Raw genomic sequence first — 72089 nt, forward strand, 5'->3', positions numbered from 1 at the left:
GAGATTTAGTTTTAGATCAGACAGAGGTGGAAGAAGCCAGGGAAAACAGACGACGGTACCTACTGGTAGTATACGAGGTCCACCTCGAGATGTGGACATTCCAGAATGTGGACATTCCAGAATGTGGACATTGTCGAAAGAGACATTTGGGTGAATGTTGGAAAGTGACCGGAGGTTGTTTCCGTTGTGGGTCGACAGAGCATTTTGTTAAAGACTGTCCGAAGAATAAAAATGATACTCCTGTCACATCACAGAAATCAGTATCTACTACTCGAGGCAGAGGTCTAGGTAGAGGTAGTTCGGTTGCCAGAGAAGGAGTTGGTAGAAGGAGCAGTGATATTATTACTCAGCAGTCTGAAGCCAGAATACCAGCTAGAGCTTATGTGGTCAAAACTCGTGAAGAAGGCGATGCCCACGATGTGGTAACAGGTATATTTTTATTGTATTCTGAGCCTGTTTATGCGTTAATTGATGCTGGATCTTCACATTCTTACATTAATTCGAATTTAGTTGAATTGAGAAAATTAAAATCCGAAATGTCTAGAGTGTCTATTGAGGTGTCGAGTCTGTTGGGGCAAACAATGTTAGTGAATCAGGTCTGTCTAAGATGCCCGTTGATTATACAGAATAAAACTTTTCTGGTTGACTTGTTAATTATTCCATTTGGGGACTTTGATATAATTTTGGGCATGGATTGGTTATCCGAATATGGGGTGATTTTGGATTGTTACAAAAAGAGGTTCAGTATTCAGACAGAGGATGGGAACAGAGTTGAAGTAAGTGGCATTCGTACCAGTGGTCCGACACGCATCATTTCGGTAATAAAAGCTAATAAATTGCTTCAGCAGGGTTGTTCAGCATATTTGGCATATGTTATTAATTCTGATTCAGTTGGAAGTCAGTGTAGTCAGATCAGGACCGTATGTGAGTTTTCAGATGTATTTCCTGAAGAATTGTCGGGCTTACCACCTAACAGAGAGGTTGAATTTGCTATTGAAGTGTATCCGGGTACAGCACCAATCTCTATACCTCCGTATCGAATGTCGCCCACTGAGTTGAAAGAGTTGAAGGTGCAGTTACAAGATTTACTAGATCGTGGATTTATTAGACCAAGCATTTCACCCTGGGGAGCTCCAGTGTTGTTTGTTAAAAAGAAAGATGGTTCTATGCGGTTATGCATTGATTATCGACAGTTGAATAAAGTGACGATCAAGAATCGGTATCCGTTGCCTCGTATAGATGATTTGTTTGATCAAGTTAAGGGAGCTTCAGTTTTTTCAAAAATTGATTTGAGATCCGGGTATTATCAATTAAAGGTGAAGGAAAGTGATGTGTCTAAGACTGCCTTTCTTACTCGTTATGGCCATTATGAATTTTTAGTGATGCCGTTTGGGTTGACCAATGCCCCAGCTGCTTTTATGGATTTGATGAACCGCATTTTTCAGCCGTATTTAGATCAGTTTGTGGTGATTTTTATTGATGATATATTGGTATATTCGAAGACAGAAGCAGAACATGATCAGCATCTTCGAATAGTTCTACAGATTTTACGAGAGAAACAGTTGTATGGAAAGCTCAGTAAATGTGAATTCTGGTTATCAGAGGTTGTATTTCTGGGACATGTAGTATCTGCAGACGGAATTCGGGTTGATCCAAAGAAAATTGAAGCGATTGTCCAATGGAAACCACCCAAGAATGTATCAGAGGTACACAGTTTTCTCGGTTTAGCTGGGTATTACAGGAGGTTTGTAAATGGATTCTCAAAGATAGCACTACCAATGACTAAACTACTGCAAAAGAATGTTCCTTTTATTTGGGATGACCAGCGCCAGAAGAGTTTTGAGACTTTGAAGCAAATGTTGACAGAGGCACCGGTATTAATATTACCAGAGTCGGGAAAAGATTTTGTCGTGTATAGTGATGCTTCTCTAAGCGGTCTGGGCTGTCTATTGATGCAAGATGGGAAGGTCGTAGCTTATGCATCTCGACAATTAAAACCACATGAACGTAATTACCCGACGCATGACTTGGAGCTAGCTGCAGTAATTTTTGCTTTAAAGATTTGGAGGCATTACCTATATGGTGAAAAATGCTACATTTACACGGATCACAAAAGTCTTAAATATCTTCTGTCGCAGAAGGAGTTGAATTTAAGACAGAGACGGTGGATCGAACTTCTGAAAGATTATGATTGTATTATAGATTACCACTCAGGAAAGGCGAATGTGGTAGCTGATGCATTGAGTAGAAAAGCAGTGGGGGAATTAAGGGCAATATTTGCTCGACTTAGTATTAATGATGATGGAAGCTTGCTAGCTGAATTAAGGGTTAAGCCAATGATGTTTGACCAGATTAGAGCAGCTCAGATGAAAGATGATAGACTATTGAAGAAAAGAGAAATGGTTCAGAATGGTACAACCAAGAGTTTTAGTATTGACGGGCATGATTGTTTGAGGTTTCAAAATCGAGTTTGTGTTCCAGCTACTTCTGAACTAAAAGAGTTAATTCTTCGAGAAGCACATGATAGTGCTTTTGCTTTGCACCCTGGTGGAACAAAGATGTGTTGTGATTTACGAGAATTATATTGGTGGCCTGGAATGAAAAGGGACATAGTTGAATATGTTAGTAAATGTTTGACATGTCAGCAAGTAAAGGCAGAACATCAAGTTCCTACTGGATTACTTCAGCCTATTAGCATTCCTGAGTGGAAATGGGATCGTATTACAATGGATTTTGTTATAGGATTGCCATTGTCAGCAAGTAAAAAGAATGCTATTTGGGTAATTGTTGATCAGCTTACAAAATCAGCTCACTTTATAGCTGTTAGAACAGATTGGTCATTGCAGAAGCTTGCAGAAGTGTATATTCGAGAAATTGTTAGATTACACGGTATTCCGGTGTCAATAATCTCAGATCGAGATCCTCGGTTTACATCAAGATTTTGGAGACAGCTACATGAATCATTGGGTACTCGACTTAACTTTAGTACGGCTTTTCATCCGCAAACAGATGGACAGTCCGAACGGGTAATACAGATATTAGAAGATATGCTTCGGGCTTGTATCATTGATTTTGAATCAAGTCGGGAATGTTATTTGCCATTAGCTGAATTTGTCTATAACAATAGTTTCCAATCTAGTATTCAAATGGCTCCGTATGAAGCATTATATGGTCGAAGGTGTCGATCACCGGTATGTTGGACAAAATTGAATGAAAGAAAAATGATTGGGCCAGAATTGATTCAAGAAACAGAAGAAACAGTTAAGAAGATTAAAGATAGATTGAAAACAGCTTTTGATAGGCAGAAATCATATGCAGACTTGAAACGGCGAGACATTGAATATTCTGTTGGTGATAAAGTATTCCTCAAAGTATCACCTTAGAAGAAAGTTTTGAGATTTGGCCGAAAGGGTAAGTTGAGTCCACGTTTTATTGGGCCGTATGAGGTTGTGGAAAGAATTGGGCCTGTTGCCTACCGACTAGCTTTACCTCTAGAATTATAGAAAATTCATGATGTTTTTCATGTTTCGATGCTCCAGAGATATAGATCAGATCCTTCCCACATTATTCCTACTGAAAATATTCAAATTCGGTCTGATTTGACTTATGAAGAAGAGCTGGTTCAGATATTAGCTCGAGAAGTAAAAGAGCTGAGAAATAAACGGGTCCCTCTAGTAAAAGTGTTTTGGAGGAGTCATAGTATGGAAGAAGCGACTTGGGAATCGGAAGAAACGATGAGAGCACAATATCCTCATCTATTCTCAGATAAATTTCGAGGACGAAATTTATTAAGGGGGGAGAAATGTAATGACCCAAAATTCACGGGCATCGAAAAAGTACATTAACAGGCCTTCGTCTTAGTAAATCGAGTTCGAAATAATTACTAGAAATATTTATGAGTTTAGCGATGTGTTTAATTAGGTTTAAATTAGGTGAATTTAGCTTAATTAAGAGTAATTAGGAAAAATGACTAAATTGAATAAAGGATGAAAGTTAAATTGTAGATTAAAAGAAAATGAAGAGGACCAAAATGACTATTATGCCATTTGTCCTAAGTGAGGCGGCATAAGCATAAAAATATGAGATTTTTATGTGTTAAAATATATATTAAATTATTATTATTAAAAGTAAAGTAAATAAAAAGGAAATAAAGGAAAGAAACAAAAGAATAAAAAGAAGGAAGGAAACGGAATAGCAGGAAACGAAACAGAGAAGAAACAGGGGAGAAAGAAAGAAAGAAAAGAAAAAGGGAAAATAGGGTTTTAAAGGTTCCAAGTTAATTTGGTAAGTCAATTTAGCGCATTTTCTTATGATTTTTGAGTTTTTGGAATCCTAGAGATAAATAGTACTTGTTTTAAGTAGAAATTTTGAAAGTCATTAGATTTCTAAGTTTGGTTCATGTTGAATAAAATGATGGAATTAGGGGTTTATTTGATAGAAATTTTGATTGGAATTGAATAAAGGATTGAATCGTAAACTAAGCTATAAATTTTGCGTTTTAGGGATTAAATGGAAATAAATTCGAAATTATAAAAATATGCTGGAAATTTAATAGTTAAGTATGAGTTTGGACAAAATTTGAATAGAAATAAAGTATGAATTAAGATAGAAAAGTAAGTGAATTTAGTTAGGATTAAATTGAAATTAAAGTAAATCAACATTTTGTACTAAGACTATTTTGGACAGCAGCAGTAGTCTAAGTTTGAAAAATCACCAAAAATTGTAGAAATTAAATTATAGGATGAATAAAATATGGAATTAAATCTTATTGAGTCTAGTTTCTTATAGAAGAAACGATATAAGCAATTGAATTGTAAATTTAGAGATATAATGAATTTTGTGAGACAAAGTCAGAATAAATTCGGGTTCCCCTGTTCTGACTTTGGAAAATCACAAAGAAAAATAATTAGAGGCTTAAAGTTATATATTTAGGATCCTTAATGAGTCTATTTTCAGGAGAAATCAACAAGAATATTATCCGAGTTCTGTACTGTGATATAATTAATTTTTAGTGAAGAATGGTCGGAACTATTTGACAGCAGAACATGGGCAACTTTAAAGAATAAACTGTACTTATTGGCTTAACCAAAAATTCTAAAAATTTTATGGTAAGAAGATATGTGAGTCTAGTTTCAGGGAAAATTAGTGGATCTTAATTTGGAGTTTCCTAGCTCAAGATATAAATGATTTAGAAACAATGACTCAAGTAGACAGCTTTGAATGAACATATAAGTACATAGTGGAATTATGTGTATAAAAATGGTTAAATTTGCATGTTTAGGCTCATGGATTAAATTGAATTGTGTTATATTGATGATTATAAATTATTATTATTTTCGTAGTTAACAAAGAACCCAAGACATCGGCGCACAAAGGAAAGGAGAAAGCTATCGAGGATTAAAACGAGAAATTCACGGTTTGTATTATTATAATTCAAATTACTTTTTATTAAATGTTTTATATCAATTCTATATTTAATAAGTGAATTATAAGGTAAGTATTGATATTTGAGTTGAATGAGAATTGAATTGAATGGTGAATGTGTATGTATAATTGAATTGTAAATTGATTTGAATGTGAAAATTTTAATTGAAAAGTAATCTTGGAATGGAAATGAAAGTGAATTGAGAATATAAATACCCTATTAACTAGTCGGACTAAGTCGGATATAATTGGCATGCCACAGGATCTGGAAGTGTACGGGAATTTGCCGGCTTTACTGATCAGGCACTTTATGTGTCGTATTTCAGGCACCTCGTGTGTCATATCAAGCACCTCGTGTGTCGTATCAGGCACCTCGTGTGTCATTTTAGGCACTTTATGTGTCGTATACTGATCAGGTACTATGTACCGTTTTAGGCACAATGTGCCGTAATGGTGTGTTGGGTTGGAATCCGTGTATCCGTCAAAGTCCGGATTTGTTAATAGGGTGAATATCTAAGATGAGAAATTTAAAATAAATTGATTGATTATATTATTGAAATATTGAAAGAAACGAAAAAGTTGAATAGTGGATTGAAATTGAGATTGAAAATGAAAGGCATGAACTTAATGTTCATGTAGTGATTGAAATTGTTACATGTAATATGTGATGGAAACTGAAGAATAGATAAAAATTGTATCGTTATTATTAATTAATGAAAGTTTAAGAATGAATTGATATTTGTGAAATTAGATAGTTACATGTTTGGTAATTAAAATTCTTTATTGCTATTATAATTTGAATTATGGTAATACCACTGAGTACAGAATACTCAGCGTGCGGTTGTTTCCGTGCGCAGGTTAATAGGAGTCTAGTACCCCGGTCCAGCATCTGAACGATCCCGACTCCAGCAAATTTTGGGTGATGTTTTCTTTCTTAATTGAAAGTGGCATGTACTAGGTGTTGTATAAGTTATAAAGATATACTTGTAAAGTTGGTTATAAGAATGGTATACCATATTTTGTTATTCGTTTGATAAAATGGTAAATATTATATTATATAATTTGGTATAAGTTGGAATGAAAAATGAATGAAGTTATTAGTTAATTTGGATTAATATTATGAATGTTTAGTTATTAAATGACTATGTTAATGAATTGGTTATGATTTAGATATATTTAGGTTTAAATTGTTTTTGATTGTGCCATTGGTTTTGGATTAGTTGGTTTTTGGTTTGAATTTGCAGGGGGTTTTATGTAAAAATTAAGAAGAAATGCTGTCGAAATTTTTGTAAAAATAAAAAAATAAAAAAAATCTCTGAATACTCGAACAAGTCCCGTTCATTCCACTTTAATACTTGTGTTGGGCTTCGAAAGTCCATTATAGGGACATAATTCTTCAATTATACTATGAATGTTATAATAATTGTAAAATATCCATAAGTTGTCTGATATATCCGGTAATGCCTCGTAGCCCTGTTTCGGTGACGGTTTGGGGTTAGGGGGTGTTACAGTCCCACCCACTGTGTATCTTATCCAACGCCTTCTGCTTAGCTATCCAGGCATTGCGATAAGAAGGCGTATACTTGAATTGGCCACGAATATTGGCAATTAAGACCAAAATAGAAGTTTTGGGATCTGCCTTCATCATAAATAGTATTAAGCTCGTTATCATATTTGAACCCACATTGGGATAATCTTGTGAAACACCTGTCAACCCATGAGTATATTAAATAATGGAACATTAAATAATAACAATAATATTCAAAAACCTTAAACACCCAATGATACTGTACCGACAATACATGCATGTAGACCTTTGAACTTCTTTATCTCCCACACTCTGTCATTTTCTTAACCGAAGCCATGATTTTCCATGAACATGTATTGTCTTGTACTGCAAACTTGGCCTCAAACTTTTCAGATTTAGATTTATCCACGTGATGGTTAACCTCGTTCATGATGCTATATTGTTTCAATGCACTGAGAAAACTATTCTTACAGAAAAACTCTTTACCAACTTCTAATTCACCTGAATCCAACGACGAACTTGTATGGTCACGCATTCTATGTAGTAGATCTAGTAACTCTAACGCATCATCTGCTGATAGATCAACATTATACATGTAAGCTAGAGGCGAGTATGCCTTGAATCGCAGATCTTCATCATCATCATCTGAACCCCTTTCACCGTCTTCAGGTTCAGTTGGAACAGGCTCCTGTTTAGAAAATAATCCAACTTTTGCACCATTGGGCTGGGCTCTTTAGGTGGATCCATATCAAACTCATCATCTGACCTACCATCATCTGCAACGTACGAGGTCCTCTCGCTGGTGGACGTCGTATGGAGTACTTCATCCCTTATTGTAGACGTTTTATAATGTCCCTAATCAGATGTAGATTTCCAACCACTAGAATTTGATGTCATTTTCTAGTACGTATTTTAAGGATCGAACATCGACCCACCGAGATGTATGTCCCATCCACAGACAGAGTGTCGTGTAGGGGTCATGTATTCTATACTACCACCAAATACGGACGTTTCCTTGTTCTGCTTTCCACTAACGGAGTGTCAGGCAGGGGTTCTGTATTCCTCTCAAACAACAGTAGATGTTGAAGTAGCAAGTGCTCCATTTGGCAATGAAAATTGTACATATAACTCAGGATAGGGTGATCCACTAGCGAGATGAGTTTGCACCATTGTTTCTAAGCTACGACCATATTTGATATCAAATGAGTCATATATCACGAGATCAACCGAAGCATAAAATTGATACTTAATAGACGAAACTCTCATTGGCGTCGTTCTAAAAATTTTGTGTCTAACTCTTTTACGAAGTTTTGTCAAATCTATGTTCTAGTTAAAAACTAGTCGCATTGTGTTTTTCGATAAAAAAACAACATCTTTCAAGGTGTCACAAACCTGACCATCGTAGTAAATAACATCACTAATACGTTCACTTATTTTCAACCAAATGATCTGTCGAAAAAAATTCAAAATAAGAAATATTATGCAAAAATATAATGATTCGTATAAATATTAATATGATAAACCAACTTATACCTTCTTAACTTGTTTAATTGATATTCTTCTGAACTTCTTCAATTTCTATTTTTCTGAACTTCTCTAATTTCTCTTATTGTAACTTGTGCAACATGAGAATGAAGTTTGGCTCATTTATAGTCTAAGGTCAACCAAGATGTACTGTAGAAAAAGAGCGTCCAGGTGGTTTAGTACTTTTGTTGACAGTACATCTTGCTTGAAGCATTTTTTTACCCTATATTTTAATAATCATCTTCTCAAAATTATTTTTTCAGAAACTACCATAGAAAAAGAGCGTCTAGCTGGGAGCTTTTTTCAGTGTTTTTGCTGACAGTGCATCCTGCTTAAAGCATTTTTTACCCTATTTTTTAGAACCATCTTCTCAAAATTATTTTTTCAGAAACTACTGTAGAAAAAGAGCGTCCATGTGGGAGCTTTTTTCTGTACTTTTGCTGACAGTGCATCCTACTTGAAGTGTTTTTGACCTTATTTTTTCAGAATCATCTTCTTAAAATTATTTTTTCAGAAACTACTGTAGAAAAAGAGCGTCCATCTGGGAGCTTTTTTAAGTACTTTTGCTGAAAGCGCATCCTGCTTGAAGTGTTTTTTACCTTATTTTTTCAGAACCATCTTCTCAAAATTATTCAGAAACTACTGTAGAAACATAGCATCTAGCTGGGAGCTTTTTTCAGTAGTTTTACTGACAGTGCATCTTACTTGAAGCGTTTTTGACCCTATTTTTTTAGAACTATCTTTTCAAAATTATTTTTTCAGAAACTACTGTAGAAAAATAGCATCAACTGAGAACTTTTTTCAATACTTTTGCTGAACAAAAAAAAATCCATCTCGTCAAAATAATTTTTTTAGAACTCATCCTTAAAATTATTACAAAAACCCTAAAACCCTAAACACAAATTTATTTTTAAAAATCCCTAAACCTTAGTTTATTTTTAAAAAAATAATAAACCTTAATTTAATTTATTTTTTAAAAATCATAAACCCTAATTTATTTTTTAAAATCCATAAACCTTAATTTATTTTAATAAAAACCGTAACCCTAAAACTCTAAACACCTAAACCATAAGCTTTAAACATGCAAATAACCCATCTTAGAAAAAACATGGGCTAAAGCGTGTCTCTGGAGGAGCGCTTTTGCCATGTCAGCAAAGCATGTCCACGTCAGCGTGTTTTATGCTAACATGGCAAAAGCGCTTCCCCAGTGATGCGCTTTTCTGAAATTTTCCATTAAAACGCGCCTATGTGGACGTGGTTTTGGTTTTTTGACCCATTTCAGTAAATAAATTTTAAAGTGGTCTATTTCCGTAAATAAAGTAGGAAATGGGTCTTTTTTAGTAAAATAGTCAAATTTATCCTTCAATTTCTACATATTATATTGATTTAGTCCTTATTTAAAAGTTAATCCTTAAATACGTTTAAAAGATGAGGAAAAAACATACACAAGGATTTAGTGGATATTATAATGAAGCTAGCAAATGGAGGGTGAAGGGTAGAATCTTACCTGCTGAATGCTTTTGTAAGAACTGAAGAATAAAACAAAAAAGGAAAATTAGGATATTGAAAATGGCTTCAGATGGAAGCTCAGTAGTTTGAATTTTGAACGATGGAGCTACATAATCATGTCTAATACCGCTGTAAATTAGGTTCAAATAGAAAGAAAAAAAAGGAAATTTTTTTTTGAGATGCGTGAAGGAAGAGGTAGAGGTGGAGGGAACAATGGTAGTGGAAGTAGGAGTAACGAAGAGTAAGGTAAATTTTGAGGATTAAGTTGAAATAATTTATGAATTTTGAGAGTTAATATTTTAAAATTATAACTAAATCTTTAAAATTATAACTAAATCGATATAATATTTAAAAAGTTAGAGAATAAACCTGTTATTAGATTGCTTAGTTGAGTGAAAAAAAAGGAGAGGGCAATAGTTAAGTGACCAAATTAAAAAAATTAAAAGTTAAGTGGCTAAAAAAGAAATAGAGACAATAATTGGGTGATCTATGCTGTGGTTTACCCAAAATTTTTTTATCGGACTCGACTTCGTCGTTCAAAGTTTTGAAGGCTTTAGGCAATTGAGCTCACGTATTTGTAATTCGATTTTATGTTCAGAATTTCTTATATTTTCGATTTTTTTTTATTTTGTTTGATGCTAGTGAACATGCTTAATAACACTAAAATGGATTATTCAAAGTTAATATATATAACTAAATTAAATTTCAAATATTTAGTATGTATTTGTATAAAAATTTAAAAATAAATAAAAGAGAAAAGAGAAAACAAAATATAATTATCATTTGATAACAATTTTATAAAAATAAACTTACATAGTGCATCAGATTTTAGCTTAACAACAACATTAAAACATTAAGTTTTTAAGATCACAGGTTTGAAATTCTCTCTCTATAAAACATGTATGAGTTTTTTTTCATATTTATTTCAATTTATGTTCCACCAAATGTGGGTTTTCTTTAGATTTATTTTAGTTTAAGTTTAAATGTATTATGGTTATAAGTTTAATAGAGTTATATAATAATTGATTCGGATATAATAATTGATTCGGATTATACTTATTTGAATGACTCTTTGTTATTATAATTATGAATATATTTGTAATTACAAAAAAATATCTATATTAATTGAAAAATACACTATATTCAACGTATGATTATATTAAAATATAATAAAAATTAAAATATAATTAATTAATTAAAATATTTTTATAACTAATTAGACTTTTATTATTTTTAATTAAAAATTATTGCATATAAAAATTTAATATAACAATAATAAATAGAATAAAAATAATTAATAAATAATAAAATTATTCTTTTATTTAAATTTTGTCTAATAAATAAAAACCTTATGGGTTAGCCATCAAACTTTAGGCGTAAAAGGATGCTTTTCAAACCATTTTATCATATTTGATTACTTTTTTCCTATTGGATATTTATATGGTTCTAAAAAGTAAGCTTTTGTTTTTTTAGGCAAATTACATTAGTAATCACTTAATTATTAGTAATTTTTTTCTATCATCCAACTATTAAATTTTTCTTTAGTCATCAATCGTTAAATGATTAATCATGGTAAATTTTAAAATTGACATAATTATAAATTTAGCACTCAACATCTATACATTATGTCAATTTAATTTTGAATTTTTAAAAAATTAAGTTCAACATTTACAGATTACCTTATTCTATCCCTTTTTTTTCACATGAAAACATAATTCAATTGACAAGGTGTAAATTAGAAATAAAAATAAATGGTTAATTTTAAACTAGAAAATCTACAAATATATTGTTTTCCTTATACTTCAAATGGTTAAAAACTTAATTGATATCTCTCAATGATATTAACTCATTTTTTGTTAGTTTAAGTTGGCGGTAGTTGATGAAGCAAATCAAAGCTTAATTTTTTTTTAATTTATTAGACTTAAAATTGGATTAAATTAGCGGAGTCAATACTTTTTATTTCCAATGAATTGGATACTTCTTAAAATTTGGGTTGTTTTGTTTGTTTGTTTAGTTTGTCATGGAGTCAAACACAAGGATAATATTGCAAAAGGATAAAGTGGTAACACTCTAATAGCTCTTATTTACCGACGAAATCCATAATTTGATATCGGTTTTGACAATTGATAATGTGAGTTCATTCACAAGTTTGTTCGAACTCTCTGATTTCGAAATCGTTCAACTTATCCACCTGGACTCAACTAAGCTTATTGCCATTCCAGCTTCGGAGTTGATGATTTCAAAGGCACTTTTATTTTTCTTTTAACAGTAGGTTAATGAAACAAGTGACGAGACTTTCTATTTTCTTTAAAGATTACAATAACAAGAGCAACTCGACTAAACTGAACTTGAACAATTCAAGCACAAATATGAAGAAATCAATGATGAGTGAACCGACGAGGCTCGAGTCCTCTCAACCACTGGCTTTCTATCCAACAATGGAGAACTAGAGAATCAAGAGAAAAGAAAAGAAAACATGAAAATTATGATATTATGTTTTAGGGCGTTTCCATTTTGTTATATTTTCAATCGAATTTAGTTGATAATTTTTTTGAACTTTTTTAAGTAAAAGAGTTATAGAAAAAAGAAAGTAAAATTTTAGAAGGATCAAATTACACAATATGTAAAACATCGAAAGTTAATTTTTTTAGAATCAAAACTAAATTGGCTAAATGTATAAATCTTGAAGGTTAAAATTGTTATTATATTTATTTTAAAAGTTGTCATATTATTTTTTTTATAAGTTAATTTAACGGTAACGGATAAAAAGGGGAACAAATTTAAATAATTAAGTGATAATTTTGTAAATTTTTATAATTTAGTGATAAAAAGAAATAGTGATGGATTATTGATATGGTTTTGCTTTTTATTTTGTTTAATCAAGCCCTATTATACTTGTTGCTTGAATTCCATCACGTGTCCTTTAGACTTTCACTTTGACGTTCTCCCTTCGAATATGCACGATGGGGTGTGTGTAGTAAAACATTCGGTGCTCCACCATGCAAGTTAAATAAATAATTTGTTTATATTATCAAGAACACCAAAAACATTTTAAAGTTAAATAAAAAAAAGTTATTTTCTAAAGTAATTTTTAATAAAAAATATTGTTGAAATAATCCATCAAAGGAATATGCCAAAGGAATCATGAAAAACGAAAATATAAAAAACCCGTTGAAATAAACTAAAAGAAAGGTATTTATAGCATAATATGAGAGAGACTAAATTAGCCAAAGAAAAGCCGAAAGAAATATTTGGCAAAATAAGCTTTTTTTTTTTATTCAGGGAAATATTTGGCAATATAAGAGAGCGTTTTCTACATAATTGGACAAGTTTTTCAAGAAAAGTGCGTTTAGTGAGACACATTTTTTCTTTAAGCTGTAATTTTTAATCTTTTAATATAATTAATTTTTTTGTCATATGGTTAAAGGTTAATAGTTTTGTCCATAGTCCCATGTTTGATTATTCTCCCATTCACATTTTCATTTTTTTTTTATTTCATGTTGTTTTAAACTTTTTATTCTTTTAATTAATACTTTTAACATATTAGCTCATTTGATTAGATGATTAAATAATAATTTTATCATCGCATCTTAGGTTTAATTCATCTTTTAAACACAACTGTAATTTTTATTACACGTTTCAAGTCTTTTTTAAATTAATAAATATATTATTTTCAAATTTTTTATTTTTAATTCATCTTTTTTATTAATAATTTTTATTTATAAAATTAAATAATAAATATATAAATATATAACAAAAATATATTATATATATCATTATGTTAAAAATATTTGAAATCAATAACTCCTTTATATATAATATAAACATAAACTATTTTTTATATATTTTTCTTTATATATAATATTTATTTTCTCCATGTATATTGTGAGTATAGTAATTTCTAATATTATAAAATGAAATAATTATTTCAAATATAATTATTATTTTTACATGTAAAATATTTCAAATATCATTGTTTTTTATCTACATTGTGGGTATGATATTTCAAATATTTTTAAATGTGAAATATTTCAATTAATTATTTAAAATATTATTATATTTATATGTGAGATATTTTAAATATATATACAAAAACATATAATATTAAAATTTACTACACTCATGATATGGTTTGAAAAATAAATATTACACATATAAAAATAAAATTTACTAAAAATAATGATATTTATAATAATTATTTGATTTTATAAATAAAGTGTTATTAATTAAAAATAAAAAATTAGAAACAATATATTTATTAATTAAAAAAAGCTTGAAACAACATGAAATAAAAATTACAAATGTGTTTAGAAAATAAATTGAACCTAAGAATCAAGGATGAAATCATAATTATATAACCATTTAAAATATTAATTGAAAATAATAAAAAGCTTAAAACAAGTTGAAATACAAAATATAAATTTGAGTGGGAGAGGAATTGAACCCAAGACTTAAAACAAAAACACTAGCATTTAATCATCTGACAAAAAAAACTAGTTATATTAAAAAAGTCAAAAAATGCGATTTAAAGAGAAAACACATCCAGTTGAACTAGCTTTCTTGTCAACTGTGTAGAAAATGTGTTTAATTGAACGCGCTTTTACACTCTCTCTAAAATCGACTAATTTCCTTAAATTTAAAAAAAAACCCTATTTTACCATATATTGTTTTCGACATTTTTTTTGCTAATTTAGCAAATAAAAAAAAAAGAGATAATGATAAATAAATAAATAAATTAAGGTTTAAAATTTAATATTAAAATCAAGAAACAGAAACTTTACTAAGTATTTAATAGAAGTGATTAAGAAATGCAATGCTTGCTACCTAACAAACCATGAAAGAAAAGAAAGCATAACTTTAGGAATCAATTTCATATAGACAATATTAGATTAATCCAATTAAAAACCTTATGTTTAATACCTAATACCCAATACCTATTACCTATTATACCCTTAATGCCCTTAAATCACAATCTTTTTCCCTTTGCTTGATATCAAACCTAGCCTTCTCAATTCTAAATTCATAAGAGTTATAAATCACAATAAATAGATATTTTTTTTATTACTTTTTTAGAAAATGAACTCAATTTCAATTAATTGATTCATAGCATCTGCTCTTTAATAGTATCTATCGATACTTTTAAGGTTAGAAGAACAAAAAGAATCACTCAATTGGATGACACAATACAATATATATTTAATATTTCTTTTTTTTTTCTTTTCAGTCGACTAGATATCAATCAAACTTTTTCTAGACGAATGTTTTTTCAAACAATTTCATATCTCACGTTCAATTATCAAATCTGTGTAAATTACGAAAATATGAAATTGCTTTTCTTTTTGGTTAAGGAAATGTCTATTTTGACCCTATTTATTTCATAAGATTCTCTTAGAAATTGATTTTATATGGTAATGGCATAATGATAAATTTAGTCCATAATATTGATCTCTTTAGTTAATTTTGGTCCTAATTCTTTTTTATTATTTTGATTTTTAACTTTTAAAGTTTAATTGCACTAATGCCGTAATCTATGTGACAATTTATATTTACAAACACTTGAATTTTTTTTTAAATTTTTATGAAATATATTAAACAAATGAATTGTTACCTGGGTTACACATTATTATTACAATCAATTTTTCATCTAGAGAAAAATTATTTTACTAAAAATGTGAAAGTAAAAGGGGAAAGTGATTTGAAAAGTAATTAGGGTTAGAGAAAAAAAAGTTAAGGACTATTATGACTATATTAATATAAATTTATATCCAAAAACTGCCATTTATCAATTAATATATAATTTGTCTACAAATACAATTTGCAAAGTTACAAATTCATTCTCTACTTAAACCATTTACAAATTTGCATCTGAAAAAAAAATAGAAATAGAAATACAATTCTCTACTTTTGCAATTTACAAACAAAATTGCATAATGTAGTTGGTGATTGCTGACTTGTGAGCCATTATTGACCTTGTAAAATTATTCATTAATCCCAATACCAAATCCTCAATGCCTTTGGGGAGAAAAATTCAATCGCCAGCCACCAGCAACGTGGTTTCCACATGGATATGATTTTTGACATAATAAAATAATGCACAGTTTGCCTTCATAGAATGAATATTTCTCCCATTTCTTCTTTCCCTTGCTTTTGTTCTTATTAAATCCAATCTATATTATCTGTTATCACAGTAAGCAAAGGCAAAAAAAAAAAAAAAAAATAAGAGAAAAAAAAGTTTGGGGTTGTTAGAATCTTCTTTAATTCTTTGTCTATTGAAGGCAACCCAAGGCAGAGATTGTTTTTCCCCATTGGGACTGAAACTAAAAGAAAAATAGGCGAAATGTGTCCTATGAGGTTCTTGTTGGTGTTCTTCTCGGCCATTTTAGCAGGGTATTTCGCATGGAGGACGGTACGTTCATCATCTGATATCGACGGCCAAGTTTCTGAGGATTCCGAGAAGATTATTGTAAAAGATAAGCAAGAATTCAGTTTCAAAAGGGTATGAAAATATTTTCTTTCTTTTCCAGGAATGTTTCCTTTTTTTTTTCTAGGTTCCTGTTGTTCTTGTTTGGGTTTTATTTCTTCTTGTTTCTAACATTCATATTCCTGAATTTCAGATGGTTCAGAATGGATTCTGGGTATTTGTGGATATGGCTAGTGGGAAGTATTTGTGGAGGAATTTCAAGGAACTGAAGAAAGATAAAAAAATGAAGAACTCTTAACAGTTTTAACATATTGTACAAGTATGTTGAACTAGTTTTTCTTCTTTTTTTTTTCTTGTATCAATAATTGTACCATAAGAACATGTGAATCCTTTCTTGTTCTTTTCAGACAGAGAGAACTTGAAATATAAAGATATGAAATCTTCACTTTTTCTATATCTATACCATGTTATGATTCTGAATGCAATTTATTCAAGTAGAATCTTTGCTAGAACACACCTGAATGCCCAGTGAAATTGTTTCTTGAATTGTTAAAAATGAAATTCAAATTCATCTTCATGGCTGCTAAAAAAAACATAATAAAATTGAAGAACTGGGGTTATTTTGCCGTCAGCAAAGCTCTTGCATAACCTTTAGATATTTGGAACTGCTCACTCATGCCAAAATGTGCCATGAGAAGCCAAACATGAGTGAGAAGCTCACCACCTCGTCTCAGCTGTTGGCAATGCTGACTCCCCCTGCTGTGACTAGCAGCATAGGTTAACATCTCCAACCAGATATCTCTAATCATATCCCACCTAACTTTCTTGTTGGTGACTCCGTTTAGTGCTGATGCTAGCCGGCATGCATCGAACAACACAGACTTGCTGCTATCCCCCTTCACTTTCCCAGGCAGAACATCGATGTTTTCTCGAAGCAACATTTTGCAAATTGCAGTCATTTGGTACATTGTTGGTTCTTCCAAGAACGTCATGGCTTGATCCAATGACTTCCAACACGTACTTGTGTTGCTTTCCTCTTCTTGCATTTCTAACTCGCTGTCAATGGATTGAAGAAACATTTTGTTACATGTAATCCTGTGTTTTGCCTTTGTTCTTGAAAGGGTTAATCTTTCTTTGAAGAACCTCTTGGCCTCAGCCTGAGTGTCCCGGAACCTGATAAGTCCAATCCCAATTGGCAACAGGAAAGGAAAAGTGGCCAGTAGACAGAACATATAATTTGAGATGCAATAGCTCACTTCACGGGATGATTGAATTTCGCTTGTTATGGTACTCAGTGCTACCTCCGAGAAGTAGCAGAGCTCTGTGGCAATGTGCCAAATAAGGATACTCTGATCAAATTCGACATTAATACTCCACTCAAGGCTAAGGCGAGTTTGCCGCTTATACATTTGAAGTACGTTGGTTCCCCTTTGGCTGCACAAATCCCTGAAATTGCCATCATCTTGTTTCTCCTTAAACTGATTAAATTTCTCTTTGACATGCTTGAAAATCAGGTTTTTGAGATCATCATCAACTTCTGCATAAGTTTCAGGTGGCCATTTCTCCACTACCCTTTTCAGGAGTCTGAAGTAAGACTTTTCCTTGAGGAAACTTCCAAGTAGACTTGACTGTGGCACCCGACTCGACCACCTTTTCCTTACTGGTTGTAAAGAATGGATGAGTTTGAGACATGATGTTTTGTTGTGCTTGATCAACCAATGATTGGTTTGGTCTGAGAAAAGTAGTACCAGTGCTGCATATATCTCCAGAAAAACAGCTACAACAAGGAGAAGAAAAGTTATGAATATGTCTACCTTTTTATACTTCTTCATGTCCTCAAAAGAGAAAACCAGCAACACCAGGAAAGTGAGACAGAAAGTAGTGATGCGGCGAATCAAACCCATAGGAGTATAAATGACAACTGCTTTTGTGTATAGCTTGTCATACATGAACCCTAGTTCAATAGCGACCACATCAAAAGCATCTTTACCAGACATTTTCTGGAACAAAGATTGGCTCTTCTCCCTGTCTTTGAAGCTTAGAATGAGATCTGCAAACAGGCACTTGAATGTTTGAAACAAGGCATGAGCTTTGACTATATTTTGGTCATCAGGAGTGGTTCCTTGAGGGGCAGCTACGTCCAATTCTTCCTGAACATCCTTAACCTCTTCAATTTCCATAAAGAAACCTTCAGCTTGTTTCAGCCTGTATTCATTCATCAACTTGGAATAGTTTGGACCAGGATCTGGAGAAGTCAGCATTGAGTCTCGAAGTTCATCACTGCTTGCTTTCCAAAGAGTCCAAGTCCTCTCTCCATACTTAATTGATCCCACCACAATCATCGGAATGCTTAGCAACGAAAGACGGCTATCTGACCAGGCCATCAAGAAGATGTATCCAGTCACAACTGTCTGTATTATCAGTCCAAAACAGTGCCTTAGCCACAACTGATTGTCTTCCAAAGCATAAGCTGTAATGGTATCGGGGCCACCCAAGTGCAGCAGCAAAAAAGGCGCCCAAAATGCTGTAAGTTTAGTGTTTAAGTCAACATCACCTCTTTCATCATATATATCTCCCAGGTTATTTGTTAGTATGCCAAGTGCAATGGTTGCAACAGAGTCAGCCAGCAAGTAGGAACACCAAACAATGGCTCTAACCTTTACTTTAGGAATGTATTTCCTTTGGCTGCCTAATACGATGAGAATTATTTGGACAAGAAGGCTCGTTACAACCATTGCTCGAAGCTCCCAGTCTTTCCATAACTTCATTAGCTTTGGGGTAAAAACTTCCATTGTCTCCCTCCTCCTCTTCATTGTAATCAAGCCAGTAATAACTGAATAAGCATAAACAGAAAGTTAAGTTTGACAATTGTTTACATAACCTCTTCATTAAACCACAATTGGTAAGAAACTCAATCTCTCTCTCTCTCTCTATATATATATGTTGTTTTGTAAACCCAGGGTATCCCCAATCCGTATTGGACTGGAAGTGTTTAAAGTAAAGCCTCCCCAACAAGTGTGTTTCTCAGGGATTGAGCTTGTGTTCTCAACTTTACAAGGGCGAGGTTGCTTCCAACTTGACCAACAGCTTGTTGGTTCAATCTTTATTTTTAGTCTTTAGAACTTACATATCTAGAAATCAATTATATGATCATTAGAAGGTTTCTAACATTGCATTCTGAAAACGTTGTACTAAATGTATATGCCAATAACTTGTTATCTCCCATGCTACAGACCTTATTATTCTTACAATGTGATGATTATCTCAACATAAACAGAAGACACTACATTTGGAACATCATGATAAAAGCAGCAGCAGAAAGCAGTTACTTACCAGCGGTAATCATTGGAAATACTAATGCTGTTTCTCTTCCTGATACCTCTTGTCAGACAAGGTATTTTGAGTTGCTCTTTAAACTACATTTTTAGACCTTCAGAAGGTTTTAATAGTTTCTTTACTTTTAATGGAACTTACTCCACAAAGTGTATTGCTTGTGCTTAAGAGTTGATTAATGAGAGTGAGGGCTAAGTTAAATCAGATTCTTTGTTTCTAATGGGGGATAAATAGCAAGGAAAGAAAGGGTTCCTTTCTTTAACTGGGTTACTATTAGGTTCCTTATATTGATCCAAAGGAAAGGATCTTGACATTTAAAGGGTTGAGTTTTTTTAATAAACTGAATTCAATGCCATTAACCGTGGATAAATGCTCATGAAGGATTAATATATGTTTTTAATGTTTTCATTGAATCTGTGTGATGAAACAGTGATTTAGTTCGTGGCATTGTTTGGTGAATCAAAGACATATTCAGGTTAAACATATTTATAGCCCACCTTCCTAAGGAAATAGAATAGAAGGCATAAAATTTTAGAAAGTCTAGATTGGTTTTAAAGTAAATTTGAATCAAACAGAAATCACATTTCCTGACAAACAGTCTCCATAAAAGAAAATTGCAAACTGTGGAATTAAAATGAAAATTGTAACGTTTGCTTTAATTCTGTGAGCCGCCCTTGATGCTTGATCGATCCGACAACGGCTTTTTAGGACCTGGTTGACTGATTTGTGACACAATTCAAGTGAGTCGAGGATTCACATGCTGGACAGTAGTAAAACCAGTGCTCTGGATTTCTTTCCTCCTTACAGGCTTCACAATAGCTTTTCTCCAAATAACTTTGTTCAAGGGAATCATAGGTAAGCCTGAGGGGATGCTTATCGTAGTTGTACGAAACAGTTCGTGGCAGCAAAATGCAGCTGACATGCAAATTAAAGTTGCAATCATAGCATCTGTAACTAATAGAATGGCCAAAATCACCACATCCAGAACATCTAAACTCATAATTGTAAGACAATGGCATCATTAGAAGATTGAGGGGATGTGCATGAGATTCATGGTTAACAATGATTGGTAAGAATCCACCTTTCATGTTGGTTTGAAACAGGCAATCATGACAACCATCCGAGAACTCTGTGCCTTTATATTTACATATTTTGCAGTTACTTCTCAGATTTTCTGGGAACAGATATTCAGGTTCAGTTACCCTTAGATATTTAGGGCAGTTTTCCCCGACTTGTTCTAAGTCACCAGGAAGCTCTCCACAGGCTTTATGGAATATGTATTCATCACATCCAAGAAAACATTGATAGTACGGACCTGGAATGGTTTCCTGACAGCGACTGCACTTCACTTCAGATTCAGGAATTAGCTTATTTTTGAAGATTAAGGGATGTAAGTGCCTGTAAGATCTTTTTCTGACCTTATCCAACTCATCTGAAACAAATTCTTCAGCAACAAAGGTTTGCTTTCTGGGGTCAACAATGAGCCTTGGAACTCCTTCAATGTTGAAATCATTGCTTCCATCTTTTGGCAGGCACTGAATTATCACCAGAAGGGCACCTGCAGACTTGGCCTGTTTCTTTAAATTATCCAATTGTGTTTTTTGAGAGAGTGGTGTGCTGATGATCACACTGAGCTTCAACTCTTTTAGTTGGATTGAAGCAATTGAAAGAGAAATCTCGAAGGATATGTTGTTGAGATGTTTAGAGTTTTGGAGAAATGGGGTGATTTCATCTTGGTCAATGAGAGGGTATTTCAGGTGTTTGGCAAGCTTGTAGGCTACCGTGTTCCTTGTCTGGCCTTTCACTGCTAGGATTATTGGGGCATCCAGTTGTTCAACCTCTTGTTTTTCCATTTTCTTTCTGGTTTGGGTGCCTATGGAAAGAGATTAATTGCAACTGTGAGGCTAGGTTACTCGAATTCAGGGATGGGGGACTTGGACATATATCAAAAGGACACGGTTACGTGAAGGAAAAATAAAAGTATCTGAGAAACATGGCTTCTGAAATTATGAATACTTGCTGTCCAAGGCCTCTGAGAATATTTCTTTTCCCTTTTCTCCTACAACTTTAAATGAAATCCAAGGAAAAAGCAGAAATAAATAATATGATTAATGTTAAATTCTATTCTTAACAGACAAAAAGGATTTGGAGGTAAAGTTGATTTTAATTTCAAAACAACAAAAAACTTCGTCAATTGCCATCTCACCGATTATACATCCTCCCTGGAACTTCTAACAGGCTTCTGCCATTTTCCTGGAAGTTACTGCCTCAAAACTTCTAACAGCCCAAAGCTCCAATATGAAACAATGACCATGCCAATCAACTGATCAAGGCAAGTTCTTTTCAGTTTGTTTTTTTTTTCTTTTTTTTTTATTGCAATCCATTTCTCTTTGTATACGCTAGAATCTAGTTCCTGCTTTCTTATCTTTTAATTTGTCCTTCTAGCAATACAGAAATTCATGAGAACAGAAGAATAAAAAACAATATATATATATTAAATCTATCATTGTAATGGGATTTGATTCTAAATGAACTTTTACAAGACAATAAATAGATGATGGGGGTTAGATTATGTTTAATTGGAACAGTTCAAATGAAATTCTAATTTAAGGTTCATGAATTTTCAAATGAGCCTGATCATATTTGTAATCGAAACTTCCAAGTTGAAATCCCAAATTCTAATTGTTGGGATATACATTTGGGAATTGGTCATCTCATGTACTTGGATTATATTTGGAGAAAGAACTTATCAAATTCTAGATTTTTTTTTTCTTGCATTTGCCTGAAATACACCTCAAGCACATGAAAACCATTGAAGTTTTTGGACAAAAAGGGTTTCAATAAATTTTTTTTTTGCCGCACCCAATAAAGGAAAATGAAGAAAACTGAATATTTATGTTTGGAACAAATAAAAGATGAGTTCATTGTATGTTTCCAAATATACTTATATCCGGTTAGTTTATTTCTGGTTGGAAATTCAACAAGAAACTTTCTTCTCTTATTGTATTTCAGAACATTGATTTTGATAATTATAGAATACAGTTCCAGAGGTAATTACTGTAAGCATGTGAAAAATGTAAAAATGCAGGGGACGAGTGAAAAACAAAAGCCGCATACCATAGAAGAAAGAGGCATGAATAAGGAAGCATGTGATTTTCCATCTCTGGCGCAGCTCTGAATTTTTGTGCAATTCAGCCCTTTTCAGCTTTTGGTTTGGCATTCACAAGAAAGGCACACAAATACTGAGAGTTTGAGTTCCATGGCGTTTGAAACAATACATATTCTGATAACCAAACTAGAATTGGTTGCAAGTAATGAACCTAACTTTCCGGGTTTGAAAACCGATGTCATCAATAACAGAATTAAAGAGCTAAAACGTTTGCAGGAAATCATTGAAACTGCAAATAAAGCAATTGATGATGAGTGGGACAACCTTCTGAAAGATACTTTTTCTTTGGAGGATGATATTGAGGCCCTTTTGGGCAGAACGGTGCTGCAGAGTCACAAAGTCTGGAGAAAGAGGCGTACTTCCAGCAGCTTCTCGAGTGACGGGTCTTTAAGTAACAAGATTGAGCAACTGACAAAGGGAATAAGGTCTTACAGCAACAAAATTCAATCAAGTCCATCAAGTGACTCTGGAATTCCAGCAGTAGTTTCGATTCCACCAGCAAAGCCATCTACTGACTCAGAAGATCTGCAAGTCTCAACTGACAATGAGACTGTTACATCAATTGCATCTACGATTGTTCTAACAGACCTTGAAAAGAAGTTAAGTCAACAAGTACTCAGCCGGCTTACTTTGCAGTATCTCCTTTTAACAGTTAATGGGGCATACCTTGGTAAGGCGATTCTTCTGTGGAGAGTCTATAATGCAGATGATATCAAAAGGCATTTCCAGTGTCGAGCTTGGATTCGTGTCTCTGAAGAGATTGGACAAAGAGAGATATCACTTGCCATTCTAAAACAGGTTAGTGGTTGCCAAGAGGAAGAGCAGCTGCCCCTTCAGTCACCTCAGCGGACCCTCCATGATTTCTTATTTTCGAAGAGGTATTTGATAGTTTTATATGGTGTCCAAACAGCTGAGTTTTGGAACAACATCAAAGCAGCCTTCCCATACTCATTGAATGGTAGCAAGGTGATCACTGTTGTTCAGAATGAAAATGTTGCAAGGAAAATTAATTCATGGATAGGTGGGAGACACCATTTCCCCAACTTAAAAAAGCTGAAGGGGCATTTAATAGATGGATTGCCTCAATCTTCAACTTTTTTGGAGGAGGAATATGGTATTACTGGTGTAAAAGCTGCAATTGACAAGTTGACACAATCAATTCTGAATCCGCACATTTTGCTTTTCCTCATTTCAATCAAGGGTACAGTAGGTTCTGGCAGGAGAACCTTGTTATGGCCAATCTACAATGCAAAAGACATTAAACAGCGCTTTCAATGCCGTGCTTGGGTTCATGTTCCTCAGGAGTATCACGAAATAGACATTCTGACTGACATATTTGAGCAAGTCACAAGTGTCAAGTTGAAAGAAAGGCTGACTGTGGAGTTACTACGAAAAAGGCTTCACAATTTCTTAGCTCAAAAGAGGTACCTTGTGGTTTTATGTGACGTATGGATGAGTAAAATATGGTGCAGTCTCCAAATTTCCCTTCCAAATTCGTTGAACGGTAGCCGGGTAATTTTTACTCTAAGTGAAGGCGAAGCTAACTCTGGAATGATGAGAAAGTTTCCACACTTAGAAGATGTGCTAGAAGATTTTTCAGATCAAACAGTTGTAGAGAATTGCAATAAGCTTTCTGATGGTAAGGACGAAAAGTCAAGCATTGTTGGTTTGGCTGATAAAAGAAGGGAATTAGCAGAACTAACACTCAACAGCTACAAGTTGCATTTTCTAATTTCAGTGTTAGGGGTGGCAGGCTCAGGCAAAACAGCCCTTGTCTGGACGATTTATGACAATGTAGCAAGTAAGAGGCACTTTGAATGTCGAGCTTGGGTTAATGTCCCCCTGAAGTTGGATGAATTCAGTGAGAGACAGCTATTAATTGACTTACTGGGACAGCTTAGAAATGCCAAGCAAAAAGAGAGCTTGACTCTTGAGAAGTTGAGGGAAAGGCTTCAGCTTTTCTTAACCTGGAAGAGATTCTTGATAGTTTTGGATGATGTCCCTACACCAGATGTTTGGGAGAGACTTAATCATGTCTTTCCCAATTTATCAAATGGCAGCAGGGTGATAATCACTACTCGTAATGCATTTCTAGCATACCATATCAACCCAGAGACTGTAGTTCTGCAACTACGGCCCTTAACTGATGATGAAAGCTGGGCATTGTTCTTGAACAATGTAAAGAATAAGCAGGGAGATATTAACTTAAAGGAGAAGATCTTGCAAATATGCCATGGTCTACCTCTTCGAATTGTCCTGCTTGGAGGTTTGTTATCTAGGAAGGATAATTATGTTGAATGGACAAGTGTGATCAATCATCCCATTCCTAAATTGGAAAAGAAAAAGAAGGTAAGAACTGAAGATCAAACGAACCCATCTGGCAAATCAGCTTCCTCATATGCCAGGAAAAAACATGAGAAGAAAGCAATAATGATAGATCCTAAAACAGCTACTACAGATGGCAAAGATTTTCCAAATCAGTCCAAACAAAAAGAAGAAAAGAGGAAATTGCAGACGGAGGCAACTTCTGTCGGTGATCTCTCAAACTCAGATATTATGGCTTTAGCCTACCAGGATTTAGCCCCAGCTTTGAGATGCTGTCTTCTTTACTTGGGTCTTTTTCCCAAGTCGTATGAGATTCCTCTTAGAAGGTTGTATCAACATTGGCTTGCCGAGGGGTTTGTGACAGCAACAGATCAAGTGAAAACTCCTCCTGAAAAGCTAGTGGAAGAATATTTTGAAGAACTCAAGTGTAGAAACATGATTGAGGTTACAAAACTCAAGTTAGATGGAAGGCCCAAGGCCTGTCGTGTGCCAAATACCATATACAATGATCTGTTTCTAGATACAGAGAAAGTTGGGTTTTTTCACTTCTCCAACAGTTCAGGTATATGTGGATCACCGTGGTTTAACATCCGACGGCTTTCAGAAGACTCGGATATTTCCTCCCACTCCAAACACTTAGAAACCCGAGTTCGACGACTGCGTTCTTATATTTCTTTCTACGGAAAAAGAAGAGATGCGCCTACATATGGAGTAAATGAGCTTCTTAGCAAGGTTGTTGATAAAGGCTTTGGAATGCTTGTAGTGCTTGATCTAGAAGGTGTTTACAAACCAGTGCTTTCTGATACACTGGGCAAACTACCATATCTAAAGTATTTGGGGTTGAGGCGAACACTTTTGGATGATGTCCCACAATCAGTTGGTGACCTGCATCACCTGGAGACTTTAGACATAAAGCACACTTTCATAACCAAGTTGCCTAGTACCATCTGGAAGGCAAAGAAACTTCAGCATTTATATATGAGTGATATTGATGTTGATTTGTCGTCTCTGAAGCCATTTGCTAGTGGTTCATTGAACAATCTTAAGATTTTGTGTGGGTTGGTGATTAAAAATGCGAGCCCCAACAGAAACTGGATGAAAAGTTTGGTTGATCTGAGGAAATTGAAGTTAACATGCAATGAAGCATCGCATGAAGTCATAGGTCCCTGGATCACTCATATGGAAAAGCTTCAATCCTTGAAATTGAGATTAATAGATAAATTCAATAAACCTTTAGACCTCATAGTAGAGGATCCGCAGAAATGGAATCAGATGGGACTATCACAACTTTATTTGCTTGGAAAACTTCCAAAGCAAATTGGTTTTCCCGAGAATCTTGAAATACTGACACTGTCAATGACACATCTGTTAGAAGACCCAATGAAAAAGCTTGGGGAGCTGAAGCAGTTGAAGGTCCTTAGGCTTTATGCTCAATCCTTCTTGGGGACAAAGATGACTTGTGATCCACCAGGATTTCCTCAACTTAGGGCCTTAAAGTTGTGGATGTTATATAAACTGAAATGCTGGACTGTGAAGGAACGAGCCATGCCGAAGTTAAGAGAAGTAGAGATCAGAAGCTGCAAAAATCTTAAAAAGCCTGATGGGTTGGAAAATCTGGCAGCCTTGGAGGAACTGACCCTCACAAATATGACAGAAGGCTTTATAGCAGATGTGGAAAGAAGCATGGCTAGTAAAGTAACGATCATGAAAAACTTCTACTTTTCTCCTGGATGGGTAAGTTAAATTCCTCTCAATTCCTATCTCCATCCTTTTCATTTTTATGTCTCTTCACATCTCTTTCTTTTCTTTGCAGGAACAATAAGTATTGTAGGAGAGACAATTGGTTCAGGTTGCAACGCAGTCTTTCCAAGTGATACATAGTTTATGGCATATTCCTAAGATAACGGCTTGGCTTGTTTCTTCCCGATTGTAGTCCAACCCCTCAGCAACAATAACTCTTCTTGTACTAAAATTATTTCTATTGTTCTCTCTCAAAAGACCTATTTCACCACCCATTTACAGAAATATACGTTTGACTTGATTTAGTGTCCAGAGATATATATGATATATATGGGCCTTTTTATGAAAATAACCTTTTAATTTTAATTATGTACCAGAATGACCCATTTTTTTAATTAAACACCAAAATGACCTGAAATCTACAATAAAAATTGGTGGAGCCAAATTAAATGGCGCCACCAACTTGCCACGTCAGCAGGGAGCAAAAAAAATTAATTTTTTGGTAGAGCCAAGTAGAATGGCGTCATTTGTATAAATATCAGAAAAATACTAAAATTTTTTAAAACATAGGAGGACTTAAAAAAATTACCCATTTTTCTGGTGGAGTCAAATTAAATGGGGCCACCAATCTGCCCATATCAGTATTTTTTTTTACTTTTTAACTCTTTTACTTTTTTTTGTCTTTATTTATTTATTTTATTTATTATTATTAATTTTAAAAATTTTAAAATATATATTTAAAATATTTTATTAATATATATTTTTTAAATTTTAAATATATATTTTGAAATTACTTTTTTTAAATTTTAAATATTATTTTTTTAATATTTAAATATTTTAAACTTTCAAATTTGTTATTAATTTTATAATAATTTAAATATTATTTAATTTATTTTATAATATTTTAAATTATGATTTTAAAATTATTTTTAAAGATATTCGGCTTTTTAATAAAAATAACCTAAAAATTTAATTAATTATCAAAATGACCCATTTTTTTAATTTGGCTCCACCAACTTTTATAGTAGATTTCAGGTCACTTTCTTGTTTAATTAAGAAATCAATTATTTTGATAATGAATTAAATTTTTTGTGTTATTTTTATAAAAAAGTCAAGATATTCAAACCATTTTTTAAATTCTATTTAAAAGTTAAAAAATAATATTTTAATTAAAAAAGTGAAATTTGATTAATTAGAAAATAAAAAATATTTGTTAAAAAATAAATTTATTTAAAAATATATATATTAAAAAGTAAAATTTAAATTAAAAATTAAAATTATATATTATAAAATCACATCATGTCAGTGATGTGATAACGCATAAAATTAAATATTAAATAAAGAAAATCAATAAGGGGGTGGGGGGTTTGGTCTAGAGGTGTGCATGGGCCGGGCGGCCCGGCCCGGCCCGAAAGCCCGCTCTAAAAATGGGAGGGTTTGGGTAAAAATATAGGCCCGAAAAACGGGCTTGGACAAAAAACGAGGCCCGTTTAGAAAACAGGCCGGGGCTCGGGTAAAATTTTTTTGGCCCGGGCCCGGTCCGGCCCGATTTTAATATTAAATTATTTTAAAATTATTTTATTTTTAATTTTAAATAACTTTAGTACTTTACTTTACTTTTTTTATTGTTTTGATGTTATTTTGATATTGTAAAACTTTTGTTATTAATATAATTTAATTCTTAATTTAGTTTTAATTTGTTTCAATTTTTCAATTTTAATTATCTTTTTATTATATTTTTAATTTATGTATTATTTTAATAATTATTTTAGTCCCATTATTTATTTATTTTTTGTTTTATTATTTATTTTTATGTTTTAAATTTTTTGATTTATTATATTTTAAAGTTTTTTATTTAATAAAAAAAGCAAAAAAAAAATTAATATGATTGGGCCGGGCCGAGCCGGGCTCGGGCATACCATTTTTTCTCGGGCCGGGCTTGGACAAATTTTTAGGCCCATATTTCGGGCCGGGCCCGGGCCTTGAAAACGGGCCGAAATTTTTTTATGGGCCCGGCCCGGCCCGGCCCATGCACACCTCTAGTTTGGTCCCCCTTGAGATGAAAGAAAAGAAAAAAGAAAAAAGGTTAAGTTAGTTATTTTTTTTATATTGTATAGTTATTGTAATATAATAATTATTTATATTGTATTTATGTGTTTTTTTATGTTATGTAGATATCAAAATGTTTTCTGGAGATGTGGATCACACTTCATCAAGGATCGACAAAACAGTAAAATTAATTATGAATTAAATTAAAAAATCGTTTTAGTTTCTCTTTTTTTCTTGCTAAGCAGTACTTTGCTCAACGTGTTTTGATTCATGAATGTGATCTCTATTTAGTCATTATTATTCCTTTTTAACTATTTTCTTGCATGAAATTAATCTGTATGTGTTGGTTATAATTTTTAAATTTTAGTACACATTTATAAATTTATATATTAATTTTTTAATTTTAGTACACATTCATAAATTTATGTACTTAATATATATTTTTAATAGATAAAGAAAAAAAGATTTTCTTAATAGGTTTAAAATGTTTAAAAACTTAAAGAAATTAAATATATTAAAAAATGTTAAGTATAACCAATATTAAAATTATAATATATTCAATATATTTTTTAAAAAAATATTTTAAAATGTTAATATATTTAATATAGTTTTTAATAGGAAAAGAGAAAAATGATTTTTTAATATATATAAAATTTTAAAAAACGTAAACAAATTTAAATATATTGAATTTTTAAATATGTTAAAAGAAAATGTTGAGTATAACCAATTTTAAATTTTTAATAACTGAATATATTTAAAAATATTAAAATTTTGAACACATTAAAAAAAATAAGTCTATATATTATATGTAAGATAAAAGTTCTCGTATGTAAGATAAATTTTCGAGTTTGAATATACCTAATTTATATTATATGTAAAACTGTATATATTATTATAGATATCAATTCAATAAAAATAAGTTTTTTTATTTTTATATTTACCCATACAACTTATAGTTTCTTAGGATATTATTATTAATTTTATGTACTTTTTGTTGTTATATAGTTTTAATGCTTAACTATGATTAATATTTTATGACAATCTTCATTCTATTATTAATATATTATTACTTATTTAATTAAACTTAAATAAAAAAATATTTAGAATGGCTACGTTGGTATAGTATAAGTGTGATGTTTTTATTTTCTCAACTTTTCAATTTTAGTCTTCAATATATAATTTTATGTTTAAATTATATAGATAATTGATTTATCATATTTTTATAAAAAAATTTACCATACAGGATGGTTATTGGGTTTTGAGGTTGCGGTTTCATTTTCCCAAGTATGATCCGGACGATCGGATCATGCCATACTTACAGATGGCGGGATTTGGGAACGTTGCATTGATCCGGAGGTTTGACCTGAGGGCGAACTTAATATTCGCCTTGGTTGAGTGATGGTGTACAGAGACCCACACCTTCATTATGCCGTGCGGGGAGTGCACTATCACATTAGAAGACGTCGCTATGCAACTTGGGTTACGAGTTGACGGTGCTGTGGTCACTGGTCGAAGCAATGTGTTGGAACCTTCAGTACTAAGCCACAGATTGCTTGGACGGTCCCCTAATAATGGGGAAAGGAATTTCACATGCTTGACATTGGCATGGTTGAAAGCTAATTTTAAGGAGTTATCAAGCACTGCCTCTAAGTACGAGGTGATGTGTGCTGCACGAGCCTATATTATGCAGTTGATTGGGGGGTACTTATGCCAAACAACACGTCTAATAGGGTCCACTTAAAGTAGTTGCCTCTATTGGAGGATTTTTCTCATGCTAGTAGTTACAGTTGGGGATCGGCAGTGTTGGCCGCATTGTACTATGAGCTTTGCCGAGCAACAAAACATGGTGCTAGTAACATGGCTGGTTGTTTGGTTTTGCTACAATCTTGGGCTTTATACAGGATGCCGTTTCTAGCGGCTGTTAGGCACCAACCATATTCGTGGCCACTTATAAAAAGGTAAAAACAAAATTATACTTAACATTTAACGATTCATAACTGTGGGTTTAATATAACGTGTTTGTTTTGATTTCAGATGGGCCACGTCTCCGGGAATTGGTGAGAGCCAAACATTAATCATTTACCGCCAAATGATAGAAGCGTATGCCGGAGAGAAAGTAATATATATTTATATGGTTTAAGTAACGTTGATTTAACTTATCCACTTGTAGTATGTGATGTGACTTGACTCATTATGTTATATTGTGTAGTTCTTATGGATGCCGTATTCTGCACTGAACATTGCAACCATTATTCCACATTGGTTTCATGCTAAAGCCCATATGTGGTGCATTAACACGCCGGTGCTCAACTTTTCAACCGTTGAGTGGTACAATGGTGATCGAGTTATGCGACAATTTGGGTGTAGACAATTTATGCCGGTCGAGCCAGAACAATTTAATGAAGTCCACGGTAAGACCATGAGGGGGAAACATATAACAGATTGGAGCGTGGAACATCAATATTTTGTAGCACTATGGAATGCCCGGTACGACATGCGACCTGAGATGCACTCGTGCATGTTTGAATTTGGTCCCTCGACTGAATATATGCAGTGGTACATGAGTCGATGGCGTGTTTATTTATATGGTGGACAACTTATGATAGTACCGGGTCATGGCTACAGACGTGGAAATCAACCTATGGGGGAGCTAAAGGATCAACATATGGTGGAGCCCAATTCGGAGGACCAACCTTTGAACACATCGGATCAATGGGTTGACGTTTTTTGTGATGAGTCACAGAGCAGCTCATATCACTCAGAAATTGCCAGTTCAAGTACATATCACCCGAACATAGGCAGTTCAAGTTCATATCACCCAGACATAGGCGGTTCGAGTTCATTTCACCCAGAGCAACCACCGATATCATTTGATATGTTTGGTGAAAACATGTACTCCACCCCGCCTCAGGCCACGTTCGATCCAGCTACCGATCTTCCTAATGTGTACAGTACACCCTAACGTCCACCCTGTCAATGAAGGCCCATGAATCGCTATACCCCGAACGACGATACCACTCCGGGTTCTTTTCAATTTTAAGTTATGTAAATTTCAAGTGTTATGTAATATTTCCTGTATTCGTTTAGGATTCCACAACTTATATATTAGTCTTTTTTTATATGATTGCATGATTGTGTGAAAATTTCATGAAGAAATTCTATGCATAAAGTGCTTAATTTGAAATTAGAGACTAAATTGAATAAGTTGTAAAACAGTATCATACAGCAGCAATGACATGAGTTTGAGAAATCACTAAAAATAGTAGAAATAGAATTAAATGGTGAATAAAATATGAAATTTAATCTTGTTGAGCCTATTTTCATATGGAAGAATCATAATAGGTAAATGAGTTGTATTTTATAAGATATTTGAGTTTTGGTGGAATAGGGTCAGAGCGATTTCTGAATCCCCTGTTCTGAATTTATAAATTCACTAAAAATTGTAAAAAAATAATTACGATTCATACTTTATATGTATAGATTTATTATTGAGTCTAATTTTAAGAAAAACAAACTTCATAGTCATCTGAATTCTGTATAGAGAGAAAAGTGATTCGTAGTGAAAAGAGGTCAAAGTAGTTAAACACTGAAATAGGGGAAACTTTAACTAATAAACATTACTAATTGGCTTCACCAAAAATTCTGGAAAAAAATTAGTAAATAGATATATGAGTCTAGTTTCAGAAAAAAATTATAGATTTAAATTTTGAGTTTCATAACTTGAGATATGATTTTTTTAGCGACTGTGACGCAGATGAGTAGTTTATTATGAAAGGTGAAATAAATTGTTTGAAATTGTTTAAGTGATAAATTAAGTCTGTTAACGCCTCAAGCTCAACTCCGGCGACAGTCTCGGGTAAGGGGGTGTTACATGCAACTGTTAATTTTAAGTAAAAACTTAACCCTAAATAATACAAACTTTATTTCTCAGAGATCATAAAATGCAAACATCAGGTACAACATTTAATTTCTTTCAGACTGTGAAGATTGACCAGTGTAGACGTTTCTATGGGGACATTTGCTCCGATTGTGGCCAACTGTTCTACATATGGTGCAACGTTTTGGATCAACTTGTTCTCTTATATCCATGTCGTTCTGGATCCTCGTTGTTGTCGGTCTACCTTTGATTCTCCTACGTAGTGACCGATCTGGCAACATCTCAAACACAGGTAGTTGCACTTCCCATGTTGATACATCCCTTAATACGGGGAACTCGTTACCCCAAATACGTAAGGTATGTTCAAGTGTGTACACATCGTCGATATATTGTTCAGCATTCAAACTGTAGGTAGCACACGCTGAACCACATGCGCACACGGATAACGTAGTGTTTGGAACATCTCGCACTCACATCGCCTGTTTCGGAGATCAACTCCGTAGGACCGTGGCGGGATCCCCGACTGGCGACCGGTATACTCTGTCACTCGAAAAGTTTCCAAATTTCGGGAATATAGTTCTGCATTCATCAATCTAGCCCTTTCAGCATTCTCTTTCATGGCATCCCTAATTTTTTTGACGTACACATGTCCTGCCTCTAACTGTTTTGCTTGTTTCAACCCCATTTTTGGCATTAAGGTTGCTAGCTTATAAAATGTGACTGAAAAAACTGCTGAAATTGGCAAGTGACATGTACGCCTCAAGACAAAGTTTATGGCCTCAACGAGGTTAGTTGTCATTTGACCATACCGGTACCCCTCGTCAAAACATTGAGCCCACTACCACGGCTCCATGCTACCTAACCATTATCTGAGAGGAGGATTGGACCCCGCCATATCAGTCTCTAACCTCACCAACTTATGTCTGAAACGGTGTGCTTCCAGCTCGTATCCTACGTATGTATTCAATTTTAAGTTATGTTACAATTCCATTTAGGAAATGGACTCAAAATAATTACAAATACGAATTTAAAAACGATTTTTTACCCATGTTCACAGTTCGTTTGCACCAATCTTTGTTCTTATACTGATTGTGGAAGTTGACAGCGATGTGACAAATACAATAGACGGACCTCCATGGAACCTCAGATTGTCGAATCGTAGCAACAAGACCCTTCGATCTGTTGGAGATAATGCAAATGTTGTCTTCCCTGACAACATGTCTCCGTAAGTTCTGAATGAAATACGCCCACGATTCAGAGTTCTCAGACTCCACGATGGCAAAAGCGATTGGTAGTACATTTTCGTTACCGTCTTGTGCAACCGCAATCAGAAGTATCTGCGTGTATTTTCCAAAAAGCCATGTTCCATCAACTTGCACTAGCGGTTTGCAGTGGGGGAAGGCTCTAACACATGGATCGAAAGTCCAAACAGTCGATGAAAATCTCTTCTCCCCAGTTCCAATTGTCCATTAGGGCCTCTATAAGGCAATGTTTGCAAGTCCACGATAGTTCTTGGGATGTACTCCACCATCGCTAAAATCCAACCCTGAAGTTCATTGTATGACTCATCCCAGACGCCGTACAATTGTTGCATAGCCATTTGTTTCGCCAACCACGCTTTCCTATATGAAACTCTGTACTGAAATCGAGCTTGCATGTCTGCAATCAATGTTGACACAGGAATTATTGGATTATCTTTCACTAGTGGCATGATGCAGTTGCAAATACTTTTGGCATCCAATTTCTGGTGGTCTTGAGACATACGTGCAACACTACATGTATAACACCCTTCTAATTTTCGTATTTGCCACTGTTGAGTGCTCTATATAAATGCAGCTCGAACTCGCCAACCACACCCATCGCCGGCTCTCCAACATTTTCCAACATATAATGTCGGTGTAGATTTGACAACCTTGTAATCAATCGACAACTTCATACTGTATTGTTTGATGGCAAACACATAGTCTGCCTTGTTCTCGAACTGTTGCCCAATGAATAACTCCTCAAACTGTGAATTTATCGCCAATCTATGAGTAGGTACTATATCAGCGTACTCAGGAAACTCGGGTGCATGCGCTGCATCTGGATCTACGTTCAACATGTCGCCCCTAGATTCATTTCATAAAATAATGCCACGACTTAGGTTACTGAATGAAGGGCCATAAACATCTTCAACCTCTTCTGGGGCTTCATCATCGATATCGTCCGGAACCTCATCAACATCAGGGTCACTAAAATCTTCAACGTCTTGATCAGAATCTTCATCATTATTGGTCATTTCTCTAACAATTTGCCTCTGTGCTTATTATCACCTCTAGATGTATTTGTAAACGGGGACTGGAGGTAGGGTTGTTATATGAACTCCCACCATAATTAGAATTTTTGGGCATCTGTGATGTCCCTTCATATTCTAATTGGTCTGTCCATCCAACATTAAGATCAAAGTCAAATTCGTGATGTTGACTTACTGGACTAACATTCACAACAGGCTCTAAGTCTTCTAACTCGGCAAATAATTCAATTGGTTGTGGGTTCTCACTCCCAGTCGGCCACCATATTTCCATCATAGTGCCTAAGTCTTCATCATCTAACAGTTGCATCTCACAAAATTTGAACGGATCTGAAGAGACTGGAAACTTGTAAAATAATTTGGACACCGCTCTTCCACAATGGATAGCTATTTTCGCACTGATCTTCCTTTTCATTTCTGCTAGCTCCACATTTTTTTTGAATCGCAAACCTACTCTTTGCCGACCTTGAAATACACAACCAACATCACCTTCTATAATTTCACCATAAAAAATAACATACACCAAAAACACTTCATTATTCATCTTGAATAGATTTTTTTAACTCTCCTACTTAACACAATAATTTCACCATTCTATATATGGTAGAGAACCAATAGGTGGAGCCATAAATAAAGGCTCCACCAAAATAAAAAATTAAATATTAAATTATTATATTAAAAAAATATAAAAGTACACTATAAAGTGATTGAGCCATTCTAAATGGCTCCACCAAATAAAATATTAATTCTTACAATTTTAAATTTAATTTTAAAAAAGTTTGAATATCTTTAAAATTAATTTTAAATTTAATAATTTATAAAAATTATATTTAAAATTTAAAAAAATTTAAAATATAAATTTAAAATATTATAAAACAAATAATAAATTTGAAATGTCATATCTTTAAAAATAATATATTTTAAATGATTTCAAAATCATAATTTAAAATAATTTAAAAATCATAATTAAAAAATTATAAAACAAATTAAAATATACATTTAAAATATTATAAAACTAATAATAAATTTGAAAGGTCATATCTTTAAAATATTTAAATATTTTATATTATTAAAAATATTTTTAATATTTAAAAAATAATATTTAAATTTTTAAACAATGATTTAAAAATAACATTTAAAATTTAGAAAAATAATTTCAAATATATATATTTAAAATTTAAAAAATATATATTATAAAACATTTAAAATATACATTTCAAGTTTTTTAAAATTAATAATAAAAAATTAAAATAAAATAAAAATAAATAAATAAATATAGATAAAGAAAAAAAATAAAAAAATGTCAGAGAAATGACAAAAGTTTAAAAAAAAGTAAATTTTTTTTTTAAAAATATATATTTAATTTTTAAAAAATAATATTAAAAATTTAAAAAATAATTTAAAATAATATTTAAAATTTTAAAAAATATATATTATAAAACATTTCAAATATACATGTTAAAATTTTTAAAATTAATAACAAAAGATAAATAAATAAATAAACCCCCTTATATAAGATTGATTTTCTTTATTTAATATTTAATTTTATAAAAATAACACAAAAAATTTAATTCATTATCAAAATAATTGATTTTTTAATTAAACACGAAAGTGACCTGAAATATACAGTAAAAGTTGGTGGAGCCAAATTAAAAAAATGGGTCATTGTGATAATTAATTAAATTTTTTGAGTTATTTTTATTAAAAAGCTTAATATATTTAAAAATAATTTAAAAATCATAATTTAAAATATTATAAAAAATTAAATAATATTTAAATAATTATAAAACTAATAAAAAATTTGAAAGTTTAAAATATTTAAATATTAAAAAATAATATTTAAAATTTAAAAAAGTAATTTCAAAATATATATTTAAAAATTAAAAAATATATATTAATAAAATATTTTAAATATATATTTCAAAATTTTTAAAATTAATAATAATAAATAAATAAATAAATAAAATAAATAAAGACAAAAAAAACAAAAAAAAGTAAAAAAGTTAAAAAGTAAAAAAAAAAAAGGTACTGACATGGGCAGACTGGTGGCGCCATTTAATTTGGCTCCACCAGAAAAATGGGTAATTTTTTTTAAGTCCTCCTATGTTTTAAAAAAAATCAGTATTTCCCTGGTATTTATACAGGTGGCGCCATTCTATATGGCTCCATTAAAAAATTAATTTTTTATGCTCCCTGCTAACGTGGCAAGTTGGTGGCGCCATTTAATTTGGCTCCACCAATTTTTATTGTAGATTTCAGGTTATTTTGGTGTTTAATTAAAAAAGTGGGTCATTTTGGTACATAATTAAAATTAAAAGGTTATTTTGATAAAAAGGTCATGATATATGTTTTAATTAGATACAACGCAGTTGTTGAAACACCCGAAGCAAACAAGCTAGAGAAATGTCAGATTTGCTATTATGAGATATGACACCTAAGAAAGAGTCTGGCAGAGAATAGCGAATAAGAGGAATAATGTTAATAAGAATACTGAAACTGTGATTTAAGGTTTAACGCTGTTCAATCCATTTATACTTAAATTTTGTGTAGCATATAATAATTAATAAGGTTGAGTAATATTTTTCTCGTGTCTTTTTGATATGTGTATTCAGGTATTTATGCATGTTATTATAGGTACTATTACAGCCCATGATAGGCCCTCACTATTTTGTCTTGACTCCACTGCCTCCAGTAATGACATTCTTTGTCCCTAATACTGACATTCTCTACGAACTCTAGGTCTGTTAGACACGTGTCCACGGAGTAGGTGATCCTTTCTGCTCATGGGACAGACATTCTGGGCGAGCTCTGTACTTACTAGACAAGTGTCTGAGTGGCCTGCGGAGCACGTGACCATTTCTGCGAGTTCCTTGGGTATATGTGAAGTGAGATTGCGACCTTCCCTAAGTTCTCGCGAGCTGGGTCTGTAACCTTATCTTGCGAGTTGGTTTCGCGGGTTGTACTAGTGATCCTACCCTGTGAGTTCGCGTAAGGTTCTCGCGAGCTGGATCCCTAGCCTCACCTTGTAAGTTGGTTCCCCTTGTCGTCTTTTCGTGGTTGGGTCATGGGTCGGAGGCTTAGATTTATTCTAGGATTCGGGTCTCAAGTTATTGACATATAAATCTACTCCCTCCCTAAGTGGGCCTAAGGGGTGTCATAAAGTGACACTTCTTAGGTCCATCACATTAAGATTAAATGCAGCTTGCTAGGTACGCTGAGAGCTGTGATGCATAATGATCGCTCTGTCACGTGTGCGAGGGATTCTCATGTATGCGTATCTGATTATTGAAAATTGAACCGTTTCCATCTGTTTGCATCTAGGCCGTTGATTTATTTCGGTGATACGAATAGTCTAAAAGGCAGGAAGGGAACTTCTTCCTTAAAAGGATATCTTTCTAAACCCTAAATCCTTCATTCTTAGCATTTTTGCAAAAAAAAAACAAAGGTAATTTTTAGAAACCTTGCTTTTTCCTTTTAAAATTTCTATTTTCTTCTTTTATCGACAATATGGTTAGGATGAGAAGAACTGACAATCGCATCGTCCCAGTTTTTCGATTGTCTCCGGTTCTGGTAAAAGGTCAAATCCTGTTGATGTTATTGCCACTTTTGCTAGAACTTCGAGTCCTTGTAATTCTCCACAGATGAGCTCGCAATTTATTTCTCCTGTTCGGTCACTAATCACCATCGATGAAGATACCCCTCCACTGTCCCTTGAGGCTCTCATTCTATGCTTTTTACTGAGGAAGTACTAGTCGGAGTTAGTGGGAGTTCATATCTGTGGTGTGGGGACTTAAGCTCACAAATACCCTCAACATTGAGTCTTTCCTCGTTTATGAATTCTTATTATCCAAGGCCAACATGGTTGGATTGAGGTATGAAGAGGGCTGCCAGAAGAAGCTCACAGAGATTAAGACGGAGTTGGCGAGAGTTTGCGAGAAGATGATAGAGGAAAACGAGATTATCAATAAACAAAATGAAGATCTCACGGAGTGTATGGCAATTGTGGAGGCTAAAGCTGAGGGGTTAGAATATGAGTTGATCACTGAGAAGGAAAGTAAGGAAGCTTTGTAGGCTGAGCTGGATGAGGCTATAGAAGAGCACGCATTAGAAAATGATAAGATTACCGGGAGTGCCATGATCAAGTGGATAGTACGATCAAGGAACAACTTCGGGTCCTAGAGGATTTTAAGAAAAAGACAGCTGAGAATGTTGTAAACTCTATTCTAAAGTTGTAGATGAACATATTGCTCCATGCCTAGCTTGCTGCTAGTCCTTTCGACATTCGCAAAGTGGATTTTGATGCTCTTGCGGGGGTGGATATGAGCGAGCTAGGTTTTGATGTGTTATGCCCATCGGGTGCTGTATGGGATTCATTTGTGTCGACTTGGAATAACTCTTCGGATTTTTACATAAAGAAGGAGCCAAATGTGAATGAGGATGTGGCCCCTACTACTGCGAACAACAATGTTGCCCCTTCTGATGATGTAGACAAAGGCGCGAATGTCGTGGATAGGGATAACATGCCTTAGTTTGTTTAGTACTCTACACTCTGTTATTTTCAATGAAATGAGAATATGTTTTATTTTGTAGTAATTGTTTTTGTGCCTTTACGAGTTTAATCACATTTATCGCACAACTATACCATTATTCATAAAGACTTTGAGAATCTTTGAAGGTTGGTAGTTGCGAACTGTTCGAGGCATAGGAAAATTTTGAAAGATAACACAACTAGGGATGTTAATCCGCAAGCTATTTCATACTTTAGAAAATTTTGAAAGATAACACAATTGGGGATTTTAATCTACGATCTATTTCGTACTTAAGAAAAATTTGAAAGATAACACAACTGGGGATTTTAATCTGCGAGTTATTTCATACTTAATAAAATTTTGAAAGATAACACAACTGGGGCTTTTCAACTTTCACTAACTATGTCGGCTCGTCACCAAACCTTTTGATGCGAAATGAGATGACAACCCAAGCACCTCATTCCGGTTACTCAACTTGGTCACATTTCCGAAATTCACTTTGTAACAGTCCATTTTTTAGTGAAATCGGAATGGTGGTTTTGGGGCCACAAATCCGAGCTAAAAATAAAATTTATTTTTATTTTATTATATGGTCCGTATTATGATAGACATGTCGTGTGAAAATTTTGATATGAAAATTTTATTGATTAAGTGTTTAATTACGAGAAGGACTAAATCGCATAAAATGCGAAAGTTGAATTTTAGTGGCTATAATGATTAAATAACTATGGAATTCAAATTAGAGGTCCTTATATGGTAATTAGACCATTAAAGAAAAGTATGTAGATTTTTGGTGACTCATCCATGGAAAAATTAGAAAAGAGTAGAGACTAATTGGAAATTGAAATAATAAATTAATTAAAAAGATGATAAAAAGAAAATATCATCTTATTTTGTCATCTTCAACCCCAAAATTATATGGAAACCCTAGGAGAGAGAGAAGAAACTTTCAAGACTTAATTGGGTAAGTTTTATTGTCCTGTTTTTAGTAATTTTGATATTTTTGAAACCGAGATGGCTTAAACTATCTATTTAGGGGATTAATTTGAAAAGTTATCAGAGTATGGAAAATGGGTCATGGATGTATATGCTGAAAATTAGAAATTTATGGTAGAATATGAAAGGTTTTTGATAGATAAACAACTTCTACAAAGTGATTTTTGATGAAAACATGATTTAGGGACTAAAATTTAAACTTGTGAAATTAAAGAAAATTTTTGAATTTTTATGAATACATGGGCTGCAAAACTTGTAATGGGATTTTGGTTAGACTTGGAATAGGGAGTAAATTGCACAAGTTTCATTTTTTGAGCCTAGGGACGAAATTGGTATTTATGGAAAAGTTAGGGGCAAAATAATAATTTTGCCTAAGACGTAAATTGAGTCTAAATAAATATGAAATATGTGAAATTGATGATTAAACCTATTTATATAGATCTGGACAACACAAATTCGAGTTTAGACCGAGGAAAAGAAAATGTTTCGGATTAGTAGATTTTATACGCGAACAAGTGTCTAGGTAAGTTCGTGTAACTTAATTGGGCATGTAAATATGTTAAATTGAATGTTGTGTTTGTATGGAATGTGACTTATATTTATGTACATTATTTGAATGCTATAATGAAAAATATAATACATGCTTGAAATGGTGAAAAAGGGTTAAGTCCCAATTGAATATTGGATTCCGATGATTATATGCGCTTTCCTGAAACGGATAAGGTCCTGCATTTGTTACGGACGAGATTTAGCTCAGATGAGTAATCCTATTGACCTTGTTATAGAAAGGATTTAGCCCGTGCGGGTAATCCTGATATAATACCTCTTGAGTGTACGTTACGGTTAGGGTTTAGCCTGGACTGGTAATCTTAATTGAGCTCTTCTAGGCATACGTTATATAAAGGATTTAGCCTGAACTGGTAATCCTGTTATACGATATGTGGCTCGAGAGTATGTTCCTTGAGAAAGTGTCCTAATAGGTACCCTCGAATAAGAATTGACAGATTACGGAAAAGTACACCTCGAGTGTACTACTTAAGCATCCATTGGAATTTTAATGTATCAACGGACATAAAACTCTTAACATTGTATGATAATTATATGATAAAATGATAATGACTTGAAAGAATATTGCGTGATGAGTTCATCTATGTTCACTTGATTGTTATGAAGATTTTGGTGACTAACATGTTTGATTGAATGCATGTGTTTAGGAAATGTTGCTAATGGATGGTAACATGATATTGTATTCTTAGATTTAATAACGGGATTGGTACGTTTAGTTTCTGTTATACGAACTTACTAAGCATGTAATGCTTACTCCGTTTTATTTTCCCTATCTTATAATGCTCGAAAGCTCGCGAAGGTTGGAGGATCATTGGAGCATAATCACACTATCAACTAGCTTATTTTGGGTATACATAGTAAAATCATTTTAGTATAATGGCATGTATAAGACAACTTGGCCATTAGTGGCATGAAAATGATGTTTTGTAACCTAGCCATTAGAATGGCTAGTAATGACTTATTTTGGTATGATTAAGTAGGTTATTATGATATATTCATATGTGATTGTTAAGTATATGAGATCAAATGATGTTAATGCCTAAGTTAATCCAAGGTAAGTTTATAAACACATATGCATGTAATGGTATGCCATGATGAATGATGGAATTGTTTAATTTGAATGCTTGGATTGGTTGGTATTGGATGTGTGTTTCAAGTGTAGGTCTTGGGTGAAATTTTGGGTGAGAAATGAAGCTAGAAATGGCTTCATTTGATCCACACGAGCAGGCACACGGGTGTGTGTCTAGGCCATGTGTGACATATGGCTTGGTACATGGGTAGTGGTTAGGCAGTGTGCCCCCTGCACCTAAATTTTGAGAAACAAAATGCTCAATTTCAGGCACACGGGCGTGTGTCTCAACCATGTGTGCTAAACAACCTAAAACACTGACGTGTGTCTTGGCCATGTGAAACCTGCACCTAATTTCGAATTAAATTAATTAACCACACGACCTAGCACACAGGCGTGTGGCATGGCCGTGTACACAAGTCAGAGAGTTTCATGGGGTCGAACACGGCCTCTAGCACGGGCGTGTCCCTTGGATCACAGGGGCGTGTGAGCCTTGCACCTTGGAAAAATTTTGAAAAGTTGCGAAAAATTCTTAGAGTTACCAATTAAGTCCTGACTCGATTCTAATGCTCGTATTGGGCCTCGAGGGTCCAAATCAAGGGACGTTTTGAATGTTCTCGGCTAATGGATAGTAATTTATATAATTTGTTTGAAAAATGTTCTGAAAGTTCATAATTTTTTTGAAAAATATTCTGAAAATTTTGGTAATGCTCTGAAACCTTGTTCCAACGACGGACAAGGGTTAGGGGTGTTACACACTCTTAACCAACCTATTAGGAAATTTATTTATTTATTTAAACGAGTACTTTCATTAAGCAATTTTAAAAGAGCCAACAATTTTCATGAAATATTTACTAAGGCATAACATTTTCAATTCTACAAAATATTCGTTGATCAAGCAAGCAATAGTTATTCATGATTCACCCATTTATTTAAATAAACCAAACATAATAATTAGTGATGCGAGTCTCAAGGCCCAAAATAAGGTTCATGAACGTGATAGGCTCAAATTTCCTCAATGCCCAATAACAAGGTCGAAGGCCAAGCAAATACGGGCAAGATTGAACGGGACCATCCAAGACTTCATTGCCAAGGCCCTAGATGCGCACATGATCAAAAAAGAAAATCAAGATTCACTTTCTTATTTTCAAGAAAATTAAGAAACCGAATCTTTGTCCAATTTTACTGTTTTAGACAATTTCAAGAATCAAGATTTCAAATCTTGGTCCGAGAAACCAAATCTTGTGGCCAAGCCACGTTGGATTTCATGTACGAGCTTGAACGAGCCAATTTCAAGAGCAAACGGATCACAAGACCAAGTTCTTGAAAAAATTGCCAATTAAGATGTTACAAGCCCACCCTGAAGTTTGGAAAGTAATTTAATTGAATATCAGGCCAAGTTATCAAAGTTGCCCAAATTGTAAAATATTTAAACTATAGGTCTAATTTTATTTAATAGGTGGACCATCATGTAAGAATTCAACCCGAAAAGCCCTTTTAATTCCTTTGGCCATATTCCCATTAAAAGTCCACACTTAGAATTATTTTGTTTTTTTTATGAGTTGTCATGTTAAGTAATCTATTAGGGTTAGGAAAACTTATTTTGGGAGCCTATAATAGCATGGATGTTCACCTTTATACATATGCAATTGATTTATGTGTTTTTTGAGTTAATCATAATTTTCTTTTTGTTTTTCTTCAAGAATTGCTCTTGAGTTTTTTTAGAAGCTGCTTTAACAATCTTTCAGGTTGTTGGAATCATCTTCAAGCTTTTTATTGCCAAGATCTCTTTCTTGGAGGGGAAATTAAAGCCATTGAAAGGAGTTGTGGATTCTTAATATTTCTAAGGCTTCTTAGGACGTCATCTTCTCTTTTCTATCCTTAATTTATAGTTTCTTGCTTATTTAAGTTAGTTCTTATTGTTTTGGCTTATTGACTTTACTGATTTTTGTTCTAGTTTAAAGATGCTTTAAGAAAGACATTCTTATAACTTTTTCTATCAAGAAACACATCAAAATTAGAAGTTTTAATCTTTTCTTGTTGTTTCAAGCATTTTTGCACAAAATAGTTTACTTCTGTCTTTAAAATCACTTCTAACAAATCTGTTTGTGTTTTATTTTTCTAGATCTGGTTAGGACATTTTCTTGAGGTCCAAGGACGGCTTATTTCCATCTAAGAAACCCTAACTTGTTCTCTTTTGGATTCTTTACCAGCAGATTCATCTTTCTTTCATTTTAATTTCGTTTGACTCTTCTTTGTTGACAACTAATCTGATTTTGTTGTTTCTTGTTTCAGTTTACGCTCGTCTAGAGCCGAAAGTCAGATCGGTGACTTTGAAAAACTTTACAATCTGCTTCCGTGTTAATCGACATCATTCTTTATCAATTAGAGATTTATTTCTGAAGTGAATTAAGAAGTTATTCTGAGCAAAACACATGCAAAGAAGAAAGTATGGCAAGATCCTTCCTTACATAGCTCACATTGCCCATAATGTGCAAAAAGAATAATAAAGGTGGCAGAAAAGTGTACCCTTCGTATATATTCAATGGGCCAAAGGACGGTGGAAGTGACTGCTTTGTATTATGTTGAGAATGATTGAGATGTTTGCTTCTATTTTTTTGAGGTGAGCTTTAATGTGATGAAGTTGTTCATCCACAGTAGTCGGATCTCGCCTTCATCGAAAGAATTTATTGCTTCGAGCGGTTTGTGTATCTGAGGGAGAAAAATAAAACAAAGTAAGGGTTCTGACAAGCAAACCCATAGAATGCAAACAATATTCATCCAAAGGATTCATATTATAAGCATACATTAATGATGAAAAATCAGCTCTAGATGAAAGTATATTTTTAGCTAAATGTGTGATGTAAGAGCCGAGTATGAGAGGTCGGTGTGTCCAAATTACAACATGAAAATTACATGCAAACAAATATCCCAAATTGACCCTAAAACTGGAATGCATGAACCGTAAGAAAAATAGCTCTATCCTAGTTAAGACAGACGTAAAATCATTGTGGCCCAAATAATTAAAAGCGAGGAACCTATGAATGTACCTTAGGGCTGGTTCATGCACTAACAAAGCTTTGGAGGTCTTAGAATTGTAAGACTAGGATATTGAGTTAGTCAAAATAGAGTAAGTTGAATCGACATCAAAATCACTAGGTATCTCAAGAAGAGCAGTATGGTACGAATCAGATTGAACATCTTTAAGGTCAATGAAACCCATGGCAATGTTAAAATCATAAATAGACGTAGAAAATGAATAACCAAGCAATTTGAATTTAATTACATCCTGTAACACCCTTAACCCGTATCCATCGTCAGAATAGAGTTACAGAGCATTACCGAACTTATTACTTAAACGAACATATACATTTTTCATATCCAAATAAAATTCATTCACAACCAATCCTATTGTCCTAAAACAAACATTAGAAGTGGTTAGGGATTAAATCGAAAACTCAGGAAAATTTTGGGAAAACATAGAAAATTTTCAAAGAACAGGGGACACACACTCGTGTGGCCCGGCCATGTCACAGACCTTGTAGACATTTGAGGTGGGATCACATGGCCGTGTCCCAGCCTGTGTTCGACCCCGTGTAACTCACGACTTGGGTCACACGGCCAACCACACGCCTGTGTGATTAGCCTGTGTACCCTTCGAAATGGCCTCACACGCCCATGTGCCAGGCTGTGCCAAAATTGTAGGGTATACTGACTTATGCCACATGGCCAAGTCACATGCCCGTGTGTTGGACGATGTAGAGCATACTGACTTGATTTCTAATAAACATCAGGGGACACAAGGCCGTGTCACCTGACCGTGTGTCACACACGGCTGAGACACACGCCCATGTCTCTGCCCGTATGGACAAAAATAGGCTATTTTCCAAGCTATGTTTCTCACCCAAACTTGCATCAACCTAAACATGTCAAATGGCATATAACATAGCATCAACAGACATCCAAACCAATCTCAACTAAGCCTAAATCATGCTATTTCTGTACCAACAACTATATTACTCATAACATCATGTTTTGTCAATCCAAAACATACCAATTTCACATCTAAAAATCATCTAAATGGTTACTTTCAACTATGCATTATTTTACTTAACTCCACATGCATACCATATCTCAAATTCAACCACTTAATATTCAACATACCAATTCACAATAACCATTCACATAGCAATTAAACACTACATATCAAAAGGCCATTTGCACATATATACATATACAACCAAGTGCACTAAAACAAACCAAATCACATGGCTATACATATAACCAAAACATTTACCAATTATAGGCCAAATCAATTGGCTAAATACATTAACAACATATATGCTATATTAACCACAACTCCTATACATGCCATATAACCAAATACACAAGTTCAAAAGTGCCAAAATGATAGCTTGATTGTGTAATGAGATCTCTGACAACTCCCAATCTAAGCAAGCTTCGAAATCACTATAAAACACGAAAAAGTAAACAGAGTAAGCTATAAAGCTTCGTAAGCTCGTATGATTAATAAATAAAACTTACCATTCATTCACAAATTAAGTTATCTATCAGAATACACTACAATTCAATTTAACCACAAAGTTAACATATGTTCATCTACATGGTAGATCATGTAACTTATAAATCTCATAAATTCGATGCTTATATGATTTACGTACATTCCTGAGCTGATAATATCAATTTCTTACCTGTTCCTATCTTTAATATACCCATTGTACCATTTGGAATAATATCAGTTACTCGAGAATCTCGCACCCTAAGTGCCAATACATGGCTGAAGCCATCTCAATCTCATATCTCATATAATACTCACTCTCGAGCTATCAATGGGTTTGCTCACACAAGTTGACGGTCAAGATGTAATTACACGGTGCTGCTCACACAAGTTGATGAGAATCCACAACACATGCCGAAAAACTTAGCCATCGATGGAACGTACGGACCAACATCCAAAACATATAACCCCTAATGACATGTCATTTGTATCCTATCTATTCCTAGGGTTCAACCGGGATTTCACATTGCCGAATCTTTGTTGAACATTTCTGTAAGATCATATTCATGAAAAATACAATTATAAAACATTTAAAACACAATTTCATTAATGCTTTTTAACATACGAACTTACCTCGATCACAAAAACGACGTACTAGGATCGACTAATCCAAAACTTTATTTTTCCCCCGATCTTGATCTGGATGAGGATTTTCTTGATCTATATGATCAAATTTAATCCATTTATTATTCATTCGATTTAGCACAAAATACTTTTTTTCAAATTTACACTTTTGCGCCTATGTTTCAATTTCTTTACAATTTAGTCCCTAACTCATAAAAATGCAAATTCATGCAATTTAATCCACACCCATGCTAGTCGAATTTCATACAAGCTTATAGCAGTCCACTCGTTTCATTTATTCACACATTTCACCTTGAATCTTACACATTTTACTATTAAATCCCTAATTAACATTTTCAACAAAAATCACTTAACAAAAGTTGCTCAACTATCATTAAACATTCGTTTTCATCCATAAAACATCAAAATACACACATATTCATCAATGGTAAAACCCTAAAATTTTAACAGTTTCACAAATTAGTCCCCGTGCTAGCTAGATTAAGCTACAACGACTCCAAAAACATAGAAATCATTAAAAACGGGGCTAAATCACACTTACATGCACAAGGAGACTTGGCCGAACCTTGGAACCCTAGCTATGGCTTTTTCTCCTTCTAATTTCTGTTTGGAGAAGATGAATGAAACAAAATTTTCGTTTGTTTTATGTAATTTAACTTTAATTACTAATTACCAAAATTAACCTTAAAAATTATCACAAATTTCAAAATTACCAAGCCATTATCATCCAATAACATATTAATGGGCTATTTACCACATAAGGACCTCTACTTTAAAGTTCTATAGCTATTAGACATCTTTAGCTAATATAACACAACTTTTACACTTTACGCGATTTAGTCCTTTTTACTAAATTGTGCATCCAAACAATAAAATTTCTTAACGAAAATTTCCTAAAATCATACTATCATGCTTTAGTACTCAATTTAATAATAAAATAAATATTTCAACCTCAGATTTGTGGTCCCAAAACACATCCCATAAAGTGCAATTTTTTAACGTTGTTAGCTCGATGAGCTAAAAAATTTAATCGTTCGGCTCCTTGAAAAATAATTTCTCCACCACATGTACTTGAAAACTGTAACAACCTGAGATTCAGGAGTGTCAGAAAGTGTAATTTTGAGACTCTATAACCGTAAACAAAACCCGTAAATATTTTTATTAAATATTTGTGGAGTCATATTAGAGGTGAATTAATTTTTGGATTGGTAAATTTTGTGAAATTAGGAGTTATTAGGGTATAGGGACTCAATCATGTAAGAGTTAAAAATTGAATTATAGATTAAAATAAACTGAAGTGACTAAAGTAGCAAAAATTCCATATGGTGACCGACCATATTTCAATGATTATGCATGTGTGTATTATATATATATTAGATTAAGTTATAATAATAGTTATATTGGTAAAAACAAAAGAAAGAGAAAAATTCATTCTCTGTTAGATGCAAACATTAGAAAAGAAAGAAAAAGTAAAGAAAGAAAGAAAAGAGAGAAAGGGGCACACGACACTAGGGACATTAGGGTTCAAGCTCAAATTGGTCAGTGCAATTTTGTCTCTTTTTTGCAATTTTTACGTTTTTGGAATATCGATACCTAGGGCTACCTGACCCATGTTGTAATTTTGAGTATTGTTCAAGATTTTATATGTTTACATGACTGAATAGTTTAAATACTAGAGATTAAATAGATAGATTTTTAAAGTAGAAATTAAAAAGGACTAAATTGTGGAATAAATTATTGATTTTGGGAAATAGGGACTAAGTTGTGAAAAATTTAAAATGTATGGGTCAAATTGGAAATGAGGAAGCTAAATTTATCCTATAGTGAAATTAGTATAAAAATTTGAGTATAAATGTGGAGGTTAAAATTAGTCCCAATTTAGGGACTAAATTGAAGAATAAACAAAATATAGTGTAAAAATTGAAATTTAATGTGAAATTGAAATGTGTAGTATTAATGTGATTTAATTGATTTATTCCATAGCAACATTGTACCAGAATCCTCGAGTAAAAAGGGGAAGGATAAAATCAACGTCGAATAGCTCAGAATGCACGGGTTGTGTTTCTATAATCCAAATTAAATAGTAGTTTGTTGCATATTTAATTGTTTGCATATGGTGAACATTGAGGAGAGTACTTGGTACTTGAGATTAAATTGAATTCAAAGTGATTGGAAATAGATTGATTTTGTATATTATGAAATAAGTTGATTAAATGATTACTGAATTGATTGTATGTGATGATGTGAATATATGTGAAATTGAGACATTGATTGTATTGAAAAGTGAAATAAAACCCTATTAACTATTCTGGCTGAGTCATATATTGATGGCATTCAATAGGATAGGAAGAGTTTAGGGATTTCTTCGACCTCAAGTCGATGTGGAACTGGGTGCCAATTTGCTTCGGTTTAACCGATGAGACATTGTGTGTCAATTTATATAGCGCTAGGCGCAGTTATTACTTCAGATTTGTCCAATGAGGCACTGGGTACCAAACTGGTGTGTTGGTTGGATTCGTGTATCCGTTCAAGTCCGAGTCATGTTAATAGGGAAAATAAACGATAAAATTGATGTGTTCGATAGTGAAATGATATGGTTTAAAAATGGAAATGAGTTGAGGAAATACTAAAATAACAATGATGAGAAATGAAAAATGAAATAGTATATTGTTGTGAATATGGTTTGAATTCTGAGAAATGAGATATGAAATGATGAAATGAGATGTGAGACTTGAAATGAATTCAAGTATTGAGCAAAGAAATGAATCATGCCATTGCATGAGTTGTAATATGCAAATGATATATGAAATTCCCTTAATATATGTTTGAACATGTGAAAATCTTAGTATATGTGAATAAGGAATGAGAAAAAATTATGTTAGTGAATTGAAACACATGAACATAGCTTATTTATTGCATATTGCATTTTAATTTCTTATATCAAGTTTATATTATTCAGATTATAGAAATACCACTGAGTTTTACTCAGTGTGTGATTTTGTTTTTCATACGCAGGCTAGGTATGATTCGACTTATCGCTGACTCAACATTAAGTAAAAAATCCTGAGCTCAAGTGTGGTGATATCTTATTTTGTAATGGCATGTAGCTAGGCAGTCTTTTTTTGATATTTTTATAAGTTGTTGTTAACTTAGTTGCTAGTGAAATGATGGTTAAATGTGTATATGGTTGTGGTTGAGGCTATGTTGGTATGTTAGCCTAGTTTATATTTTGGTATGTGCCAGTTTAAAGTTTGGTAGCTTAGCATAATGCTTGGTATGTGCTTAGCATTATATTTGGTAATTTTAGAAGTTGAAAGTTAGTTCAAATATGGTAAATGTGATATGAATGAAAGTCCTGAATGTTTGATGTGTTGTTGATGTATTTGAACATATAAAATGTGGTACCAATGATGGTACATTGGTTAGGCATATTAGATGATGAATTAGGTGTATTTTTAACATGTTTAATCATGTTTTGAATAGGCTAAACAATTGGTAAATGAGTTGCTTAGTGTCTAAGTAAGTAGGAAATGGTAAACTTGATTTTTAAGGTACTTTTCTGTGCACACGACCTGGCCACATGGGAGTGTGTCACACAGGGCAACACACATGAGCGTGTGATCCAAGTTAGTGAGTTATACGGGTAAAGACATAGGCTGAGACATGAGCATGTGTCTCAAGTCAGTGAGTTACATGGGCAAGGGCACAGGCTAGGACACGATCGTGTGTCCCAACTTTGGGTGTCACAGGCCTAGCCACATGGGCATGTGTCCCCTATTTTTAGGAAATTTAAAAAATGACACTAAACTTCCAGAATTGTTCCAAATTAATCCCTGCCTATTTTCAAACTATTTTTAGGGTCCCGTAGACTCAAAGTAAGGGTTGTAAGAGTAACTTTTACTCTGAATTGGAATGAATTAGGAAACCTATATCAAGTGCATTCTACTAACATCATTGAAGATAAATTAAAATGATAATCATAGTCAGAGTATGGACCAATACTCTAATGCTAATAATTGGAGTAGTCTTGTATGTATCCGACTTTTAGCATTCAAGAATGGATAATAGTGATAAGAGTGTAGGCAGTGGAAGACCAAGTTTAGCATTGCATAACATGATTAGTTGTTCGATTGTTTAAGATTCTAATATGAAAGTATTAGATTGTCATGACCTTCCCCTGTATGTTATAATGTTAATGGTTAGTTTACATGTTGATTATGATTGATTAGTTGTTTGATTTGTTAGTAATGCTTGTGACCTTAATCTGACGACGAAAAATTATTGTAAAAAGGGTTTTAACCTTTGACCATTGAGTTTAAAACATTTCCTAGACTGCTTGCTTTTAATTTTAACTGCACCATGAGGAAATAATTTAGTAATATCAAAAGGACCAAGCTATTTGGTTCGAAGCTTACTTGAAAAAATTCTCAGTGTAGGATCGTAAAGTAACACTTTCTGGTCAACTGAAAATTGTTTGCGGGATATTTTCTGGTCATGAAATGCCTTGGTTTTTTCTTTATAAATTTGGGCGTTTTCATATGCCTCTCGCCGGATCTTTTCGAGCTCTTAAATGTCTAATTTTTTATAATCACCTGCGGCATCTAAGTCCATGTTGCATTTTTTCACCGCTGAAAATGCCTTATGTTCTAACTCCACTAGAAGGTGATACGATTTACCAAATATAAGTCGGTAAGGGGACATTCCTATGGATCCCTTATAAGCAGTACGGTACACCCACAATGCATCCTTTAAACGTAGGCTCCACTCTTTCCTATTTGGTTTCACGGTCTTTTTCAAAATTGACTTTATTTCACGGTTTGAAACTTTCACTAGATTGTTTGTTTATGGGTGATTAGTTGTGGCTACTCGTTGTGTCACCCTAAAATTTTTCAGTAGAGTATCAACTACCTTGTTGTAGAAATGAGTTCCTCGATTGCTGATTAATTCTCTCAGTGTCCCAAACCTAGAAAAAATAGAGTTCGTTAGACAATCTACTACAGTTTTAGCATCGACATGTTAGGTAGCTTTAGCTTCTACCCATTTTGACACGTAATCTATAACGAGAATAATGTAAATATTATTAAATGATGAAACAAACGGTCTGATGAAATCGATGCCCCACAAATAAAAAATTTCACATACATGTATAGGTGTTAGAGGCATCTCATTCTTTCACCTTAAATTCCCCACTTTTTGACATCTCTCACATGTTTTGCAAAATAAATAAGCGTCACGAAAGATGTGTGACCAAAACAATCCACATTCAAGTACCTTATGTGTAATACGTTTAGGATCGAAATGCCCTCCACACGCATAAGAATGATAAAAAGAAAGGATAGATTGTACCTAGGTTTCCACAACACATTACCAGATTACTTGATTGGAACAGTGTTTCCATAGGTATGGATTGTCCCAAATATAATATCATGAGTCTCTCTAGATTTTATCCTTTTTAGAACATGATAAGGTGGAAGAAACAATGCCTGTAGCGAGGTAATTTACCATATCTACAAACGATGGGTAAACTGTTTGTGTGGATACTAGATTTTCATCTGGGAAGTCATCTTTAAGAGGAGTGTCATCTTTTGGGAAGAAAATTCGACTCAAGTGACCAGCTACTAAGTTCTCGCTTCCTTTCTTATCCTTAATCTCAAGATTGAATTCTTGTAAGAGAAGAATCCATCAAATCAGCCTAGGTTTTGCCTCATTTTTCCTGATCAAATATTTCAACATTGCATGGTCAGAAAAAACAATAACTTTAGTGCCTAATAAATATGGTCTAAATTTTTCCGAAGCAAAAAAATGGCCAATAATTCTTTTTTAGTAGTTGAGTAATTACTTTGGGCAACATCTAATGTTTTGGAGGCGTAAGATATGAAGTGGGGTTCCTTCCCAATTCTTTGCCCAAGGACAGCTCCTACATTTTGGTTGCTTGGATTGCATATGAGCTCGAAGGGGTAATCCCAATTTGGTGGTTGTACTATAGGAGCTGAAACAAGCTTTTGTTTGAGAGTGTTGAATGCGTCTTTGGATGCTTGATCAAATTTAAATACTTGATATTTTTGCAAGAGATTGCATAGCAATTGCGAAATCTTTCAAAAAGTCCTTAATAAAGCGCCTCTAAAAACATAAATGACCAAGAAAAGAACGAATTTCCCTTACAATCATAGGGTATGAAAGTGAGTTGATAACATCAGTTTTGGCCTTATTGACCGCAATCCATTCAGCGCAAAAAATCTATCCTAAAATTAATCCTTTATTTACCATGAAATGATATTTTTTATAATTTAGAATTAGATTAAGTTTTATGCATCTTTCAAAATTTTAATGAGGTTTGACAGACATTCATTGAAAGAATTACCATATACTGTGAAACCATCCATAAATACCTCAATTATTTTCTCGACATAGTTGGAAAATATACTTACCATGCACCTTTGGAATGTGATTGGCGCATTGCAAAGTCCAAACGACATCCATCTATAGGCGAACGTGCTAAAGCGACATGTAAACGTTGTTTTCTCTTGGTCCTCCGATGCCATTGGAATTCGGAAAAATTGTAAATAACCTTCAAGAAAATAGTAGTGAGTTTTTCCTGCTAAACATTTTAACATTTGATCAATAAAAGGAAGTGGAAAGTGGTCTTTTCGAGTTAAAGAGTTCAACTTCTTATAATCTATACAGAATCTTCACTCGTTTTGGACTTGAGTGGGAACTAGATTTCCTGTTGCATTTTTTATTACGGTCATACTAGTTTTCTTAGGTACCACATGAATTGGGCTAACCCAATTACTGGTGTCTAGTAGCTTTTGAACTTCTTTTTTCACAACCTCCATCATTGGCGGATTAAGGTGTCTTTGAGCTTCTCTTTTTGGGCACGCATTTTCTTCTTTCGGTATTCTATGCATATAGGTCGAAGGAGTTAACCCTTTTATGTCTACGATCGTCCATCCAATTGCCCCTTTGTAGTCTCTTAAGACTCGAATTAAATTCTCCTCTTGCAAAATAGAAGGCAACATTTTAGTTTTAGAAGGAGAAAGTTCAAAGTATTTACCTTGGCTTCTAGGAAATTGAGGAGTATCAAATAGAATAATGGTTTCTCTAATTGGTTCTCTGAACGTCATTAACTCATCCAATTTATCCTTTATTTCGAGGTCTAAACTCCTGCAAAGCACCGTTTGTAACTCATCCTCTTCATGATACTCAAAATGAAATTTCATTAGTGTTTCAATAATATCAACAGTAGAAATATTTGACATTGTGTTGGGTTGGCCCATCGCCTCATAAAAATTAAATTTTACCACCTCACTGTTGAATTCCATAGTAAGGGTTCCGTTTCGAACATTAATCTTTGTACATGCGGTACTTAGGAATGGTCTCCTAAGTAGAATACTAGAAGCATTTTTTGAGTGGATGTTCTCCATATCAATGTTGTAAAAGTCTGCAAGAAAAATTACTTCATTTACCTTTACAAGGACATATTTTAGCACCCCTTCTGGATATACACATGACCTGTCTACCAATTGAATAACCACCCATATTTCTTTCAAAGGACTCGTGTTTAGCAATTTAAAAATTGACAAAGGCATTACGTTAATAGATGCTCCCAAATCATACTTGTTTTTCTCTATGCCAGTATTTCCTATTTTGAAGGATATAGAAAACATACCTTGATCCTTACACTTAGGCGAAATTTTCCTTTGTAGTACTGCAAAAATGTTTTCTCCATTCACCTATTCGTTTCCTTGGAGTTTCTTTTTGCCGGTGGATAGTTGTTTCTAAAATTTTGCATAGTGTGGAACCTATTTGATTGCATCAAGTAAATGAATATTGATTTCTATCTTCCAAAATGTCTCAATGATTTCTTTTTCCTCTCGCTCCTTTTTAACTTGGACGAGTCTTCCAGGGAATGGGAGAGGTACATTGTATGGTCTCTATGGTGTCAGTTATATGAGAGTTGTTGGTTTGACTTTTTTTCTTCCCCTATTCAGCATCGTGGTTTCTACTCGTGCCAAACTCTAGTTTTGACTATGTTCCATCTTTTACGGTCACAAAACTCATATTTTGATGTAGGTTTGGCTCGTTTTGATATGAAAATTTTCCTTGGTTCTCCAAATGACTTACCATAAGTGCTAGGTTACTTATTTGCTGATTGATTTCTTGGAAGTGTGCTTCAGATTTTTGTTGGAATTTTTCAATACTAAAATGTAACCTCTCTACTTTGGTTTGAAGTGGTGACTTAGGAGGTTGATATTGTTGAGGCGGAGGTGGTCTTGGTTGATATGGTTGATTGTATCTAGGGTTCGACCCATAGCTTAGACTTGGGTGATCCCCCTACCCTAGATTGTACGTGTTCAAATTTGGATCATAATGCCTTTGAGGTGGCCTTGGAAAGTTCCCAACGGTATCTACTTGTGAAATAATGTTTTCCTGTAAAATTGGGCACGAGTCAGTAGGAAGATCAGGCTTAGTACAAATCCCGTACAATCGATTTGGATTCGTGTTTCCTACAAGCATATTTTGTTACATGCTAGTAATCGTAAATTTGATTACAAGACGTTGAGTTGCCCGATCGTCTAATGCTGTATCATTTTGAAATAGACTTTAAGGTGAAAATGGGATTAATGGTAATTGATTCGATGGAAAGGATGGAAATGATGTTGGATGGATAACTTGCACGAAATGGACACTTAGAAATGAACCAATGATATGAAAGATTGTGACCCATTTTTTATAAAGTGAAATAACAAACAAGTTTTTGAAGAAGAAGAAGTAAACTGTGACTCGCTATTTAGCAAAATAGGAACCAACAGTATGTTAGAATGCCACATTTCAGAACAATGAAAGAAAGGAAGTGATAAGTTCAAAAGAAAAAGGTGTGGCACCACGATGAGTACCTTGATAATTCTAAGTAAGTTTTTTCAAGAACAATGAGATAAAATTCTCATAAGAACTCCAAAAATATTCATTCAACATTCATTAGCTAACAAAGGCTCTTTTCAAATATTATTTATAGGCAGCATTGTGACTATTCGAATGCCTATGGTAGACCTTTTATCTTTAGAAATTAACTAAGGTTATTACAAGCGTTAATTATGTAGGGAAGCCAATAGTTATGTCTCTTCACTTGATTTTGCTAAGGGAGAGTGAGAAGAAGAGAGCAACCAATGTGAGCTGTTTACATGATCCTTTTATGATGGGGGACAAATTTAGTTATGTGTTCTAAGATTGTTGATGTGGAAGTCTAAAGTTCATTGGGTTGTGGTTCGCGAATCAATTGTAGGGTCCTTGAACTAGCTGTGGGTCCGCGATATCGTTGGTGTCATTGGAAAACATGAGTCAGGTTTTCTCTGAGTAATTTGTAAGGTTCGCTACCTAGGGTATAATAAAATATTATTTTATTGTTTGGTTTTGTAAGATTGCAGGTAAAGTTGAATGCATTGAAAATCAGGGTACTGTGGAAGTGACTCAGGGAGAACATGTCTTTTTGATTGTGGGTGACTACTATTTGGCGGACAAGAAGGGATGTTTATAATTACATTTTCTAATACATTCATATATGTGTATATATTACAAGTACATGTTGGACTAAGCAAACCAAAGCAGCAAAGCAAGGGAAGGGAAGACAATAATTACTCATTATTCATACAATTGCTATATGCAATGCTACACTGCATTTATAGTGTAAAGTTATGAATGCATATGTGAATATACATAATAGGATGTTTATAATCCTTATTCATTTTTAAATATATATATATGTGTGCATATATTATAAGTTTTTTAGGCTAAGCTGACTTTTTAGTTTTTGTATATATATTTTTTGTATTTTTTGTAAAATAGAGAATGAAAAAATTAGACTTTTTAATACATTAGATAGTTGGTTTTTCCCTACCACAAAAAGAAAATAAAAAAGGGAAAATTAAATTAAAATGATGATCATAATTATATTAAAAAATAAAAATACTTTTTTTATATTTGGCTATAGTCCTAATCGTTCTATTTTTATTTTGTTGAGATCCATGTTATAATTCAGTTTAGTTCGACTCATGTTCCATTCCATTGAATCAAAAATTGAATTAAGAATGTTATTAAATTATATATTATTTTATTAAATTGTATTTAATAATTATGTTGAAATATAATTAAATTATTTATTATTATTTTTATTAAATTATATTTAATAATAATCTTATTAAAATTTAATAACAATAGCAATAACAATAATCATCCACTTAACAAAACTTCTGCTAAGGGTACTTTGGTCATTTAAGTTTTTTTTTTCTTATGCTATTACAATATTTATTCTACTCAATCAAAGACAAAAAATACTATTACAGCTTTATTCCATTCCATTGAACCAAACAATTGAATTACTAATTACAGATGTATTCCAGTACAACTCTATTCCATTACAGTCCTATTTCATTCATCCTAACCAAACGTGGTGTTAGAATAATATTGGATATGCGTGAAAGCTCACACAAATTGTGCTAACCATATGGTCGTAACCATCTCTTTTCCTTTACATCATTACTCACTCGAGCCATAAATTGGGTCTGCTCACACAAGCTGACAATCGAAATGTAAACTAAACGATGCCGCTCACATAAGCTGATGAGTATCCGCAACAAATACCAGAACTCAACCGTCTGTAGGACATTTAGGACCAGCACCCGAAACATGGTAGCCTAGGTCTGCTTACACAAGCTGACGGTCAGAATGTAAGTTACATTATGCTGCTCACACAAGATAATGAGTATCCATAACAAATATGGACCTCAGCCAGCAGTAGAACATTTAGGACCAGCACCCGAAACATGAAAACCCTAATGACATGTCATTTGTATCCTATATATTTCTAAAGTTCAAATAGGGCTCGATAATCATCAATTCGTCATAATGTGAACATAGTCATATATATATTGATTCATTTACATTAAAAAAACACATTTAAATTCAATTTAATCAACGTTTAAGTGATTATAGTTCATGCGAACTTACCTAGCTAAATTGCAGAAATATTAAAGTACAAAGGTTATTTGGTAATTTTCTCTTCTTGATTTTCCACTCAATCTTGATCTAAATTAATAATTTCATTCAATTCCTTAATTTAGATACTAAAACTAATTCATTTTATACAATTTAGTCCCTTTTTAAATTTTTTCAAATTTGCCCCCAACATTTTACTTTTATTCAATTTAGTCTCTAAGCCTAAAACATGCAAATTAACCATTTTTATTGCAAACACATACAAACCAAATATTCATAGATTCCATTTCAGCCCATTTTTGTAATAATTTCACAAAAAATCCTTGTGTTTTTACGATTTCAACAATTTAGTCCCTAATCGGTAAATTCATCAAAATTACTTAACAAAATACTTATAAATAATAAATAATACCTCAAATTTGTCATGTAATATCTAAAATCACAAAGATTCATCAATGGAAACATTCAATATCTTTAACAATTTCAAAATTGAAGGTACGGGCTTGCTGGACCTAATTGCAATGATATCAAAAACATCAAAATTACTAAAAACGAGTAAGAATTACTTACCATGCATGAGGAAATCACCATGGCCAAACCTAGTTTTATTTCCATGGATAGTAGGTTGTATTTGGAGAAGAAAACCAAAAATATGATAATAATTTAGCATTTTGTTTTCTTTTAATTAATTAATTATAAAATTACCATTTTGTCCACTTAAAAAAATCATCCAAATTTCATGCTTTTAGTTGTCCAAAACCGCCCACTAAATTCTTAAATATTCTAATTAACATTTAAGTCCCTTTTCCTTTATTCAATAAGCCATTTAATCACTCAAATCAAATAGTGATCAAATTTTAGATCCTTTACAATTTAGTCCTTTTTAATTAATTAAGTATCAAAACATTAAAATTTCTTAGCAAAAATTTAACACAACCTTAATAACACTCTGTAAATATTTATAAAAATATTTACGGCTCGATTTATAGAAACGAGGTCTCGATACCTCATTTCCTAAAACCACTTGACTTTAGGGTCTTACCACTTGAACTTAATTAATCATTCAAATATCATAAATTACCATATCAAAAACTTTTTAAAAATCATATTTGATTCATAAATATTAAATAATAATATTTACAAACTTACTCGTTGGATTTGTGGCCCCGAAACCACTGTTTTCGAATATACTAAGAAATGAGATGTTACACATTGTATGACTTGGACCGGTAACGGTGTCTTACCATTTGAGTTGGAACCAGAACATGTCATTACACATGTGAGGAGGGCATAAAATCTGACAGATGCCCAACCTCTACAAAGAGACCAACGAGTAGAGATTTAACCACCACCACACCTACCCATGGAGCAATGTACTTTGCGCGATTACTCGATGCCTATTCTTGATGCTGTTAGAGGTAGTATTAATCACTTGACGTTTAATTCTAATAACTTCGAAATCAACCTGAAAATTATCCAATAAATACAGGCAAACCTTCAATTTTGAGGGTTAATGAATCAAGATCCAAACCAACATCTTAAGAGATTTCTAACTATTTGTGACGCATTTAAATATAATGGGGTATCCGATGACGCTATCCGTCTTCGATTATTTCCTTTCTCTTTTTTTTAGGGTAATTCATTTATGTTGTTAGATTCATAACCAATAGATTTCATTAGCAGTTGGGATGAGCTAGCGAGCAGATTCTTGGCAAAATACTTTACACCGAGTAAGAAAATGAAGCGTCATATAGATATTATGAATTTTTGACAACTAGAAGGGGGAATCACTATAAGAGGCATGTGAGTGCTTTAAACTCCTGTTACGTAAGTGCCCATATCATGGCTTACAAGATTGGCTACAACTTCAAGTTTTTAATAATGGGCTTGGTGGAAATTTGCAATCTAGTCTTGACGAAATGTCTGTGGGGACATTCACGTCAAAGACAGACACCGAAGCTTTGCCAACTCATCAAGGACGTGTCAATAAATTCTTACATATGGTCAGTTAAATGGTTCATATATAAAGCCAAACAATCAACCGTAAATGCGATCTATAGTAATGATCAGTATCAGCAATTTCTCAAAAGGCTCCATCAATTGGAGATAAGTTCGACCAAGGCACAAGTCCAAAATCAGCCAATTTTACCCCTTCTAATGCAGGCTATGATGATGAAGGCACTATATAGGAAATCTGAATAAGTGCAACCAAATAGAGGTTAACTATGTGAGGGAATATAGGATATAACCCATACTTCAACACCTATACTCTAGCGTGGCGTGACCATCCTCTTCTTAGGTGGGGAGGGAACCATGGAGGTCCTTCCAATAAATGAGCCCAAAATATTAATCCTTCTAGACCCAATGCACCTTATCAACCTCCATTGCCATTTAGGGCACCCCAAGATCTGAAAAGAAAATCAACCTTTAATAGTGACCCTGCGATTTCGGTTAAGGTAAGCAAGGTAGAAGAAGGCTTGCATGTGGTGAAAGCCAATGTGTGTCAAGTTCATGGTCAATTAGACCAAATAGTGCAATTATTTCAAAACCATACACCTTCTAGCAACCTTAGTAATACCGAGCCAAACTCAAAAAGGGAAGGAAAAAACATGCAAAGAAAATTACCCTTAGATCCAGGGTTGTGGTTAAGGAACCTACCTGCCCAGTTAAAGGTAAGAAGGATGAGAGCACCCACAATCCTAATGTTGGGGATAGGGTGGGAAAGAAGGAAGGAGTTGAGAGCGAGCCTACATGAACTAAATCAAAAGATTGAATCGTTTCAATACAACAACCAAACCAAACCCCTATACCCTTTCTGAGTAGACTAGAAGAGAATAAAAAATGAGACAATGAGGAGTTTCTAGACTTCCTTAAGATGTTTAAAGCTTTAAATCTCAACCTCCCGTTGCTTGAGGTCCTAGAAAAGGTGCTGAGATATGCCAAGTTCCTTATAGAAGTGGTGTCTAGGAGAAAGAACATTGGGAGAGAAGAGTGATTCACTTATAATGTCGAATGTAGTGCTATTGTGTTTAGGAAAGTCCCACCAAAACTCAAGGACGTAGGTAGTTTCACCATTCCCATAGAGATTGGAGGTGTTAATTTTGGCAAGGCACTTTGTGATCTTGGAGCAAGTATAAACTTAATGCCTTTGTCCATCTACTGTAGGTTAGGCCTAAGTTACTTTAGGGAAACTTCAGTAACCCTCCAACTAGCTGATAGGTCCCTAGTTCACCCGAAGAGAGTTTTGGAGGATGTTTTAGTAAGAGTTTGACAATTCATCTTACCGGTTGACTTTATAATTTTTTACTTTGAGGAGGATTTAGAGGTATCGGTTCTATTAGAGAGACCATCCCTAGCTACCTATAAGGCCACCATAGATGTAGGCAAAGGAGAGATGACAATGGAAGTCAGTGGAGAGGTAGAAACCTTTAGGTGTGTAGAACTTGAACCTAAAGTGAATGAAGTGTCCTCTAATAGTGAGCTAGAGTGCCAAGCCGTTTAAGAAGTTTTCAATGACGTGACTAAAAATATAAGATATTTGAATTGGTGTATGTTTTCAGGTTCAAGACAGAGGATATAAGGCATTTGTGTGACACCCCAAACCTGACTGGGACAGACCGGCCTGAATTTGAAGTGTTATATTACCTTCCTAGGTGACTCTTTGGCTAATGACCACCCAAGACACACCCCAACCTTATAACACCCTAATCTTATCTTATTATTAGTTATTTATTAACACAGAAGCAAATTATAAGCCAATTTTAACCTTTTCCTAGGTAATTTAACCTAAGGGCAATTTTGTCATTTTACCACCTATGGTACAACTAACCCTATTTTAGATCTAAGCATTTACTGGTCTTCTTTTAGTCAAAATCATGCAAGCCTAAAAATTTCAGGTTAAATTGAGTTCGTTTGCTATGTCTAATTCAATTTTTATTATTAGGGAGTAAATTGTAATAAATTCCAACTATCAGGACCTATTCCAATTTACAAATTCAGTGTGTTTCTATCAAATTTTACCCATTACAAGACTAATCCTAAATTTTTACCAAGTTTCCTTATCATCTAGGGCTCTAATTAGACTCATCAATTTTCAGGATTAAAGCATAACTTTAGATAAATTAGAATACCAATTTAAAAAGACAAAAATTCAAACCCCCCAAAACTCACACGGCCGTTTAACCTATCCACACGCTCGTGTGCAACCCCTCATATGCCCGTGTGAACAAGCACACACCCATGTGAAAACTACTGCAGCTATTTTTGCGAAAAACTTATTTTAAAACTCGATTTTGCATATTTAAATGGCCAATTTAACCTGATTTAACTACGATTAACTAACATACATATACACACAACTTCAATTGAATTTATTGACATCAATTAAGACTTATTTAAATAGAAATAGACAATTAATTTCATGCACATCAAACGCCGATTAAGCCAAAGAAGTGACATACCTTAGTCCGTAGTAAGCCACTTTATGGAAGCTTAATTTAAACAACCGTTAGTATAAATTTCATGCTTCACACATCAGGTTATCAGTCACCATGTTATCGAGCAACAACATGCCATAAATAAATCAATAATTAAACCCAAACATGCCTTAAAATTATTTTAAAACCATCCAAAATAAATGTCCATTGTCCAAAGTTCAATTACAACCAAAATCAACTGATTCCCAAGAGTTCCACAATGCTCGATTACATTCTTTAAAATGTGTAATAAAATCTCTACCAAGCCTAAATCTCTTGGAACTCTCTTTCTCTGCTCCTCAACTCTTCAATCCCGATGATTATCTGCATTAATGAGAGGGTGTGAGCTTTAAAAAGCTCAGTTAATTTAAAAAAAATGACAAGTAAGTTAACATCCAATTCATACTTAATTCACAACCAATCAATTACCAATTATCAGCAAAAATAATGAACATGTCAATTAAATTTCCCATAAACATTTTAAATACCAAATATCATTTATTCATGGCATTTAATCATCAAATGATATAGCAACAATAGCACAAAAATATATTGGCATTCATTTCTCATGGCTTAATCGGGTGATCATACATTGGATAAACAGATCTCTGAACTCCCACAAATATCAAATGCAGTCTGATAAACCGTAATTTATACATATTTATACCCCATGCTTAACACCATTTATGGATGATTTTTCCTTATATTTCATGAATTCAATGCTCCTAATACCTTAATTTCATTTTTTATATTTAGGTGAGCATAAGAGAGCGAAAGGAACGAGAAACGGGCCAAAAACGGAGAAAATGGGCCAACGTATGAAATCAACACAGCCTGAACTTCCTCACACGGGTAGGCCATACGGCCGTGTCAATTTGGCAGAATCGAAGCATGACTCACACAGGTGGACTGTACGCCCGTGCCTATTTAACAGGCTTGACCACGGCCTGAAGTAATGGCACACGGGCGTGTCACACAGGCATGTACCTGTCGAGCCCAAGTTGAGTCCAATTCGAAAAAGGCCAATTTTGAGGGTTTTTAGGCATTCTAAAGCCTATAAATACACCCTAGATGAGGAGGAAAAAGGGACGCACAGAGTAGGAAGCAGGGAACTGCTCAAGGAAAGCCGATTGAACCATCTCAGAAGCCGGATTCATCATTAAGACTGAAAATCTCCCCTCAATTTCCTTTCAGGAGTTTTGGTTTTTTCTTTATATTTTGTATTCATTATTATTCTGAGATGTTTATCTTTTTAGTTATGAACTAAAACCCCTAAATACTTAAGGGGAATGAAACCTAAGACAGATCTTGTTATTATTATCTGAATTGTATGATAAATATTTGACTTGTTCTTAATTATGTGTTCTTCATTCTTGTTTTGACATTCCAGGATATTGATTCAACTTAAGCGCTTATTCAGAGGAGGAATAGACCCTGTCTAAGAGTACATTTGTCATAATTAAGCGGAGTTGTTTGCGCGGCTAGAGATAGGGTAACAAGATTTTTCTGGATTAGGGTGAAACCTAATAAGGGGATCCATAGATCGAGTTAATGCAACCCTAAGGAGTTAATTAGAAAGATATTTCAATTATTCAACCTAGGGTTAGACGTTGTTAGTCTCGAGAGAGATAATAATATAACTTAGGGATTTCTACGGATCAAGTCAAATGAATAAATCGTCCGATTCAGAGTTAAATAACAAGTAAAGTCTAGGTGGATTTTTCCTCAGGTATTGTCTTAATTCAATCGTTTTTCCAAAAGTAATTCCCCAATTCTATTTTCTATGAATTCTTAGTTTAGTTAATTAGTTACTTAAAACAAACCCCACTATTATTAGGCTAGATAATAAAAAGATAGTCATTACTAGTACTTTTAGTTCCTTTGGGTTCGACATTCCGGTCTTGCTAAAGCTATACTACTGTTCGATAGGTACACTTGCCTTCATCGTGATAATAGTTAGTTTCAAGAATGATTAATTATAAATATTTAAAACCTGTCATGAATATCACGCGTATCAAGTTTTTGACACCGTTGCCGGGGAGCTAAGATATTAGGAATACTCGATTTTTATTACTTTAGCCATTTACTTTTACTGTAATTTAAATTTTATTCTAATTTTTATTACTAATTCTTCTTTTTCCCTTTTTTCTGGTAGGTTCTTGTAGTTTATGACTAGAAGAAACCCGTCAGGACCATTACTTTTTGATAGTGAGATCGATCGTACAGTTCGCAGAAACCAAAGAGAAATAAGACGAAGCTTAAGATACACAGAGGACGAGCAAGAGGATGATATTCAAACCGCAACTGAGGAGATGGCTAAAAATTAGGAAAACCTGATACCTCCTACGATTGCTATTAATCTAGTAAATCAGAATCCTACTCCGCGCACTATGTATGATTATGCTAAACCTTCTTTAACAGGAACTGAATCAAGCATAGTTAGACCTGCTATAGCTGCAAATAATTTTAAACTGAAACCTAACACAATTCAAATGATACAACAGTTTGTTCAGTTTGATGGTTTGCAGGATGAGGATCCAAATGCTCATTTAGCAAATTTCCTAGAATTTTGCGATACATTTATAATCAATGGTGTTTCTAATGATGCCATACGTCTTCGGTTGTTTCCCTTTTCATTGAAAAACAAGGCTAAACAGTGGTTGAACTCGTTACCACGAGGGTCAATTACTACTTGGGAACAAATGACCTAAAAGTTTCTATTAAAATACTTTTCGCCAGCTAAAATTGCTAAATTACATAATGATATCTCTTCTTTTGTGTAGATGGATTTAGAGACACTATATGATGCATGGGAGAGATACAAGGATCTCTTGAGATGATGCCCTCACCACGGTTGCCACTCTGGCTACAGGTTCAAACCTTTACTCGACAAATGGTTGATGCATCTGCTAGTGGAACCATCAATAATAAAACACCTGAAGATGCCTATGAATTTATAGAGGAGATGTCACTAAATAACTATCAGTGGCAAGTCATTAGGACAAAGCCAACGAAAATATTCGGTGTTTATAACGTCGATTCGATCACCATGCTCTCTAATCAGGTAGAACTTTTGAATAAGAAAATTGATGGTTTTCTTAGTTCTTCTCAGGTTCACCCAGTAATGCAGTGCGAAGCAAATAGAGGTGGATCGAGCAATTCAGAACACCCACCTTATGGCCACAACATGGAGAACAAGCAGTTAAATTACATGGGTAATAATCCTCGATTACAAAACAATCCTTATAGCAATACTTACAATTCAGGTTGGAGGAATCACCCAAATTTTTCATGGGGAGGCCAAGGAAATCAGAGACCACCTCAAGGCTTTCAGCAACCACCATACTAGTAGGAGAAAAAGCTAAACCTTGAGGAGATGCTAACCAAATTCATCTCGGTGTCAGAGACTCGTTTTTAGAATACCGAGACTACACTTAAGAATCAACAAGCATATATCCAAGGGCTCGAAACTCAGATTGGACAGCTTGCCAAATTGATTTCTGGGCAACCACAAGGTAGTCTACCAAGCAACACTGAATCTAACCCAATGGGAGCAACTCAATACAATTTCCATTCAAGATGAGGAAGGGTTGGTGGCAAAACTAAGGCCAAAACTAGTGGAAAGTGAATGTAAGACTGAGGTAGGCCAAAACGAACAAAAATCGATAAGTCCAGAATATAAACCTCGTGTACCATACCCCAATGCGACAAGGAAAGACCACTTAGATAAACAATTTGGTAAATTCCTTAAACTTTTAAAAAAACTACATATTAACTTACCGTTTATTGAAGCACTTTCGTAGATGCCAAACACAGTCAAATTTTTAAAGGAGCTTCTAGCAAATAAACGAAAGTTAGATGAAAGGTCGCATGTGGAACTAAATGCAGTTTGCTCAGCCATCCTACAGAATAAGCTACCCAACAAATTAAAAGATCTAGGGAGTTTTACAATTCCTTGTTTAATTGGTAGTTTAGATGTTAATAATGCATTGGCTGATTTAGGGGCTAGTATTAATATCATGCCTTATAAAATGTTTAAGCAACTAGGTCTTGGGAAATCTAAACAAACTAGGATGAGCATTCAATTAGCAGATAAAACTATTAGATTTCCTAGGGGTATTATTGAAGATGTGCTAGTTAAAATCGATAAATTTATATTTCCCGTTGACTTCGTTGTTCTAGACATAGAGGAGGATAGCAACACTCATTTGATTTTAGGAAGGTCCTTTTTAGCAACTGCTAGAACGATTATTGATGTTGGCATAGGTTAGCTCATACTTTGTGTGGGAGACGAAACAATCACCCTTCAAGCTCGCAATTTCGGCAACACATCGAAAATTGAAGGTGATTGTCTAAACAATTTTACTAAGACTAATCACACGTTGCAAGCTATTTTACAGGAAATAAGTTCGAAGAACACACATGAGCCATTTCAATCTACAAAAAATAATCTACCCACGAAGAACGAAGGTTACGAATCGAGGAGTTAGATGAATGGCTGACATTTAAACCGAGAAAACACGATGAACCAAAACTACGCCAGAATGAGCTCAATACCTTTCCAAATCAACTTAAGGTTGGAGATAAAGTTTTATTAGATGCCGCAGATCCTCACGTTGTCATTACCAAACCGAACGAAGAAATCTTTCTTACGGTATTTAGCATTTTCCCATTCGGTATAGTCGAGGTAAGTCATTTCGAGTTTGGGACTTTTAAGGTAAACAACACCTGTCTAAAACCTTATTTTAATGAGATTGATAGCAAGAATAAGGAGTATAAACTCCTTGAACCACCATGACCATTCAATGGAGAGGTAAGTTGAGCTGAGACTATAAATAAGCGCTTCTCGGGAGGCAACCCGAACACTAACTGTATTAACTTCTTAAAATTTTAGTGTTTAACACCTAACTTACTAACGGAGCTCTTGAATACAGGTTTACCAATAGACACAGCCAAGCACATGGGCGTGCTTAGGACTGTGTGGAAACAGGGCAAAGATTTTCCCCAAACACGGGCTACGATAAATCGCCACGGCCGTGTGACATGGCCGTGGATGAACCTGCCAAAACAACACGAGCGTACGACACCCTCGTGTCTGAGAACCTGGTTGAACCTAAGAAAATAGCACGGGCGTTTGCCACACCCGTGTTTAGATCCCATGGTCGAACCCGTCAAATTAACACGGGCGTGGACCTAAATACACGGGTGTGGGAGAAACGAACGAAGATAGACATGGCCATGCGACAAGACCGTGTGCACCCACACGCCCAAGGAACACGACGTGGGCCAAATTTCAGACGCGCACAAATTCAAAATTCGTGAATCACACGGGCTGAAATTAGGGAACACGGGCATGTCCCCTGACTGTGTGTCCCAAAAGCTATAAATACCCTTCACTATTCATCATCTTCTTCACCTTAAATCCCTAATCCTAGCCGCTGCAAGTCCACACGGCTCCTCTGCCACGCCCGTGCGCCGCCTCCAGCTTCATTTTTGACACTCATTCTCTTCTTTCTAGCGTTTGTTTGCTCTTTTCTCTTTTATTCTATTGATTTCTAATACTATTTATCACAGTAATCTGCATTTTTCATGTTACTTTCATCTTCCTATTACTCAAATTTCATATCTAGAATAGTTATCATCTTTTTCATGTTGAAGTTCTCACTCATTGCATGATTTATATGCTCTATTTGACTAAGTGAATATTTATGGTTAGGATAATAGAAATACTCATGCTTTTTGGGTTGATATTTTCCATCGATAAAATATGCTACATGGAATTCTTTGCCATTTTTTATGAAAGTCATATTATTATCATACTAATGATACACCATAAAAGTAATTGTTTTTGATTAAGTTTGCTAGTAGTGGTGACTGAGATTGTTAGTTTTAATTTATGACTTTTGCCTTTTTGAATTTGTTTTCGTCTTACCTTGAACATTCATCACGACGAAATAATGGTTTTGCTTGCAGGTGTACCATGTCGTCTTCACTAGGAAAGAAAGTCGCCGTCCCCACTTCGAAGAAAAGGAAGGGAGCGTCATCTTTCTTAGCCCCTACTGCGAAAACTCGCTACTCATACCTCTAATTTTCACCCGGCAATCAGGAGGAACTATTCTAAATCCTATAGGCCCGACCTTTAGGTATGGGCCGTTGCATTGACTGGACAGCGCTTGAACATGTCCAGGTGGCTAACGATGTACGAGCACTCCTAACAACCGATCTATGTGACCTCTTCTTTTCGATCATCGAGCTGACGTACCTTGAGCTCACACTTGAACTTTGCTCGACATTCCATGCTCAAGATGTCATGACCAACTTTGATGATCCTGGAACAGTCCAGTTCCGTCTCAGCGGTTTAGTCTGCTAGTTGAGTGTGCCCGAGTTCGGTATAGCCTTGGACCTATACACAGAGGAGTTCATGGATGAAAATGACCTCAACACTCTCCATCGCCACATCCATTACTCTCCCTCGAAGTGCGGGTACGCTTTGGTCCCTGGTTCAGCCACCTGCGACCCGAGCCACTCCAAGGCATCAGCTCTCTCTCCCTCATTGAGGTACCTACACGCCATCTTGGCTCACACTTTGACAGGAGATCAAGAGAGAACCATCATCGTCAACACTCACGATGTCTACTTTCTATAGAGCATGGCGAACGGGCATGTACTCGACCTCGCCTACTTTATTGCCCTCACCATTCGCCACCAGATGGAGCGACATCGGAGGGGGTCATCTCCATTGGCCCTTATGTGACGCGGTTGGCTCGGCACTTCGGGCTCCTCAATACAACAGCCCAATCATCCTCCCTCACTCTCATGGGCTAGATGTCCCCACAAGGCATCTTGAGCATGCTAAGTATGAGGATGATCAAGAAGCGCCGTGGAACCTACCCTCCTCAATATCGTCTCTCCCAATCTGTAATAGCCTAAATTTTCAGTGGTGTCGGAACAGTGATTCGAGATCACTAAATCCGACAAATGAGTAGAAAATATTATTAATTTAGTGAATATAAGTTAGATATGAAGTTAGGAAAATTTTTGAAGTAGCGAATAGTGGACTAGAAATAAATATTAAAATAATTATAATAAAAAAAGAGGTATCGAGACTTTGAAAATTTTAAACCGAGCCATAAATATTTTTATAAATATTTATGGAGTGTTAATAAGTTAGTATTAAAGTTTCGTCAAGAAATTTCAAAGTTTCGATAGTTAATTGAATAGAAAGGACTAAATTGTAACAAATGTAAAATTTTGGAAAATGATTAAATAGCTTAAATAAAAAAGAAATAAAGAGGGTTTAAAAGGAAAATAGACCCAATGTCTATTTGGGCTAGACGGCAAAGGCATGAAATCAACAAGAAAATAAGGAGAATTAAGGGTAAAATTGGAATATTGCAAAATTTACTTCATAAAGCTAGGACTAAAGTGGAATTATCTAGATTTCTCTTTATTTTTCTGTATTCTCATCAGAAAAAACACCATAAAAGGGTTTCCTTAAGCTGGTTTTTCATATTCTTACTGCAAGTAAGTTCAATTCTTGATTATTTCTTGAAATATTTGTGTTTTTGTGACTTTTACAACTAGGTCCACTTGTTGAATTTATTAGTTTTTTATTCTATGAAAGAAATTGAAAGGTGCTATGAATATGTACTGGAAGTATATGATGATTTAGCATGGAATTAGAGCTTTAAATTGTTTATATGCTGATTTTATTGAAAGAATTGAATAGAAAGTGAATGTTTGGGACCTAATAGTGAAAGGGTTTGAAGTTAGGGTTTTGTGAGAAATTTTGAATTTAAATAATTGTAAAATAACTTATAATGTCTAGGTAAAGAATTAATTGGGAAAAATTAGCTTCATTGATGGGTTAACTGAGCAAGGACTGAATTGTATGAACTGTGAAATTTGGGGCAAAAATCGAAATCAACATTTCCACTAAAACAGTTTTGGACAGCAGCAGTAGTCTAATTTTGAAAAATCACAAAAAATTTTATAAATTTGATTAGAGAATGAATAAAATATGAAATTAAATCTTATAGAAGAAACGGTATAAGCAACGGAATTGTAAATCATGAGATATAATAGATTTTGTGAGACAATGTCAAGATGATTTCGGGTTCCCCTGTTCTGACTTTGGAAAATCATCAAAAATCGGAGAAAAATAATTAGGGGCTTAAATTTATATTTTTAAAATCCTTAGTAAGTCTATTTTCAAGATAAACAAACACAAACATTATCCAAATTCTGTACGAGAATTTAATTAATTTTTAATGAAGAAGGGTCGGAATTGTCAAACAGCAGAATAGGGGTGATGTTAAAGGATAAACTGTACTTATTGGCTAAACCAAAAATTCTAAAAATTTTATGATAAGAAGATATGTGAGTCTAGTTTCAGGGAAGATTATCGGATCCTAATTTGGAGTTCTGTAGCTCAAGATAAAAATAATTTAGTGACTATGACACGGATAGACAACATTGGAATATACATAAGTATATAATGAAATTATAGATAATATTACTTACAAGCGGGTTATAAGCTTTAAGAATGTGAAATAGAGTGATGATGAAGTCAATATTGATATAAGTGAATGATTTTACAATGATAGATCGAGAACCCGAAGCAAGTCGAGGAAAAGAAAAAGTAGCTGATTAGTCCCTGAACTTTCACAAATTTTGCAAATCGACCCAGGTAAGTTCATATGGTCAAAATTTCATGATTATATGTTAATTTTATGAATTATATAATGTATGATAAGATATATTTATTGATAAATAGAGAATAAAATAACAACCCGAAAATCGAATAAATGATCAAATTGAGTGGAACGTCGGATTTGAGTACTTCTGATCAGTGACAAGTGATAAGTAGTAGCTTTAGCTACACTTATTTGATCAGTGACAAGTGATAAGTGATAAGTGGTGGCTTCTGCTACACTTATTTGATCAGTTAAAAGTGACAAGTGATAAATGTGATCAGTGTAAGACCGTGGCAGGACTATGACTTCAAAAAGTGTTAAGTGATCATACGCAAGACCATAGTTATACTATGGCAAAGTGGAAGTGAAGTACTCAATTTTCCGTAACCATTCTCTAATTTGGTTAAGAATG

At 33.8% G+C, this 72089-nt stretch overlaps 5 protein-coding genes and 1 non-coding gene across 6 annotated transcripts; 2 read left to right on the forward strand and 4 right to left on the reverse strand.

Moving 5' to 3' along the window:
* The first annotated feature begins 15908 nt into the window (after nucleotides 1–15908).
* On the forward strand, nucleotides 15909–16860 carry LOC107888330 (uncharacterized). Its single transcript, XM_016812404.2, has 2 exons — nucleotides 15909–16481; nucleotides 16600–16860. Exons 1-2 carry the CDS (start codon nucleotides 16323–16325, stop codon nucleotides 16702–16704), a joined length of 264 nt encoding a protein of 87 aa, XP_016667893.1. The 5' UTR covers nucleotides 15909–16322; the 3' UTR covers nucleotides 16705–16860.
* A 122-nt stretch (nucleotides 16861–16982) lies between these two features.
* On the reverse strand, nucleotides 16983–22010 carry LOC107888321 (uncharacterized). The gene has a single exon (XM_016812392.2). The coding sequence runs from the start codon at nucleotides 19217–19219 to the stop codon at nucleotides 17024–17026; it is 2196 nt and encodes a 731-aa protein (XP_016667881.2). The 5' UTR covers nucleotides 19220–22010; the 3' UTR covers nucleotides 16983–17023.
* LOC107955876 (uncharacterized) lies at nucleotides 20444–21592 on the reverse strand. Its single transcript, XM_016891665.1, has one exon. The coding sequence runs from the start codon at nucleotides 21590–21592 to the stop codon at nucleotides 20444–20446; it is 1149 nt and encodes a 382-aa protein (XP_016747154.1).
* A 955-nt stretch (nucleotides 22011–22965) lies between the features above and the next one.
* Nucleotides 22966–27322, forward strand: LOC107888313 (probable disease resistance RPP8-like protein 2). Its single transcript, XM_016812384.2, has 2 exons — nucleotides 22966–26967; nucleotides 27047–27322. Exons 1-2 carry the CDS (start codon nucleotides 22999–23001, stop codon nucleotides 27053–27055), a joined length of 3978 nt encoding a protein of 1325 aa, XP_016667873.2. The 5' UTR covers nucleotides 22966–22998; the 3' UTR covers nucleotides 27056–27322.
* Nucleotides 27323–33764: 6442 nt separating this feature from the next.
* LOC107955865 (uncharacterized) lies at nucleotides 33765–34661 on the reverse strand. The gene is made up of 3 exons (XM_016891657.1): nucleotides 34311–34661; nucleotides 33945–34236; nucleotides 33765–33850 (listed from the first exon to the last, which is right to left on the reverse strand). Exons 1-3 carry the CDS (start codon nucleotides 34659–34661, stop codon nucleotides 33765–33767), a joined length of 729 nt encoding a protein of 242 aa, XP_016747146.1.
* A 31073-nt stretch (nucleotides 34662–65734) lies between these two features.
* LOC121210676 (small nucleolar RNA R71) lies at nucleotides 65735–65838 on the reverse strand. Its single transcript, XR_005905790.1, has one exon. It is a non-coding gene; the product is annotated as a small nucleolar RNA R71 (small nucleolar RNA).
* Nucleotides 65839–72089: the final 6251 nt, after the last annotated feature.

Source organism: Gossypium hirsutum, chromosome A11 (genome assembly GCF_007990345.1).
Source record: "Gossypium hirsutum isolate 1008001.06 chromosome A11, Gossypium_hirsutum_v2.1, whole genome shotgun sequence".
NCBI classification, from domain to species: domain Eukaryota; kingdom Viridiplantae; phylum Streptophyta; class Magnoliopsida; order Malvales; family Malvaceae; genus Gossypium; species Gossypium hirsutum.

What these genes read in the sequence shown, in the direction of transcription:
- LOC107888321 (XM_016812392.2), bottom strand. Translation starts at nt 19,219, where the DNA reads ATGAAGAGGAGGAGGGAGACAATGGAAGTTTTTACCCCAAAGCTAATG.
- LOC107888313 (XM_016812384.2), top strand. Translation starts at nt 22,999, where the DNA reads ATGGCGTTTGAAACAATACATATTCTGATAACCAAACTAGAATTGGTT.
- LOC107955876 (XM_016891665.1), bottom strand. Translation starts at nt 21,592, where the DNA reads ATGGAAAAACAAGAGGTTGAACAACTGGATGCCCCAATAATCCTAGCA.
- LOC107955865 (XM_016891657.1), bottom strand. Translation starts at nt 34,661, where the DNA reads ATGTCTCAAGACCACCAGAAATTGGATGCCAAAAGTATTTGCAACTGC. An exon ending in TGTTTGGACTTTCGATCCAT is followed by an intron (nt 34,237 to 34,310) that starts GTGTTAGAGCCT and finishes AAATACACGCAG; the next exon opens with ATACTTCTGATTGCGGTTGC. An exon ending in CAAACGAACTGTGAACATGG is followed by an intron (nt 33,851 to 33,944) that starts GTAAAAAATCGT and finishes ATACATACGTAG; the next exon opens with GATACGAGCTGGAAGCACAC.
- LOC107888330 (XM_016812404.2), top strand. Translation starts at nt 16,323, where the DNA reads ATGTGTCCTATGAGGTTCTTGTTGGTGTTCTTCTCGGCCATTTTAGCA. An exon ending in AAGAATTCAGTTTCAAAAGG is followed by an intron (nt 16,482 to 16,599) that starts GTATGAAAATAT and finishes CCTGAATTTCAG; the next exon opens with ATGGTTCAGAATGGATTCTG.